We start from the raw sequence: 68,780 nt of genomic DNA, 5'->3' as shown, positions 1-68,780 counted from the left end.
AACAGGCAACAGGCATAAGGCAAATAACTGGTACTTGTCTTCTGTAAACTGTTCAACAATTGTAACGACAGGGTCAAAAGAGAGGCTGAGCCCTGCCTGGACAGAACAAAGAAGTCCCGTACTCCCTACCCTCAGGATCAGGGAGAAGCCAACGACGCATGTGCAGAGAGACCTGCGTCAGAAAAGGAGACGTGCCAGGCCATAATAAGTCTGGATAACCTCCTCGCTGTGCTATGCTTTCGATCCATCTTGGCCAAAAGATGTGCATGCAGATCAGGGGAGGGCCCTAGACCTGGTCAGGTGTGAAACATAAAACAAGGTAACTGGCCAAAGGAAGCCAAAGACCCAGAAGCACCGTCCTATATAAGTAAGTGAAATCACCTCCCTGTCACACTCCTCATTCAGGGAGACACCTGCACCCTCACTTCTCCTTGGGGTGTGTATTACGGCTTTATTTCTGCCTTAGGTAAATAGACTAAGACTGTATTTCTGTGCTCTCCCACACATTGGAACTGTTTCTAATAAATTTATACCTATTTTTACAGTCTTTGACGCCTTGAAATATTCTTGCTTTCAACAAGGCACAAGAATCAGGGCAATTCTGCTTCTAGCTTCTGGCACGTCTAGTGGATAGGATTCCTGGTTTTCACCCAGGCTGCCCAGGTTCAGTTCCTGAGCAGAGAATAAAGATCTTGCTTCAAGCCAGCACTCATTGCCGTCTCCCCCAAATCACGCTCATCGACTAGTTCCCACAGGGTGGTGGCAGCTCCATGTCACAGCCCCACCTCTCTTTACCCCAAGTGGCCCCAAATCCCCTCCGAAAAGGGTACAGTTCAGGTCTCCGCATGTTAACCTCTAAGACGTGAGGTGGGGAGGAGAGGGTATGGAAGGCTGGGACCACATGCCTGAGTGAGGCAGGACCGGGTGGTCCCCAAGACAAAACAGCTGGGAAGCAGCTGCCATAGGCTCCCATTTTTGGATTAGAACGGCCCCGGGCATGAAGGAAGATCATCCGAAGCTCTTGGCTGAGTCCCAGCATTGAAGAGGAGGAGAAGACAGAGCACCCGGGTTCTGGTTTCCAAATTCAGGGTGGCGTCAGCCAGGGGAGGGGCCTGGGTGTAGGGGAAGGGCGGGAAGCTGGGGCTGGGCCTTGATGGGTCAGCTACACAAGGCTGCACAAGAAGAGGCACCACAGAATAGAAACAGGATCCCAAGGGTTTCCTTGAAACTTGGGCAGGTGGATACTCCAGCTTTGACCCCCCACGATGCCACTCTTGCTCCAAAGATTGTCACTCCATGTGTTATTCTGAGGCCCCTACTTACCCTGTTCCCCAAGGATAGAGCCACTACTAAGAGTAAAAATTGGCTGCCTGTTTGCCCTGCTGGTTCTCAGTCTGGTCTGTGGTCTTATTCCCACCTGCTTCAGATGGTCCCAGGCTGAGACAGTCACAGGTACAGCCCTGCGACAGCTTTGTCTCCATAACCTAAGTCTGACTTCAGCCCTGTCACCCCCTCCTGATATCTTGCCCTGATTCTCACCATCCCCAGTCTTGTGACATTGGGTGCTGCCTGTGGCCGTGTAGTCACCTTTGTCTGTCTTCTCATTGCCAACTGGATTGTAATTCTTGCTTTTTATTAGGTCGTCACCGCCGGATCCTCAGTCTCCTGGGCTGCACTTCTGCAGGCGTCTTCCTGGGTGCAGGGTTCATGCATGTGATTGCAGAAGCCTTGGAGGGAAATGAGTCAGAGATCCAGAGGTTGGTGATACAGGTGAGCAGCAGACTTGCTGAGCTGCAGGCCTGTGAGGCCAGAATGATGAACAGAACTAGGGGAAGAAAGGGGAGAAGGTAATGACGCCAACGACATGGGTAGAAGGACAAGGAAGATGACGGCTCTTGGAATGATGGAAACAGATCAGATTGAGGAGAGCTCCCATTGCGGCTCATCGGGTTAAGAACCCAACTAGTATCTATGAAGATGCTGGTTTGATCCCTGGCCTCGATCAGTGGATTAAGGATCCGGTGTTGCTGTGAGCTGCAGCCTAGGTCTCAGACGCGGCTGGGATCCCGAGTTGCTGTGGCTGTGGTGTAAGCCAGGCAGCTGCAGCTCCGATTCGACCCCTAGCCTGGGAATTTCCATATGCTATGGGACAGCCCTAAAAAGACCAAAAAAACAAACAAACAAACAAAAAAAAACAAAAACCAAAACAAAAAACTGGTTATCTGGAAGTGAAGAGGAGCAGGAGGGCTGTCATGTAGCCCCTGACCCGTGAGATGGAGGAATATGCCAGACCTAGCGGAGCAATGGGAAAAGAGGAGATATAGCCCATAAGCTCAACCACTCACCAGTGTGCCTCTTCTCATATTTTCAGTGTGGAAGCCCGAGTGGCCTTGACATGGTCAAGGTCTCCTGAGAGTCATTCCCGTCTCAGCCTGTCCCCTGTCCGTCCCACTCCCCTCCCCATTAGCTGAGATACCCCTGCCTCCTCACAAACCCAGCTCATGGAGGGTTCAGTGAGAAGACAAGCCTGAGAAAAAAACAAATAAAAATATCTGACGCGGGAAATAAGTTCCCCGTAGCACCTCCCTGAGTTGTTTTCTCTGCAGCATTAAATGCACTCAGAGTGACAATTGAATTTCTGCACTGAGCACCTAGCACCGTGGTATTGCTTTCACATATATTCTTTTCCCAACCCTGCCAGGTAGATAGCATCCCCGTGGTTAAGTCTAGGAAAGCGAATTCAGAAAAGTTAAATCACTTTATCACCTAGCTAACCAGGTTGCAAACCCATGTGTCTGTGATTCTAAGAAACTCAAGGTGTAAATTATCTTCTTTTCCTTTCCTTTCCCTCCCTGTCTTATGTTAGCGTCTCGGAAGAAAGCAGAGGGCACACTGGATAAGTGAGGCAAGTTTAACAAAGGGGGTTTATCGAACAATGCGGGAGGGTTTATTTTATTTATTTACTGCTTTTTAGGGCCACACCCGTGGCATATGGAGGTTCCCAGGCTAGGGGTCCAATCAGAGCTGCAGCTGCCAGCCTACACCACAGCCACAGCAATGTGGGATCTGAGCCGTGTCTGCGACCTACACCACAGCTCAAGGCAATGCCGGATCCTTAACCCTCCGAGCAAGGCCAGGGATCGAACCCGCAACCTCATGGTTACTAGTCGATGCCCTTCCACTGTGCTACAATGGGAACTCCCATCCCCCGCCCCCCCCCATGACAGGAGTCTTTAGCTTCCCCTTTAACCGCCTCCGCTTTTAGCCTTCCTTCCAACAGACGTTTCTGTTTCCTTTCCCAAGATCCTTACCCACCAGGACAGGAAGCATCTTTAGTTTGAACCATATTGTATTTGGGAGCTGGAAGAAAGCTAGAGAATGCTGCATAGAGAGAACATTGGGATCAGGAATGAGAACAATCTTGGAGTTCCCGTCGTGGCGCAGTGGTTAACGAATCCGACTAGGAACCATGAGGTTGCGGGTTCCATCCCTGGCCTTGCTCAGTGGGTTAAGGATCCGGCATTGCCATGAGCTGTGGTGTAGGTCGCAGATGCGGCTCGGATCCAGCGTTGCTGTGGCTCTGGCGTAGGCTGGCAGCTGCAGCTCCAATTGGACCCCTAGCCTGGGAACCTCCATATGCCACGGGTGCGGCCCTGGAAAAGGCAAAAGGACAAAAAAAAAAAAAGGAATAAGAACAATCTTGATCATTTTCAAAAGCTATGAATCCCCAGCGAGAAACCAGAGGGCTCAAAGGCAGCAGCCAATGAAGGTGATTTCTGAATGAGTTTGTAAAGGGGAAGAATGAAATAAGCCAGGCATGAGAACCCAGAAGGGCAGGACAGGAGGGAGAGCTGAGTGAGCTGGGGCATGGTGACTAGAAGCCAGATTCAGGACTGAAGCTTGATTTGCCTGGAGAGATAGGTTGTAACTGAAGAAAATGCGAATCATGAGAATTGAAAGATAAAAATGGGAGTGAAGATTCGCAGGTTGGGAAAATGGGTAAAAGGAGGAAGCTAGTTGGAACAGAGCAAGAGAATTTTTTTTTTTTTTTGTCTTTTCTAGGGCCACTCCCGCAGCATATGGAGGTTCCCAGGCTAGGGGTCTAATCGGAGCTATAGCTCCCAAGCCTATGCCAGAGCCACAGCAACAAGGGATCCGAGCCGCATCTGCGACCTACACCACAGCTCACAGCAACACCGGATCCTTAACCCACTGAGTGAGGCCAGGGATTAAAGCCGAAATTTCACAGTTCCTAGTCGGATTCGTTAACCACTGAGCCACGACGGGAACTCCCTGTCCAAGAGAATTTATGTGGAACAGTTTTCAAGTCTTCTCAACTCCTGGGCCCTTTTCCCACCCCTCATTCTTCATCCCATTCATGTATTTTTTTATTTATTTAAACAAAGGGGGAAAAACCCCCGCACCAACAAAAACAATGAGCCCTCCGACAGCCCTCCCATTTTCCCAGCTTTCCGTTTTTGTAGAATAAGCAATGCCTTGGAGCGCACCACCTTCCTTTGCTTACAAGCTAAAGGTTGGGTTTGGCTGTTGCAGTTATAAGGTAATAGTTTGTGAAGAAAGGGACATGGGGGAACAGCATCAAAGAGAAACTGGGGGTGTTGCCGCTGTGGCTCAGTGGTTAATGAACCTGTCTAGCATCCCCGAAGGCATCTAGTATCCCATGTGGCTGTGGCTGTGGTGCAGGCCAGCGGCTGCAGCTCCGATTTGACCCCTAGCCTGGGAACCTCCATATGCTGCGGGTGCGCCCCCCCCCCCACAACACCACCAAAAAAAAAAACCCAGATGATTTTAAAAATTTATTCAGAATGCCATTTGCAGCAACACAGATGAATCTAGAGATTATCATACTAAATGAAGTAATTTAGAAACAGAAAGGCAAATACCTTCCTCTTTCTAAAGTATGATATCAGTTATATGTGGAATCTAAAATATGGCACAAATGAACATATCTATGATACAGACTCGCAGATACAGAGAACAGACTTGAGGTTGCCAAGGGGGAGAGGCAGTAAAGGACGGAAGGATTGGGAGTTTGGGATTAGCAGGTGCAAACTATGGTATAGAAGACGGATAAAGAGCAAGTCCTACTGTATAGCACAGGGAGCTATATTCAATACCCTGTGATTAAACTGTAATGGGAAAGAATATGAAAAAGCATCTATATATGTGAGTAACGGAATTACTTTGCTGTACAGCAGAAACTAACACATCATAAATCAACTACATGTCAGCAAAGTAAAAAATTTTTTTTAATTTATCTATTTAGAAGTTCCCGTGATGGCTCAGTGGAAATGAATCTGACTAGCACCCATGAGGACACAAGCTCGATCCCCGGCCTTGTTCAGTGGGTTAAGGATCCAGCGTTGCAGTGAGCTGTGGGGTAGTTCGCAGATGTGGCTCGGATGCCACATTGCTGTGGCTCTGGCATAGGCCAGCACCTACAGGTCTGATTTAACCCCTGGCCTGGGAACCTCCATATGCCAAAGGTGTGGCCCTAAAAGAGACAAAAGACAAATTTTTTTTTATTTATTTAAAATTCAAAGATGATAATAGACCCACGGAATGTCATTAAGTGAAGGACGCTTATCTTCGTCCTTCAGTTTTACGATGGGGAAACTGAGGTCCCAGAGAGACAACTGAGCCTACTGAACTGGGCAGAAGGAAATCTGCAGATCACGAGGTCTTGTCAAGACTCCCCCGCTGCTAGAGTTCCCGTCGTGGCGCAGTGGTTAACGGATCCTACTAGGAACCATGAGGTTGCGGGTTCGGTCCCTGCCCTTGCTCAGTGGGTTAAGGATCCGGCGTTGCCGTGAGCTGTGGTGTAGGTTGCAGACGCGGCTCGGATCCCCCGTTGCTGTGGCTCTGGCGTAGGCCGGTGGCTACAGCTCCGATTCGACCCCTGGCCTGGGAACCTCCATATGCCGCTGGAGCGGCCCAAGAAAAGGCAAAAAGACAAAAAAAAAAAAAAAAGACTCCGCCGCTGCTCCAGCAGTTCCTACGCTGCTGGAGGCAGTGAGTGGCCGAGTGACTCGCTCTAGGTCTTTTGCTAAGGTACCGGGTGAATGTCTGTCATTGCAGAGCTCATTTACTAACTGCCCTGCATGGTTGGCGCTGGAGTTATCTGCGCTGTTAAGAGCGCAGGAGGAAGGGAGGAGTCCGGGCAAAGCCCCGCGGGCGGTCCCCACCCGGGAGACCTTCTGGGCGTCAGCGCACGTGGCCAGGCTCCGCCCGTCCTGCTGAGCAATCTTTTCCAGAGCACGTCCTGCTGAGTCACGGTCCCTGGCAACTTTTCGCTTAATCATGGTCCCAAGGTCCATTTTCGCTGAGTCACGGTCTCCAGCTGCTCCAGGTCGAATCCCTTGGGGCAAAGTCCCGGCTGGCTGCCGGGAGGGCAAGGACAGCAACTCCCTGGAGTCCGCACGTCCCGGCTGACGCAGAGTCCAGCACAGCGAGCCCTGCTCCCCTCCTCCCTCCCGCGGCTTCTCAGCCTGTTGCCCTTCAGGCCACTCTGTTTTAGGGAACGAGTATGTCTCAGCGGCCAGGCGCTGGGCTGAGGGCTTCACCCTTTAGATCGCAGAGCCCAGCGGGGTGGGCCTGATGATCCCTTTAAAGAAATGCAGCTCTAGTCCAAGGCTGGGTCCTCTGCTAAGCAGCGGGCCGGAGCATCCCCAAACGACAAGGTCGTGAAACCCTGAGGCTGCAGAGGGCAAAGCAGCAGGACGACTAAATACGCAATTGCAGCGTCTGAGTTAGAACCTGGACTGAGGAAAAGGGCTCTAAAGGACCTTTGGAGGCAGTTGGTGAAATTTGAATATAGTGAATGTGTATGAAAGTCAAATTTCCTGATATTTATAACTGTATCACAGGTTACAAGAGACTGTCTTCCAAGTAGGATACATGCTAAAGAATCTGAAGGGAGTTCCTGTGGCGCCGCTGAAGCAAATCTGACTGGCACCCATGAGGATGTGGGTTCCATCCCTGGTCTCACTCAGTAGGTCTGCAATCCCTCCTGGCTGTGGCTGTGGTATAGGCTGGCAGCTGTAGCTCCGATTTGACCCCTGGCCCGGGGAACCTCCATTATGCTGCGGGTGCGACCCTAAAATGAAAAAAAAAAAAAAAAAGAATTTTGGGGTAAAGAGGCATGGTGTCTGTAACTTACTCTCAAATGAGAAGCCAGGGGAAAAATTAAATAAATATATTTGGGCGTTCCTGTCGTGAAGCAGTGGTTAGCAAATCCAACTAGGAACCACGAGGTTGCAAGTTCAATCCCTAGCCTCGCTCAGTGGGTTAAGGATCCAGCATTGCTGTGAGCTGTGGTGTATGTCGCAGACACAGTTCAGATCCTGCGTTGCTGTGGCTCTGGCATAGGCCAGTAGATATAGCTCTGGTTCAACCCCTAGCCTGGGAACCTCCATATGCCACAAGTGCGGCCCTAGAAAAGACCAAAAAAAAAAAAAAAGACAAAAAAATAAATAATATAAAAAATAAATAAAAATAGGGAGTTCCTGTGGTGGCGCAGTGGTTAACGAATCTAACTAGGAACCATGAGGTTGCGGGTTCGGCCCCTGCCCTTGCTCAGTGGGTTAACGATCCGGTGTTGCCGTGAGCTGTGGTGTAGGTTGCAGACGTGGCTCGGATCCCGCGTTGCTGTGGCTCTGGCCTAGGCCGGTGGCTACAGCTCCGATTCGACCCCTGGCCTGGGAACCTCCATATGCCATGGGAGCAGCCCAAGAAATAGCAAAAAGACCAAAAAATAAAAAATAAATAAATAAATAAAAATAAATATATTCGATGGAGAGAGAGAGAGGGAATGGATGACAAAACAAATATGACAAAATACCTAACAACTGGTGATTTTAGGTGAAGACATGCAGGAATTCTCTGTACTATTCCTGAAACTTGTACATATCTGGAATTATTTCAAAGATTACTTCTGAAAAAAAAAAAAGAAGAAGAAGAATGTGTCTCTTAAAACTCCTAATTGAGAGCAAGGTTTGTCAGTTGTTAGTGACCCCACCCTACTCAGAACCATGCAGAAGCTTCCAGATACGAAAAAGTCTTTGGGGGAATAGGGAAAGGGGAACTGGACGTTCCACTCAGACCAAACCATAGCTAACACTCACTTGCAGGCTTCCTCTGGGCCAGGGCTGTTCTGAGTGTCTTACTCATATAATAAACTGATTTAATCCGAGCCACATCCGCTTGAGCTGATGCTGCTATGACTCCTCATTTTGTCAGACAGGGAAATAAAAGCTTAGTGGGCTGGAAGTGTGCATAGGTGCTATGTCGAGAATCCCAGATTCGACTGCAGGCCTTCTGCTTAGAGTTCATTGCTTTGATCAGTCTACAGGACCTAGAAGTGCTGTGATCAGGTTGAACTAAGTCCAACCAAGTTTTGAAGCTGTAATCGGGCTCCATATTGGCCAAACTCTCCAGCAATCTGAGCTCCCAAATACTGGACTGCTGCCTGGTCCGGCTGTAGGTTGCTCTTTCTCCATCCTTCAGTGCTTCAGGCCCAGGGTCTCTAGACAGCTGATTGTTGGAGAACTTGAGCTTGCTTGAGGGCCAGACACACCTAGCCTCAAGTCCCCAGTGAGCTTCGTGACCATAGGCAGGAAATTTAACCCTGCTAAGCCTCATTCATTATCTATGGAGTCACTGCCTGCCTGGTGCCAGGCTCTGGGCATAGGAAGGTGAAACTGTCATGATCCATCAGGGTGGGGGCCATGGGGCACAGGGACCTCAGTGGGGGGACCCCATAAGGTATAGGGAAGAACTTCAAGGAATGTCTGCTGAGTCTGTTTCACAGCTTTATTTATTTATTTATTTATTTATTTATTTATTTATTTTACAGCTGCATGTGGGGTACATAGAAATTCCCAGGCTAGGGGTTGAATTGGAGCTGCAGCCACAGCAACGCCAGATCCTTAATACACAGAGAGAGGCCAGAGATTGCACCCGCATCCTCATGGATCCTAGTCAGGTTCTTAACCCTCTGAGCCACAACGGGAACTCCCTGTTTTGCAACTTTATTGAGATGTAACTGACAAACAATAACCTCTACGTATTTAAAGTATGCAAATTGATGAATTTTGGCATAAGGATACCATGAAACCATCTCCACCATCAAGATAATGAACGTATCATTATCTTCTTCGTGGTTCTTTGTAATCCCCCCTCCAATGAGACAACCACTGACCTGAATATATTAGTTTGCATTTCCTGGAATTTTATATTTTTCTCTATATATTTCATACTAAGTTACACATAATTTTATATAAATGGAATTATACAAGACGTATTCTTGGTGGTGGTGGGTGGGGAATCTGGTGGCTCTTTCTCAGCATAATCATTTTTTTTTTTTCTTTTCAGGGCTGCACCTGCAGCATTTGGACGTTCCCAGGCTAGGGGTCCAATCAGAGCTGCAGCTGCTGGCCTACACCACAGCCACAGCAATGCCAGATCTGAGCCATGGCAATGCTGGATCCTTAACCCACTGGGCAAGGCCAAGGATCAAATCTGCATCCTCATGGATACTAGTCAGGTTCTGAACCCGCTAAGCCACAACAGGAACTCCAGCATAGTCATGCTGAGATGGATTCACGTTGTGTGGATCTGTGGTTCATTCCATCCTGTTCTACTGCTGAGTCTCCAGTGTACGTATATAACCACGATTTGCCTATCACTTCACCTGTTGAGGGACATATGGGTTATTTCCAGTTTGGGACGATTGCAAATAAAGCCTCTGTGATCAGGCATGTACCAGGGTGGACATATGCTTCATTTCTCATAGGTAAATACCTAGGAGAGGAATGACTGGGTTGAGTGGTAGGTGTATGTTCAGCCTCTTAAGAAACTGCCAGGAGTTCCTGTTGTGGCTGCAGTGGAAACGAATCCAACTAGGAACCATGAGGTGGCGGGTTCGAGCCCTGGCCTCACTCAGTGGGTTCAGGATCCAGCATTGCTGTGAGCTGTGGTGTAGGTTGCAGATGCGGCTCAGATCCCATGTTGCAGTGGCTATGGCAGGCCAGCTGCAGCTCTGATTGGACCCCTAGCCTGGGAACTTTCACATGCTGCAGGTGCAGCCCTAAAAAAGAAAAAAACACAAAAAAATTTTTTTAATGAAAAATGTATGAAGTTCCCACTATGGCACAGTGTGGGTTAATGATCTGGGTTGTCTCTGTGGAGGTGTTGGTTCAATCCCAGGCACAGTGTTGTGGGCTACGGATCCAGCGTTGCTGCAGCTGTGGCATAGGACACAGCTCCAGCTTGGATTAGATCCCTGGCCTGGGAATTTCCATATGTGGGTGCTGCCATAAAAAAAAAGGGCTTGTTTTTCTTTCTTTTTATTGAATCGTATATGTCCTTTACATTTCTAGAGACAAGTCCTTTGTTGGATATATCTTTCGAATGTTTTCTTCTAGTCTCTGACTTGCTTTTTTTTCTTTGTCACAGTATCTTTTAAAGAGCAAAAGTTTTATCCTGCTGTGTAGCACAGGGAACTATTCTAGTCACTTATGATGGAGCATGATAATGTGAGAAAAAAATGTATACATGTATGTGTAACTGGGTCATCTTACTGTACAGTAGAAAATTGACAGAATGCTATAAACCAGCTATAATGGAAAAAAAATCATTACATTAAAACACAAAAAAAATTAGAGCAAAAGTTTTAAATTTTAATAAAGTTCCAGTGAGAGTTCCCTGGTAGCTCAGGGGTTTAAGGATCCATCATTGTCACTGCTGTGCCTTGGGGTGTGGGTTCAATCCCTGGCCTGGGGAACAGTCACATGCCATGGGTGAGGCCAAAAAAAAAAAAAAAGTCCCATTGGTTGTTTTTTGTTCTTTAATATTTTGTGCTTGGGGGGATCTGTATTTGAGAAGTCTTTGCCAAATCTGAGGTCAATAAAGCCTTTCTTTTGTGATTTATTCTGTATGTTTCATAGGTTTTGTTCTTTCATGTAGATCTATATTCGATTTCTGGGGTGAGTCTTTTTGGTTGCTGTTGTCTTTTTGGGCCACATTTGAGGCATGTGGAAATTCCTGGGCCAGGGATCAAACCCACGCCACAGCAGCAACACCACCAAGTCCTTAGCCACTAGGCAACCTGGGAACCCCTGGGCTGAGTCTTGAGAGGTGACTAGCCTGGCAAAGGGGCACAAGAGGACACCCTACGAAGGAGGGACCACCTGAGCAAAAGGCCCAGAGGGATGCCTCCCTCAGTAATTCAGAGGGAGGGATGTATTCCTGAGCCTGGAGAGCAGGGCATGAGGGAGCAAGAGAGGAGAGATCCCTGCCACCGGAGACGTGCCTGGGCCAAGGGACAGAGGGCCCGGGGTGCCAGGTTAAAGAGCTTGTACTTTATCCCAAGGGCCATGTGGAGCTAGCCATGTGTGCAGGTGTGCCAGAGATGCAGAAACCTCAAAACCTCAGTTGCCTTAGAAAAATCAGGGGCAAGGGCGGAGTAACGGAGGTGGAGATAAGGAATGAAAAGTGTTCCATCTGTTCTACTCTTTGGTGGCGGGAACACCCAGCCCTCCCAGGAGAGTCATGATAATTAACCGTATCAAATGCTAACATTTCCTGGTGACTGCTGTACTGCTATGGGAAGCTTCTTTTCTTTCCTTTCCTTTCCTTTCCTTTCCTTTCCTTTCCTTTCCTTTCCTTTCCTTCCTTTCCTTTCCTTTCCTTTCCTTTCCTTTCCTTTCTTTCCTTCCTTTTCTTTTCTTTTCTCTTCTCTTCCCTTCTCTTCTTCTCTTCTCTTCTCTTCTCTCCTCTCTTCTCCCCTCCCCTCCCCTCCCCTTTTTTCATTTATTTTCATTTCATTTTAGGGCCCCACCCACGGCATATGGATGTTCGAATGGGAGCTACAGCTACCAGCCGACACCATGGCCACAGAAATGGATCTGAGCCTCATCTGCAACCTACACCACAGCTCTCAGCAACGCCGGATCCTTAACCCACTGAGCAAAGCTGGGGATCGAACCTCCCTCCTGGGGAGCTCATCTTTCTCTCTCTCTTGCTTTCTTACTTTTTTAATTTTTAATTTTAATTTTAATTTTTTGTTTTGGCTGTTCCTGCAGCAAGCAAAAGTTCCTGAACCAGGGATTGAATCCATGCCACAACAGTGACAATGCCAGGAGTTCCCGCTGTGGCTCAGTGGGTTAAGAATTTAACTAATAACCATGAGGATGTGAGTTCAATCCCCGGCCTCGCTCAGTGGGTTAAGGATCTGGCATTGCTGTGCGCTTCGGTGTAGGTGGCAGATGCAGCTCAGATCTGGCGTTGCTGTAGCTGTGGCTTAGGCTGGCAGCTACAGCTCTGATTCAATCCCTAGCCTGGGAACTTCCATGTGCCACAGGTGTGGCCCTAAAAAGACATAAATAACATAAATAAATAAACAGTGCCAAATCTCCAACTGCTAGACCACCAGGGAACTCCAATTTTATTTTAACTTTTTATTGAGGTATAGTTACTATAAAATGTTGTGTTAGTTTCAAGTGTACAGCAAAGTGATTCAGTCATATGTATATACGAGGAGCTCTTTTATTAGCAGTGTTACATGTGCAGCAAACGTTTTTCTTTTTCTTTTTTACCTTTTATGAATTTTTCTATTCTTCTGTTTAACAGTTGCGTGAAAAAAAGGGTGACCTCTATATAGTACTCATACAATGAATACCCACCCACCCACTCACATACACTTAAAGTACAGTAGTGTTTTGTTTTGTTTTTGTTTTTTTTTTTGTCTTTTTGCCATTTCTAGGGCAGTTCCTACAGCATATGGAGGTTCCCAGGCTAGGGGTCTAATCAGAGCTGTAGCTGCCAGCCTACACCAGAGCCACAGCAATGCAGGATCCGAGCTGTAAACCTACACCACAGCTCACAGCAACGCCGGATCCTTAACCCACTGAGCAAGGCCAGGATCAAACCCTCAACCTCATGGTTCCTAGTCGGATTCGTTAACCACTGCGCCACAACAGGAACTCTAGTACAGTAGTCTTCTGTAAGAGCAATTGGGATTGGAAACAAATTCTTCTGAGCTATAAAATTAAGCTATAGAATTCTAGTGAGTTTGGAGGTCCCACTGTGGCTCAGCGGAAATGAATCTGACTAGTATTCCTGAGGATGCAGGTTCAATCCCTGGCCTCGCTCGGTGGGTTGGGGATGTGGCGTTGCGCTGAGCTGTGGTGTAGGTCGCAGACACAGCTGGGATCTGGTGTGGCTGTGGCTGTGGCGTAGGCCAGTGGCTACAGCTGTGATTGGACCCCTAGCCTGGGAACCTCCATATGCTGCCAGTGCGGCCCTAACACACACACACACAGAATTCTAGAGTTTTTTGGCACACATGCCTGAAATGCTACAATTCTTTCCTGTAAAATATAGATCCTCCTATCTTACATATAGGCAGATACGATTCTACCTTGCTGTTGTAAGATATCCGTATCTTACATGTAGATAATTTCCATTAAACACTGGTTTTTATGAATAGCTTCCATGAATGACAGTATATTCAATGGTTAAAATCATAATATTTGGAATTACACTGCTTGAGCCCAAATTCCAGCTCCAAGGTCTTTCTATGGTATGACCTCGAGAAAGTCACTTTATATGCTTACTTCAGTTTCCCTATTTGTAAAATAGTGATGAGAGTGTTATTTATATGATCGTTAAACTTAAATTTCTTAAAACCATGCATGAGAAACAAAACATTTAGCAACTGTTACATAAGTTTAGCAATTAAGATTTCCTTTCAATCCTGTTGGCTTTAGCCTATGGACTTTTTTTTTTTTTTTCTTTCTTGGTCTTTTTAGGGCTGCACCCATGGCATATGGAAGTTCCCAGGCTAGGGGTCGAGAATCAGAGCTGCAGCTAAAGGCGTACACCACAGTTCACAGCAAGGCTGGATCCTTAACCCACTGAGTGAGGCCAGGGTTTGAACCTGTGTCCTCATGGACACTAGTTGGGTTCTTTATTGCTGAGCCACAGTGGGAGCTCCCAGCCAACGGATTTTAAAAGCAAACGTTTTTTGGCCTCTGTCGGTGGGATCTCCAGCTCGTTTACGGGGTCTCTTGCAACCCAGAAAAGGTCGGTGTTTTGCAGACCAGATGGAGGACGGTTTTCAGGATTTGGGCTTGTCTTGTCTGCCCGGTGGAGAGGAAGGCTGTGCTCTGCTCTGCTGTACATCCCCGCTGCTCCCCCACGCCCTCCCCGCACTGGCCCTGCTGGGTCAAGGGCAAGTCTTCTTGCATCTGTGTGGGGCATGGGTATGCTCTGGACACACCGAGTGACTTTCTTTAACTGGGATGCCCCTTGCTTGGAGACACCCAAGTGGGACCCCCGGCTTCTCCTGGAATCCTGGTCCAGCTGATGCAAGAGACTCCCCTTGTTTCCCCAGCCTCAGCGGGGCAGGGTGGGGGGGAGGTTGGCTTCTTGCCTCCTTTTCTCCCTTTTTAGAGTCCTCGGAGCTGCAGTCCAGGCCCCTCCCTGCAGCCCAAACCACTTCTGTTTTCCAGGCGGGGCGGGTGGCGCCTTCGGAATGCTGAGTCTTGGTTTCCACATTCCCCAGGAGCCGCCGCATTTTTGCTGTGTCATGATTGGGAGGGGGGACTGGGCGAGACAGGAAAGGCAGATTTTGCTGAGTCACGAGCTGCTTCCTCAGCCTTCCGCTGGGTGCTTGGGGAAAGGGGGGGGCTTTCACCGCAGGCTGGAGGAAGTGAAACTTCTAGAAAACGGCAGAAGCTTCCCATTTAACGCTGAAATGTTTGCATCCTGTTTGCAAAGCCCTGTCCCGTACATGTCAAAATGGATTTGTCCAAAACCGAGCTGCCCAGCATCAGCGTCCCCCATCACAGTAAACTCTGCTTTGCAGTAAACTGGCAATTCCCTCTTCCCAGTGGGTTGAACCAAAGTCTTTGGCTGGTGTTCGCCTTCACTGCTTCTCTGTCTCACCTCTCATTTCCTATTCTTCTGAAATTTGGGTGGCGCTGCCTTTAAAATCTGAATGTCCTGGGCCGCTTCTCACCCAGCCTGTCCAAGCCACCATCCCTTCTCCCAGGACTTTTCTGAACACATTAGGGCCATGAGGATAATCCAGGATCATCTGCTCTTCCCAGGATCCTTAACCCAATCCCATCTGCAAAGTCCTTTTTGGCCTGTAAAGTACCATACTCAGAGGTTCTGGGGCTTAGGATGGGGGCGGGGGGGGGGGGGGCATTATTCAGCCTCTACCACAGGAGGAGAAAGAATGCCACTGGAATGCTTCCAGTTGCCTGAGGACAGGGAAGGGGAAGTCAGGAAGCTGAATCAGCAGGAGGAAGGGCCACAAGCTCAAGGCTGGGACAGAGTCACCAGCTCAACTCAGACCTGGGACTCCTATGCCCTCAGGGTCGGGGGAGAGGGGAAGGGTCTCTTTTCACCAGGTCAAGGGCTCCCAGGGAAGAACTGGAATGAGGAGAGAGCCTGGTTGGGGAGCCTGAAGCCTGGGTCACTGAAAGCTCTGTGTCCTGTGGGACAGAGCCTGGGGAAGTCACTCCCCTCTTGGGTACCTCTGTTCCCCCATGTTAAGCACGAAGGAGTCAGATCACATGAGTTTTACCTTCTGGATTTTTTTGTTTGTTTGTTTTGGGGGGGCCGCACTTTGTGGCATATAGAGGGGTCCCAGGCTAGTGGTTGAATCGGAGCTGTAGACCTGGAATTTCTGAAGGGACAGGCTCTTGATCAGCTCAGGAGAAGCATTCAGACCTTCATACTCTCATTCTCTAAACTCCTGGAGGACAAACTGGCCCCCCCCTTGTAAGAGAGTGGGTGGTATGGGGGTCAGGAGTATGGGCTCTGGCTTCAAAGTGCCATGGTTTGGATCTTGGCTCTGCTCTCACTAGCTGTGTGACTTGGGGAAAACTACTTAACCTCTCTGTGCCTTTGTGTGGACAAAATGGAGATGAGAAAAAGACGGGGCTGTAGTACGCAATTTTGCACATGAAGGCTGTGCACCCAGGAAATGTTCAATATGTTTGGTTTGGATCGAAATTTGTAACTGTAGCTTGATTTCGGCCCTTTCTGGCAGCGAAACAATATTATCATTATCGTGTTAATCAGAAAGAGATCTTGTGACGTCTACTCATTCATTCATTCCTTTATTCAGTATTGGTCCTTCTAGGCTCTGGATATCTACCAAACAGAGCCCCTGGCCTCCTGGGAACTTACATTCTAAGGGGCAGCTCTGTCTAGCCATCCTTTCTACAAAGTTCTGGGCAGCTCTTTTTAGAAACGCAGCAGCTCCAGTTCTACCTCTGACCTCTGGGACTCCTGTGAACAAGTAAATGCCACCTGCTGTAGAACAGGCCTTCCAGGTACAACCTTGGAGGTGACTTCTGGGCTGTAGTGGGGATAGCCATGTTCCTTTGGCTTGGCTTGCCCTCTGCATTCTTTCTCTCTCTCTCTCTTTTTTTTTTTTTGGCTTTTTAGGGCCGCACCTCCAGCACGCTGCTTCATTCTAAGAGATAACATCTCACCTTGAACTTTTGAAGTCTTTTGTGCCGGACTGCCTGGGTTCAAACCCTTATCTTCACCCCTGGCTCTGTTTCCTCACTTGTAACATGGGACCGATGACAGTACCACCCTTAAGGAGGTATTATGAGGACCACATGAGTTAACACATATAACATACCTGTAATACAGGATAGGGTCTGGCCCACAGCAAGTGCTCAGTGAATAGGAGCTATTAGAATTATCATTGTTCACGGAAGCAGAAGGGGGATATAAGTTTTACACCGAGAGCTAAACTCCTTGGCCTCGTCCTTCTAAAGTCCTTCTAAGGATGCTCAGCAACCCCCAAGTCTCTGGATGGATTTGGTGAGACTCGGGTAAGTGATCCTGGAAGAGGATGGATCACGGGCTCCGACCTTGGGCTGGATGGACATGCCGACGGCCTGGAGCTGCCTGGTGTTCCCAGACTGTCTCCAAGGATCAGAGACCCCTATATGTGTGCGGCTGGGAGGGGTTGTCTCAGCCATTGCGGTCCCCAGTGGGGACTCCATGCCTGACGGGCCGTCCTCAAGCCTGAGTGCACATTCCTTCAGAAGTGGGCACTCGATACCTTGGTTCCAAACAACAGCCTTATCGTGAGCCAAAGTCACCTTTTTTGATTAATCGAGAATCCAGAATTTCAGCATTGGAAAGGGGCTTTAAGAATCATCCAGTCTGGGAGTTCCCATCGCGGCTCAGTGGTTAACAAATCCGACTAGGAACCATGAAGTTGCAGGTTCAGTCCCTGCCCTTGCTCAGTGGGTTAAGGATCCGGCATTGCCGTGAGCTGTGGTGTAGGTCGCAGACATGGCTCGGATCCTGCGTTGCTGTGGCTCTGGCGTAGGCCGGTGGCTGCAGCTCCAATTCGACCCCTAGCCTGGGAACCTCCATGTGCCGCAGGTGTGGCCCAAGAAAATGGCAAAAAGATGAAAAAAAAAAAAGAATCATCCAGTCTGGGAGTTGCCATCATGGCTCGGCAGTTAACAAACCCGACTAGTATCCCTGAGGACACAGGTTCCATCCCTGGCCTCGCTCAGTGGATTAAGGATCCAGCATTGCCATGAACTGTGGTGTAGGTCAAAGATGTGGCTCAGACCCTGAGTTGCTGTGGCTGTGGTGTAGGCCAGCAGCGGCAGCTCCTATTCAGTCCCCAGCCTGGGACCTTCCATATGCCAGGGGTGCGGCTCTAAAAAGACAAAAAAAGACAAAAAAAAAAAAAATCCGGCCTGTTTGTTTTGTCATTTAGGCTCCCCTAGTAGTAACCTGCTTTCTCCTAGTCCTGAGTGATCAGTCTCATGCAGAATTAATTCGATAGTTGATCAGAGGGCCAGCTGTGCTCAGGCCCAGAGCAGGCACCAAGGATGAGCTGTATCAGATCTAATGAGCTCCGGAAGAACGTCCTATGCAGGTAAGCCAGGGAGTCATCTTGGATAACCAGCATCTCTGTCCAGCTGGGGACAAGAGGGCCTGGAGGAGGCAGGCAGGGACCTGGACTTCCCCTGGGTGTCAGGTCCCGATGTCCTGCTTTATGTGTGACCTTGGGCAAGCCCCTGCACTCTCCCCAGAACCTCAGTTTCCCTGCCTGTAAAGTGGTACTGCTCTACCCCACAGCATAGTTGTTGGGATGGACCTTGAACGCAGTACAGTCTCTAGCACATAGTAGGTGCTCAAGTAAAAAGAAAAAAAGAAACCCTAAAAGGACATTTAAAGATAGTGCGAGCGCAGGGGCTGCCAGCTGAGGGTCCAGGAAGGAGGATCCCAGAACGGGGGAGACGACTGCAGGCAGGGTTTGGGGTGCAGAAGTCCCTGAGGTCGCCCCAGCCTCCCGCTCAGAGAAGCGCTGCCTCCCAGATCTGTGGCACCATTCAGATCCGTGGGGGTGCTCAAGTCCCATCGCTGGGTGGGAGGCTCTGGGAGGGACAAAATCACACTACTGCTCAGATTCCTAAAGTATCTTTTGTTTTGTTTTTAATGTCCTGTTTTAAACAGCTCTGTTTTCCAAGGGTCATATGACCGCTCCTCCTCCACCCCCGCAGGCCAGGGGCGGGTGGGGCGCGGGCCGCCGTGGGTGTTGCAACGTCGGGCCACAAAGTGGGAGATCAGCTGTCGGGCGGCGGCCACGTGACCCGCCCCGGGGATAAATGGACCGCGCGGCCAGCGCTCGGCACCGTCGCCCTCCCGCCTCCTCGACCCCGTCGTGAGCTGTCGGAGCAGCCAGCCCCGGAGCCCTCCCCGAGCGCCGCGCCGCCGCAGCATGGAGCACTCACAGCCCAACAGGCAAGCGCGGGGCAGCCGCTGCCCTCCCGCCGCCGAGCTCCCGAGGCTGAGCCGGGAAGCAGGAAGCGACCTCGCTGAGCGGCCAGTCACTTGGGCTTTAGCGTGCGGAGGCGCTGGGTTCCGATCTTGCCCCGTGGGGTGGTTGGAGGGATGAAAGGCGACTTTACAGCCTGGCGCCCTGGCTCAGGATGGGCGACCCGGCGGGAATGTTACTATGCGATCCAGCTTAGTTTGGGGCTTTGGACGTGTGAGTGTGTTTGGAGGTGGCCGTGGGCGTAATCCGGGATCCTGGGGCTGCCTGAGCCTGGGTGAGAGAGCCTGGTCTTTCTACTATACTAGGGCCGCCTCCTGGCCACATCCACCTCTCTCGCTAGCTGCTGAATGCCTGAATGCCTATCGGAGTTCGGGTCCCCATTTGCTGATGAGGATGGCACACACAGTTGAGGGAGGCAGGAAGGCCACCGTTTTCTGGCTAACTGGGATTTGCACCCTGGTCTGTCTAATGCCAAGTCTGGCTCCTTCCCTTTTTCCAAGAATTTGATCACAGTAGAGCAGGGGATGGGGTTCCTGGAAGGGGTGCTGCTGGAGGGAAAGGAGAAATGACATTTCTGTGGGAGGTGGATAGGGACAAATGGCAGAAATACTCCCAGAAAGGGCTTTTTTTTTTTTTTTGAGTAAAGCTAGCTTTATTTAGGCTTTTAAACTCAAACACTTGTGATGAGCCTAACTTTAAAAAGGATCATGAGATTTATACCTGAAACTTCAACACAGGTAGAGAATTAAATCATGGGTCTAAGTGCCAATCAAAGCAATTACAGTGTTGAATATGAGTGTTCACCCTGCCCCCTGCTGCTGCTTCCTGGGCTGTGCTGCCTCCTTCTCTCCTCCACTGTGAATAACTGGTACCAGGATTTTCCTAGTTTTGTTGGGGTTTTTTTTGTTTTGTTTTGTTTTTCCTTGCCCCGCCTGTGGCATGTTAAAGTTCCAGGGCCAGGAATCTAACCCGCACAACAGCAGCAACCTGAGTCACAGCAGTGACAACCCTGGATCCTTAACCTGCTGAGCCACCAGGGAACTCCCCAGGATTTCTCTCTTGGTTTGGGGGAAATTACATAGTATTTTAATGACTGACAAGTGCGGATGGGCTTGCAACTTAAGGCAGTTGAAGGAAGCTGTGTATTAGGTGGGAGTCTGGATTTCAGCAGAGGAGCCTGATGCAAGCCGAAATCTCTTGAAGGGCTGTGGACAGTACCCTCAGAAGCACCAGCGTTGGGAAGAACCCTGCTCATAGCCACTCTCTTGCTCACTGCCCTCCTCCCCTCTACAGCATGCCCCAGGATTTGTCAGAGGCCCTGAAGGAGGCCACCAAGGAGGTGCACGTCCAGGCTGAGAATGCCGAGTTCATGAAGAACTTTCAGAAGGGCGAGGTCACCCGAGAAGGCTTTAAGGTATGTGTCGTGGTGGTTCCAGCCATGACGGAGGGTAGTATGATGGATGTGGGTGTGAGGCTAAGGCTAGTGGTTTAAGTGGGGAGGGGAACCAGGGATGCTGAGGGGCCAGATGAGCATATTTGAGGGCATCATTTTACAGATCATGCCATTGAGGCACAGAGAGGGAAGGTGACTTACCCAAGGTAACACAGCAAATTCACAGCCGTCTATGGGGTGTTCTGGAGGGCCTGGGGCAGTAGTGCCATTAACTGACCACCCAGTCCGTACGTGGCATTTTACACACTTGGTTTCTAATCTGTGCCTCAACCTTGGTAGGGAAGATGAGGAAGGAAAGGCTCAGAGAAGTTAAGTAACTAACAGAAGGTCACACAGCCAGTAAGTAAATGAGGAAGGCCAAACACAAACCAAGGCAGAGCTTGTGCTTCTGACCTAATTCTCTGCCTCTGAAGGCAAATGGCGCGTATGGGTTCATCCATTTCCTAAGAGTAAGACTGTGGGCACCTCGTGTGACCGCTTGAAGGTACCTTGTCCTGATTCGTGAAATGAGATTTGCCACCTGCAGGGTTTTCTTAAGTGTCCACTCTATGGGAGGCACTGATTTTGCAATTTCTCAGCACAGTTGTGAAATTCATGCAAATGGAAGAAACGCACATGACCAAGAACCAGGCAGGTGCAGGGCGTGAGAAAAGGCTTGTTCCGGTTGGACGGTGGGGGTGAGGAGTGGTAGTCCACCACGCCTGACACCCCCGCCTTTGGCTCAGTGGACCCTTCCCCACACTTCCAACATGAGAGGCCCCTCATGTTGAAGGGAGATCGAATGTGCCATTTTAGGGAGTTGGGGCCCCGGGCTATGTTCGGTGGGTGCTGGGTCTAGTCCTTGCTTCCCCATTCCCCTCCCCACCCTCACCTAAAGCTTCCCAGTTGCAGCGGTGTGGCTGAGGGCAGTGGGAGTGGGGCATTGGCTGCTGGAGTGCCCCATCTCCAGCCGCCATAGACTTTGACTCTCACTTCTCAGCCCCTGAGTTCAAAGTCAGCACAAAGATCCATGAGAGGACACAGGGCTTGCTCAGACTCTGCTGATGGAGGCAGCACGCATGACATCTCAGCCTCTGATATGAGTGCTCTGTGCCTGGCTGCACCCAGCGCTTTGCCTGTGGCCCTGCTCGACGCGCACACCAGCCCCATTGAAGCATGTGGTCAGCTGACCCGTCTTTGCAGGGCGGGGACGCGAGGTTTGAGACCTCACATGGCCCACTCAGACCGCACGTGGCCCAGAGAGGGCCCGTGGCTTGCCTACGGTCACAGAGCTGAGGCCTGGCTGAGCCGAGTCAGAACCAGGTCGGTCACGGTCGAAAGCCCAGGCTGCCTGGCGGTCCACCCCGGTGATAAATGGGGCTGCGATGACGGTTTATGGCCCAGAAATCACCTGGAAACCTCAGCCAGAACATCTAAACTTTGTTCTCCTTCGAACTGCAGAATTAATGTGTAACGGGAGTTCCCTAAGCCAAAGGGCCCTGGGCCTGCCCCCCTGCCCACCTTCCGAGGTGGTGGGGTTCAGTGGGGGCCTCTGGGAAGGAGGATCGCCCCCTGCAGACGGCCACCCAGAGGTCAGAGGCTGGGGATGCCTGGCATCTCCTTTCATTGGGTTTCTGCCTTGCTCCTGGGCTCGGCTCCCCTTTCATTTCTTACCAGCTGTGTGACCTCCATGGCTCGTACCCTCTCTGAGCCTCACTTTCATTTTCTGTACAAGGGGGATAGTGATTCCTTTGTGGGCCTTTCCCAGGGATTAAGTGAGGCTGCATGGCCTTGTGTCCAGGGTGATAACGACAGTTTCAGGCTCAGAAAGTACATCATGGGATTTTTCTCCTGTGACCCTCCCTCTGGCTGCCATGGGGGGAGGTTTGGAGGGGCAAGTAGGAGGTGGGAGCCCAGCCTGGGGAGGTGAGGAGGGTCTCTCTAAAGGCAGTAGTGCAGAGGGGGCTGAATGAGGGTTTTTTTTTTTTTTTTTTTTTTTAAATAATGGCTGCACCTGCAGCCTATGGAACCTTCCGGGCCAGAGACTGAATCCAAGCCGCAGTTGCAGCAACGCTGGATCCTTTAAGGAACTTTGCCAGGCCAGGGATTGAACCCGTACCTCTGCAGCGACCTGAGCCACTGCAATCAGATTGTTAACCCACTGAGGCCCAGCGAGAGCTCCCTGGATGTTGGGGGTGGGGGGGGTGCATTCTCTTTAAAAAAATTTTTTATTATAGTTGACTTACAATGTTCTGTCAATTTCTGCTGTACAGCAAAGTGACCCAGTTAAACATACATATATGTGGGTATATATATGTATGTGTATGTATATATACGCATACATTCTTTTCTTCTTATCTTTAATCATGTTCTGTCACAGTGAGCAGATATAGTTCCCTGTGCCGCACAGTAGGACCTCATTGCTTATCCCTTCTAAATGTGATCGTTTGCATCCACTAACCCCAAACTCCCTGTCCATCCCACTCCAGCCCTACCTCCCCCTTGGCCACCCCAAGTCTGTTCTCTCTGTCTGTGAGTCTGTTTCTGTTCTGAAGATAGGTTCATTGGTGCCAGATTTTAGAGTGCAGATAGAAGTGGTATCGTATGGTACTTGTCTTTTTTTTTCTGACTTAACCTCACTTAGGATGGGAATCTCCAGTTCCGTCCATCATGCTGCAAATGGCATTATTTTGTTCTTTTTCTTTTTTTATTTGTGTGTGTGTGTGTGTGTGTGTCTTTCGAGGGCCGTACCCACAGCATATGGAGGTTCCCAGGCTAGGGGGGTGAATCAGAACTGCAGCCCTTGGCCTACGCCACAGCCATGCCAAATCCAAGTTGCCTCTGTGACCTACCCCACAGCTCACGGCAATGCTGGATCCTTAACCCACTGAGAGAGGCCAGGGATTGAACCTGCATCTTCATGGATATCAGTCAGATTCATTTCCACTGAGCCACGACAGGAACGCCTTTTTTGTTCTTTTTTTAAGGCTGCGTAGTATTCCACTGTGTCTCTGTCCCACATCTTCTCATACCGACCTGCTCACTCTGGTTGCAGCTGGTGATGGCGTCCTTGTACCACATCTACGATGCCCTGGAGGAGGAGATTGAGCACAACAAGGAGAACCCGGTCTACACGCCCCTCTACTTCCCGGAAGAGCTGCACCGCCGGGCCGCCCTGGAGCAGGACATGGCCTTCTGGTATGGGCCCCGCTGGCAGGAGGCCATCCCCTACACGCAGGCCACCAAGCGCTACGTGCGGCGACTGCAGCAGGTGGGGCGCTTCGAGCCCGAGCTGCTGGTGGCCCATGCCTACACCCGCTACATGGGTGACCTGTCTGGGGGCCAGGTCCTCAAGAAGATCGCTCAGAAGGCCCTGGACCTGCCCAGCTCCGGGGAGGGCCTGGCCTTCTTCACTTTCCCCAATGTCGCCAACGCCACCAAGTTCAAGCAGCTGTACCGCTCCCGAATGAACACTCTGGAGATGACCCCCGAGGTCAAGCAGAGGGTCCTCGAGGAAGCCAAGACCGCCTTCCTGCTCAACATTCAGGTGAGGGTCTGGACGCCCAGCCGCTGCTCCAGGAATATTCCTCGTAGAGCAGGGGAGGGGACCGAGGGTCACGGGTAAGGGCTTAGGGGTCTGTGCTGTGGTTCTGCCACTTACCGGCTGGGTGATCGTGGGCAGATCCCCTAATCGCCCTTTGCTTCAGTTTCCCCATGTGCAAAATGGGGATGGAATGCTTCCTACCTCGGGGTTGTCATGAGGGTTAAGAGAGTTTGAAATAACAGAGTCCCCATGGCAGGGCCTGGCCCAGGGTCAGCCCCTCTAACATGAGCTACTGTTCCTACGGGGCGTGCGTGTCACCGTTGCAGAACTCTGTGACAGCATACAAGTTGTCTGAGCGCTTGTGCGCAGCCAGGTTGGCACAGCCGAGGTCACAGGTGCCGCAGAGGTGGCCTCTGGGCCTCTCAGCCCAGCCAGCGGCAGGAGGCATCTTTCTACGAGCACCCCAGATCCCGGGGGCTGTGGGCTTCGAGCAAGGCCCTGCCTTGAAGGATGACTTCCTGGACAGGGTCAGGGGCGGGAGGGTTCCCAGTGGCGGTGAGGTTCCTTCTAACCCAAAAGTTGTAGAACCCCATCTCCCCCCTCCTCTACCTGGAGGCCCTGTGAGGACAGCCTCCTTATGCCCAGCCTGGGGCCTCAGAAGAGACTGGTCAGGACTCTTTTTTTTTTTTTAATTTTAGTTTTTTTTTAAATTATAGTTGATTTACAGTGTTCTGTCAATTTCTGCTGTACAGTAAAGTGGCCCAGTTACACATACATATATACATTTTTTTTTCTCATGTTATCTTTCATCATGTTCCAGCACGAGTGATTAGACACAGTTGCCTGTGCTATAAGGCAGAATCTCATGGTTTATCCACTCCAAATGCTACAGTTTGCATCTACTAACCCCAAACTCCCAGTCCATCCCAGTCCCTCCCCCTCCCTCTTGGCAGCCACAGTTCTGTTCTCCATGTCCATGAATCTGTTTCTTTTCTATAGATAGGTGCATTTATGCCATATTTTAGATTCCAGGTATAAGTGATATCATATGGTATTTATGCCATATTTTAGATTCCAGATATAAGTGATATCATATGGGTATTTATGCCATATTTTAGATTCCAGGTATAAGTGATATCATACGGTATTTATCTTTCTCTTTCTGCCTTACTTAGTATGATAATCTCTAGTTCCTTCCATGCTGCTGGAAATGGCATTATTTTGTTCTTTTTTATGGCTGAGTAGTATTCCACTGTATCTCTGTTCCGCATCTTCTTCATCCATTCATCTGTCAATGGACATGTAGGTTGTTTCCATGTCTTGGCTATTGGGAAGAGTGCTGCAGTGAACATAGGGGTGCCTGTATCTTCTTCTTTTTTCTTTTTTTTAAATTATTTAAAACATTTTAAAAACCATAGTTGGTTTACAATAGTCAGTCCATTTCGGCTATGCAAGCAAAGTGACCCAGCTGTATATGTATCTATACATTCTTTTTTTTTTTTTTTTCCCCACGTTATCCTCCACTATACCCACAAGTGTCTGGGTATAGTTCCCTGTGCCCTATCTTTTTCAATGAACGTTTTGTCTGGTTACATGCCCAGGAGTGGGATTGCTGGATCATATGGTAGTTCTATATTCAGTTCTCTCAGGTACCTCCATACGGTTCCCGCAGTGGTTGTAGCCCGTTTATACTCCCACCAACCGTGTAGGAGGTCGGAGCACTTGTTAATGGAGCAGTGCCCTTCCCTTGCATTCCCCTAAAAAAAAAAAAAAATCACCCACGAAATCTGGTCCTCCAGAAAAATCTGTGACTGTCAGAGAGGTGTTGGAGGAAGAGTGGGAGGCTCGGAGCCTGTGCCCCTTTGGAGGCTGGCTCTCGCCCCCCGACCTCTGGGTTAGCCTGGGCCCTGGGGCTTCATCTCTGGGAGCTGCAGCTTCCTCATCTGTAAAGGCTGGCTAACGAACATACCATCACACACTCACCAAGGGCAAATCTCACCAAGAGAGGTGAGTGAGGACGGGGGGCTGCAGAGTGTATACACTAGGGGACCACTCGTGAAACAGCACTTGCCAGGGGGACCCAGGACGGCTCTTATTGGGGAGCATCTGGGGAGGAGCAGGCAGGCGAGTCAGATGGACTTGTGCCATCTGGTGACAGGCACACGGATGTCAGTAGTTCCTCTACGATTTTTTTTGTTCTAATGTTTTATCACCCAGCCTTAAGCCTACCTTCAGCCAGCCTGGCACCGCCTCTCACGGGGACATACCGCTTTTGTCTTGCAGCTGTTTGAGGAGGTGCAGGAGCTGCTGACCCAGGACACTAAGGACCAGAGACCCCCGCAGGCATCCGACGTCCGCAAGAGGGCCGGCAGCCGGGTGCAAGGTGAGGGCCTCCAGGGGGTGCTGTTTCCCCCGGGCTCTGTGGGAGGGCACATGGCCCAGTTGGCTGGCTCTAGCATCTCTGGACTCTTCTGTTCCCGTGTGTTAAATGAGCAGTTGTTTGGGGGTAGGCAGAGGGCCTGGGGCCAGCCTTCAGGGGATGACTTTGGGCAAGCCTCCATCTCCCCGACTCTAGAATCAGGGAAGTGGAGGAGTGAAGCTCAGACACCTGCTTAGCAGCCACCCTAGGCCTTTGTTCCTGGTCCCACCCTTGCACACCCACCCTGCGGCTTTCTCAGGTGTGCCAACACCACGTGGACCCCTCTGCTGGCAAGACTGAGCCCAGGAGTGTTGAAATGTGGCCGGTCCTGATGGGATTGGCTCCTGGTGGGGGTGAGGGGACTGGCTGTACACACCAGTTTTCAAAGCGTGGCTCCCCTGGGCACCCCTGGAGGGTACTTCCTCACAGTGTGTCTGAAAATGGAAGAATGGACAGCTTGGAGCAGTAGTAAGCTCGCTGTCTTTGGAGGTATCCAAGCATTGGCTAGAGGGCTGCTCATCGGCATGGAGCTGGGACTGTCGCAGACACTGCTGCGGCCCCTCTGCTTTATTTTTCTGTGACCTCTGGCCTCCCAGTGTTGACAGTGTCCCCTTTTCTCTTTCAGACTCCACTCCCGTGACAACCCCCAGGGGGAAGCCGCAGCTCAGCGTCCTCTCCCAGGTGCCGCTCATCCGATGGGTCCTGACACTCAGCTTTCTGGTGGCAACGGTCGCCATGGGGCTTTATGCCATGTGAATGCAACCCTGTGAATGCAACCGTGCTGGCTCCTGGGGGCCGTGAACTCTGCCTGGAGAGGGACGGTCTCTTGACTGGCTTCCTTGTTGGGCATGTGGGGGTCGGGGGAGGCTCTGAGGGCCCCCGCCCTCTCCCTGCGTCCCTCCCTCTCGCTGGAAAAAAGGAGTCTGTGGCATCTTTCCCAACCAAGAGCACATGCAGCCAGTGCCCTGAACTTCAGAGAGGGACAAGGGGTCCAGCATGGCCCCCTCGCACCCTCCCCGTCCCGTTCCTGCAGCAGAGCCCAGAGGATGGAGCCAGCCAGAAGCCGCAGCTGTTTCTGAGCCTCCAAACACCGCGGGTCCGCGGTCTCCCTTTTGACGTGCCTTGACTGCCTTCCTGTGGGCCGTGGCAATTTTTATAGAACTGTGCAAAGATGTTGTGTCTCGTGTTTCTGTCTTGTTTTTGTTGGAGCCACTCTTCGTTCCCGGCTCAGCCTGAACTGTGGTATTTTGTTGTGTTCTGTTTTTATAGCAAGGTGGGGTGAGGGGTGGGGAGGGAGCTGTTTTAACAGCACTGTGGCCTTGGTCACTAACTTTTATGTGAAGTAATAAAGTACACGGCCTGATAGTACCTCGAAGTGTTTTTTCTTGGGTTCTGTTTCCCTTGGGGAGCTGACCTTGTCCTTACTCATTTTTTGAAAGCCCAGTGGGGAGGAGGGGTGAAGGGGGTGACAGGAGCTGGTTTGGGGTGTCTTGCTCTATTCCGAGGATGTGGAGGGCAGGTCTTTGTGATGAGACTCGGCTTTACTGAGGATGGGATTCCCTGTTAGGCTGAGATGAGCAGATTTCGGAATAAAATTTGTGTCCTGTCCAAGTGACTCTTAGAGACTGAGCTAAGATCCCTGGTTCAGATGCCTGCTTCTTCACTTTGTAGCCCTGCCTTTGAGGTTAGTAAGTAGCCTTTCTGGAGCTCAGTTCTGTCACCTTGGTGAGACTCAGCTCACCTGCCTGTCTAAGAAGCAAAGGAGATGCGTGTAACAGGCACACCACTAACTCCTATCATGAAACCGGGGAGATCCGTGTTCTGTGATTCTTGCTAAGTGCTGTGCTAGTCACCCCACCGTTGTCATCTCATTTGATCCTTGGGAGAAGAGCTGTGAAGAATGTTACAGCTCTCTGAGGCTCAGGAAGGATTTAAACCAGGTCTGGCCAGCTCCAAACCCAGAGCTTTCCCACTGCAATCTCCTGAAAGCCACTGAAATGGGAAAAAATGCAGCCTCCCGATTTGGGGGCGTGAAAGGCCCTTGGTGAAGGTGTGTTTGGGAGAGCAGAGAGGGGACTAGGCGTTTCCTTCCAGGACTAGTTCATGAGGACTGGGAGCCAGGAGACCACTGTCACTAGTCCTGGCCTTGTCACTTAAGTCTGGAACCTTGGTCAAGTCCCTTCAAGTGTCCTTTAGTTCACTGGCAAAATAACAATACACCTGCCTCCCACAGCTGAGAGGTCGGTGGCATGGGAACACCCATCTGGATGGTGGCATCCGGATAGCCGGGTACCCTGGGCCCCACCCTGAGAAGTTCTAATTCTGGAAACTTGGGTGGGACTCTGGAATCGCTGTTTATGCAAAGCTTCCTGGGAGATCCCAGAGGAACCACTGTTTGTGAGATTATAGAGGCATTATACAAGCATAGGCATTCACCCTGGGCCCCATTTCCAGTGTTCTGTGACAAGGGGACCGATCTCATTGTTTGTAGTGACAAAGAAAGGAAGGAAGGGAGGGAGGGGAGAGAGAGAAACCATCTTGAATTCTACTAACAGGAAAATGGCTAATTTGTATTCTGTTCACACTGGAAAATTCAGGAGCTGCTATGTAGAATGCGTTAAAGCCATGTCTCCATGCAGAGGGAACTCCGTGAAGTTTCAAATGCATTTGATATAACTTTGAGCCCCTCTAGTCAGGATTTTATTTTACTTTATTTTATTCTAATCTATTCTATTCGATTTTTTGCCACCCTGTGTAAATTCCCAGGCCAGGGACTGAACCTAAGCCACAGGCAGTGATCTGAACTGCTGCAGTGACAATGCTGGACCCTTAACCCCATGTACCGCAAAGGAAGCCCAACAGATTCATATTTTATTTATTTATTTATTTTCTGGGTTTTTTTTGTCTTTTTTTTTTTTTTGCTATTTCTTGGGCAGCTCCCGCAGCATATGCAGGTTCCCAGGCTAGGGGTGGAATCGGAGCTGTAGCCACTGGCCTACGCCAGAGCCACAGCAACGCGGGATCCGAGCCGCGTCTGCAACCTACACCACAGCTCACGGCAACGCCGGATCGTTAACCCACTGAGCAAGGGCCGGGACCGAACCCGCAACCTCACGGTTCCTAGTCGGATTCGTTAACCACTGCGCCACGACGGGAACTCCCAGACTCATGTTTTAAACACGCCTCTTAAATATGAGCAAATGTAGCCAATGTAATGAACCGTCCTTTCCAACAGTTCACCACGGTGCCAGTGCGAATGGAAAAGAAGGGAGGACTGGTTACCAAATTCTTGTTGCCGCTTGAGAATCCATGGAGTTTTGCCAGATCTCCCCATTTTTCAAGTTAGTCTGGGAATCTGGTCATGAATGTTTGCAAATTTTAAGCAATGCCAAATAATGAAAACTCTTCCGCAATTAAAAAAACATCACCACTTGGGAGTTCCCCTTGTGGCTCTGCAGTAATGACCTGAATAGTATCCATGAGGATGCGGGTTCCATCCACGGCCTCCCTCAGTGGGTTAAGCAACCAGCGTTGCCCTAAGCTCTGGGCAGACGTAGCTGGGATACGTTGCTGTAGCTGTGGCTAGGCCCGCAGCTCCCAATGCACCCCTAGCCTAGGAACTTCCATATGCCCCACGTGCGGCCCTAAAAAAAAAAAAAAAACCAAAAACCAAAAAATTACCACTTGGGTCTAAGATAACATCCCTAGAGTCCCAAGCTTGAATTTTGGTTAAAGGAGACCAGAGGTGACTTAACTTCTGATTAATCTCCAACTTGTGGAAACGTGTGGACGGGGAGAGCAGGTGGGCCTTGCTGCCTCCAGCTGCTAGGGGGCAGCAGGCGCACATTGGCAAGCTTACTTCTCAGGGACCCACGGCTTCCTCCGCCCCTTAGCTCAGAAAAGGGTCATTTCCTCCCCAGACTTTTAAGAAGAGTACACAAAAGAGCCTAGCATCCCTTGTCCGGCCCCCTCGCCCGCCCCCGCCCCGGCCCGCCCCGGCCATCCGCCATCACTGCGCCGCTCTCAGCGGCATCCTCCGGATCAGTTTCGCGCCAAATTGTTTGGCAAGCAAAATGGAGCCCGGAAGGAGGCCAGGAGGCCTCCGCAGCCAATCCTCTTCGGCGGCCGGCCCTGGGGGGCGGGACCCGCGGGCGCAGAGCGGTCCAATCGCTGGTCGCGCAGCCCCGGCGAACCAATGAGGGCACAGCAGCCGCGGCGTCCAAACCGCAGCGTCTATTTTTTCCCGCGAAACTCAGCGGAGGACCGTGGGGGCTTGTGAATCTCTGGTTCCGGGAAGCGCGGGAAGGGAGAGGTGAGGCCCGCGGGGCTGGGGAGTGGGTAGTGGGGAGCTGGGCCTACGGGGGCGCAGTAGGGCCGGGCAGGGGTTTTTCCTGGGAGTACTGGGTCAGGGTCCGGGAGAGGAGCCGGCCTCGCTCGGCCCCGCGTTCGGACCTCGCCCGGCCCCGCGTTCGGACCTCGCCCGGCCCCGCGTTCCGAGCCGAGGACCCTGGTGTCGGAGGGCACACCCCTCCTTCCCCACAGCCTCCTCCAGCTTCTTGTGCCTGTTCCAGGTGCAGTCATGTCAGGCTTCGACGACCCCGGCATTTTCTACAGCGACAGCTTCGGCGGGGACAACGCGGCCGATGAGGGGCAGGCCCGCAAGTCGCAGCTGCAGAGGCGCTTCAAGGAGTTCCTGCGGCAGTACCGCGTGGGCACCGACCGCACCGGCTTCACCTTCAAGTACAGGTGCGAGCTGGGGCCGGGCGGGAGGGGGAGATGCGGTCCAGCCGTGCTTTGTCCGCTCCCTGGAACCCGCACCCCGGCGGATGTGGTTTTATGCTTTTCACATCTGACGTTAGCTTTGGAGTGAGTTACCTGGGTCCTTTGGTTCATTTTCCAGGGCTTGTTCTCTTTTATTTCTTACTGTCCTTCCACGGGATGTCCGTCATACCTCGTAAACCAAGTTGTTTGTGGGCGCAAAAGGTGAAGATGGCGGTTGTGATTCACTTCATTCATAGATTCATTCATTCCACTCAATCATCCAAACCCTCATAGGCCCATAAAATGCAGAGGACGTGAGTTTGCAGGTCCTGGCTTGGGTCTGATCCATCATTAGCTGAGTGCCTTCCCAGTGATGGTTTTTCCGGGCCTCAGTTTCTTCATCAGTGAGACGGGCATAGCCACTCCCGCCTCCCCTTATTCACCCACCAGTTGACATTGACCATCTAGACCCTGAGATGTAAAGATCAAACGATTCATACTGCTTACCTTCAAGAAGCTTCTAGGTCATGGGGTGAGGCATAGGGGCCCCAAAATAAATTGCAGGTGGTAATTGCCTCAAAGAAGAAGCCTGCAAGTGGTGTTAGGGGAGGTTGCCAGGGGAGCTGAAGTTTGAGGTGACCTTGCGCTGAGAGAAGGGTGTCAGGTGTGGAAGGCAGTTCAGCTAGGACAGCTGCAGGCAGGGCCTGAGAGCCGTGTGGCCTGTTACAGCCAGGGGCTCTGGGGCCAGGCTGGTGTTGTCCACGGCTCCTCACATAAGGCAGAAGGGATGCTGCCAGAAAGCAGGCTCTCTGTAGGTCATTGGTCCCCAAATGTGACACTGGTCCCATAGGATGCTCTGTAGAGTCTAGTGGTTGCTAAGACATAGTGTCTGTTGCCTTCAAGCTCCAAGTTTGAGCCGTTTGCCTCGTTTGTCTCCAAGAGAAGGTTCAAGGCTCTAAAGAGTCCAGTGAAAGGGCTGGTTTGCAGGGAGGGTCTTTTAGATACCTGTACGCAGAATTCTTTCTGTGAGCATTGAATCCTTCCTCTTGGGCCACGTCCACTGAGCTTTCTTTGGAGGATGCCTCTGTAGGCAGCGGAGGGTTAAGTAGCAGAGCCACCTGGAGCTAGCTGGGTGTTTGGGAAGCGGAGTGGCAGGGCAGTGGTGCGGGCAGACTCAGGGTGTGGGTGCATCCCAGCCAGCGTGGTCTCCTCTGTGCCCTTCCCTGCCCTCCGCCCCAGGGATGAACTCAAGCGGCATTATAACCTGGGGGAGTATTGGATCGAGGTGGAGATGGAGGACCTGGCCAGCTTCGACGAGGACCTGGCCGACTACCTGTACAAGCAGCCAGCTGAGCATTTGCAGCTGGTGAGTGAGGCCCCATCCCTGAAACCCAGGGCTGGCCCCTCTCTCGTCACTCACAGCCTGTCCCCTTCCTCCGCTCTAGCTGGAGGAAGCTGCCAAGGAGGTGGCTGATGAGGTGACCCGGCCCCGGCCCACTGGCGATGAGGTGCTCCAGGACATCCAGGTCATGCTCAAGTCGGATGCCAGCCCGTCCAGCATCCGGAGCCTGAAGGTGGGTCCACTCAGGCCAGTTGCAGGGGGACAGTGGCTGCTGCGTGTCCAGAGGGGCTGCAGAGACAGGCCCAGGTGCCAGCTGTGTGATGCTGAGCAACTCACTTAACTGTGCTGAGCCTGTTTCCGCCTCTGAAAAATTAGCTCACTGGACAAATGTTTGTTGAGGTCCTCCTGTGAGCAGGGCATGAGTTGCGTCCTGGAGAGAAAATGGTGAACTCCACGACTGGCTGTCTCCTGTCCTCACAGTTTCCGTCCACCCAGAGGAGACCGAGTAAACCCAGAAACATTATCCATTTATTTATTTACTTTTTTGTCTTTTCTAAAGCCGTACCCGCGGCATATGGAGGTTCTCAGGCTAGGGGTCTAATTGGAGCTGTAGCCGCAGGCCTACGCCACAGCTCATGGCAACGCTAGATCCTTAACCTTCTGAGTGAGGCCAGGGATCAAACCTACAACCTCATGGATTCTTTAACCACTGAGCCACAACAGGAACTCCAACAGTTACTTTAGATGATCTAAGAGCAATGAGAGCAATCAAGAGCATGCTCAGAAAATGTGGGGGCCCCTCTGGAAAAGACAGAGGAGGCTGCTTTGGGGAGTGGGCGGCTGAGTGGAGACCTGAGGGTGAGAACATTCCTGGGGGGAGAGGGGAGGGGCACAGCTAGTGCAGAGCCTGCGAGACGAGGGGCAGGCTGTGCTCCAGGCCGAGGGAAGGACGGCCCCTGTGGCGAGAGAGTGATGAGGCGGCAGGAGAGCTGGGTGCAGCCAGTCCGCCAGCCAGCCCTGTATCTGTTTTGTTCAACAAGTACTGAAAAGCAAGCAAACAAAGAAACAGAACAGGCAGGAGTCGAAGGCAGGAGAGCTTCCTGAGGAGGGAGTGAGGGCCTGATGGTGGTTCTTTCGTAAGCTTGTCATGAGAAGCCAGTGAAGGAATGTGTGTGGCTGAGCCTGGTGATCTCTGCACTGGGGCCCAGAGAGCGTGCCCTGCTCCGTGTCACTCACCAGAAGGCCATGCCCCGGTCTTCGCTGGAATCCCTGTGGCCTGCAGCTGGGCTGGGGTCCCTGTCAAGCCTTCCTTGGTTAGGACCTCGGCAGGCCTGTGCCAGAAGCAGGGCTGGGCTGTGAGCTCTCGAGGCCTCCGAGCCTGTCGGCTCCACCTCTGTTCCCAGCGCCAGGGGAACCCCCATGAGCTAGTGTGGAGCTAAACGGAGCATCCCACGTTTGCCTGTGTGCAGGTGCATTGGACTTGTTTTGTGGGGCAGCCGTTTGCTCAGAGAAGCAAACCTCAGCCTCACACGGGACAAGCTTCCAATCCTCAGACTCTTTGGAAAACCTGGGGAACGGCCTGCCTCGGTGCCAGGAGTTCTGTAATAGAGGAGGAGTCTTCTAGAAGGATTGCTGGTCAGGGGTAGCAGCCCCTGTCCTTTTCAACCCTGGGGTCTTGGGGGGCTGGGACTCCTGCAGCCTACCGATTGTTTTCCAGAAAACAAGACCTTTGGGGGTGTCAGCAGTTCTGATGTCCCCTGGGCCATGGCAGCCACACGTGTTGCTGGCCTCACCTATGGGGGGCCAGCCTCCTTCCTCCTTTTTCCCCTCCTGCTCCCCTCCCTCTCCCTCACTCCAGAGGGCTCTTCGGCTTGACTCTGTAGCCTACCTGTCTGTCCCAGGAAACTTCCTAGAAAGGGAAAGAAAAGGTGATGAAAGGAAGTTTTCTTGTTTTCTGCTTTTTTGGTATAAAGAAGTTGCACATATAAAAGCAGTGAGAATAGTGCAGTGAATCCTACCTACATCTGCCGAGATTTAGTGGGTGTTCCTATTTTGCCGGTGTTTGCTTTCTTCTTTTTTCTGCTAAAGCATTTTAAGTTAAGTTCCAGGCTTGGCACTTTATCCCTAAATACTTCAGGATACTCTAGAAAAGATGAGATTTGCATGCACGATCTCAGCTGCGCCGGCTCCCCGGAGCCCACCACCCTCCCTGTGGCTCTGTTACAGTCGGACACGATGTCGCACCTGGTGAAGATCCCGGGCATCGTCATCGCCGCCTCCGGGGTCCGCGCCAAGGCCACCCGCATCTCCATCCAGTGCCGCAGCTGCCGAAACACCCTCACCAACATCGCCATGCGCCCCGGCCTGGAGGGCTACGCCCTGCCCAGGAAGTGCAACACGTGAGTGGGCTTTGCGTGGCTCTGGGGGGGGGGGGCGTGGGGGTGACGGGGTGACCGCCGAGTGGAGATGTGAAGTGGGGGACTCGGCCTGCACCACCTGCAGCGGGAGAGCTGGGATGGGGACAGCGGTCCCCTCCAGGGAGCCCACACCACCTGTGCAGGGAGCCGGGTCGGGAGTCCATCTGGAGCCTTCGAAGGCACCCTGGCTTGCAGGGCCGGTCCAGCGCGTGCCCGGCCCCTTCGCCTACCCATGCCTGTGACTGCAGCTGGACTCCCTCCAGAGGCACAGCCTGAAGCCTCTTGGCTCAGAAAACCGAAAATGTTTCTCTCCAGCTCCTTACAGAAAACGATGGCTGACGCCTGATCTTAAGGACCCCACCCTTTCTGGCTGCTAGTCCTCCTCAGCTTCCTGACCTCAGGCCTCAGCCCCACCTTTTTTTTTTTTTGCTTTTTTGGGGGCCACATCCATGGCATACGGAAGTTCCCAGGCTAGGGGTCAAATCGGAGCTGCAGCTGGGGGCCTACACCACAGCCACAGCAACGTGGGACCCGATCCTTAACCGGCAACGCCGGATCCTTAACCCACTGAGTGAGGATGGATACTAGTCGGGTTCAGAACCCTCTGAGCCACAATGGGAACTCCTCAACCCCGATTTTTTCTACAGTCACTCCTTGGGGACCTCGGGCTTTGGATATCGTCCAGGGGCAGAGGACACTGGAACGTGTGTTTCCACTGACCTCCAGACCCAAACCTGGCTGCCTGCCAGACCTCCCTGCGTGGGTGTCTTGACGGGCATCACGGATTCACACATGCCCCGTGTCCCACCCTGCGGGATCCTGTCCCATCTCAGAAGCCCCCCTCCCGCAGTCCCCTACCTGTCCTCACACAGGAAGGCCATCTTCTCAGGTGTTCAGGCCCAGATCCTTGGTCTCATGATGTTTCTTTCCTTTTTGCCTCCAAACAGTCAGCAGGTGCTTCTGGCTCTGCTCTTAAGTTTGTACGTGGAGAATCAGAGGGTTTCTCACCACCTCCTATGCATCTGCTTGCTCCACATGGCTGTCATCCCTCACCTGGCGGTGCAGGAACCTCCTCAACCTCATCCGCCGTGTCTGCCCGCCCTCGTCCCCCAGTCCCTTCTCCCCCCACCCCCACAGCCAGGCGACCCTTCACACTGCCCGGGATTCAGCCATTTCCATCTCGCCCAAAGTCAAGTTCCATCTAGGCCAGCACAGCCCTCCACTGCGTGCTCCCGGCTCCCTGCCGCCTCCTGTCCTCTGCTGCCTCCACCCAGCCTTGCTGTCACCTGCCCATTTTTGGAACACACTCGGCATGCTCCTGTCCCCTGGCCTTTGAACTTGACCTCCCTTCCCTCGAGCTCCACAGTCCGTGCCCTCATTTCTTCCTTCAGCTCTTCTCCTCCAGTGTCGCCTCACAGGGCTGCCTCCCTGCCCCCGACTCAGGCTTGGGGTGCACATCCCCGCACTTGGGCACACTCATCTCCCTGATGGCACCTCTGTCTTTTTCCTGTCTTTTTAGGGCCGTACCCACAACATACGGAATTTCTTAGGTTAGGGGATCAGATCGGAACTACAGCTGCAGGCCACAGCCACGCAGGGTCCAAGCCTCGGCTGTGACCTACACCACAGCTCATGGCAAAGCTGGATCCTTAACCCACTGAGTGAGGCCAGGGATTGAACCTGCGTCCTTATGGATACTAGTCAGATTCATTTTTGCTGTTCCATGGTGGGAACCCCCACCTCTGTCTTATGTTACGTGGTTCTGTGCTGGAGCTCTGCAGCCTCCCCTGCGCCGAACTCGAGCTCTAAAACAGTGGGGACTTTTTGTTCTTGGCTGGGTCCCTGGCACCTCGAACAGCGCCCGGTGCATGGTTGGTGCTTGGCTGGAACGTTGGGAGAATGACTTGGTTATGCAGAGGAGCAGAGACACCTGGAGGCCCAAGCAGGGTCTCCAGGGGCCCAGACCCTCCCTGGGAGGTCCTGGGATTTGAGGGGGGTTTGGAAGGGTCGCTGGCTATCTGGCCCCTCTTCACCTGTGGGGACACCTGAGACTGCTGGGGGTCACTGGGGGTGCGACTTGTCTGTCTCCCAGCAAGTCACTGGACATGCTCGGTTGGGGCGGGAGCAGGTTTCCTCATGCCCGACGTGGGGCATGTCCCGCCTGGCCGCCCGCCTTAGGGCCTTTCTCAGCTTGTCCCAGAGATTCCTAGCTTGCTGCGGGCCAGTCCGGCCACCGACTCCTGCAGTGGACTCCCTGGGCGCGGGGCTCGCGGGCAGCTCTGGTGACCTGTCCTCCCCTCCCTGTCCAGGGATCAGGCCGGGCGCCCCAAGTGCCCGCTGGACCCGTACTTCATCATGCCCGACAAGTGCAAGTGTGTGGACTTCCAGACCCTGAAGTTGCAGGAGCTGCCGGACGCGGTGCCTCACGGCGAGATGCCCAGACACATGCAGCTCTACTGCGACAGGTGAGGTGGCAGCTGCAGGGGCGGGCTGAGTCGGGTGCTGCCTGCGGCCTGCCAAGTGCAGCGGGTAGCAGGGGCAGGGTGGCTGCTCATGGAACACTAGCCCTGTGCCTGCCACTTCCCGAAGTTTCCTCTCGCCTCGTCGCCCCATAATCTGAGGGGCCAGTCAGCCCCTATTTGCAGACGAGGACCTGTAACTGGCTCTGTGGGGGAGGAGCCGGGCTGGGGGCCTGTGTTCTGCCTGGGGAGTCTCTGCAGCCTCCTGAGAGCTGGGGGGCCTGAGGCGGCCCAGCTGGACACCCCGCTGCTGTGGAGCCCTTCCTAGCCTGACACCCGCCCAGACTTCCCGTTAAGATTCTTCCTTGGATTTTGTGGGAGATTGGAAAGGGGGAGAGGGTGCTGGGTGGGCCTGGTCCCCTCGTGGTGACCTGGGAGGAAGGCGTGGGGGTGTTGGCTGGGGCTCTTCACCTGGGCTCGCATACCGCAACGTCGCGTGCAGGTGGCCTGTGCTGCCCGTTTTCTGGAGGAGGGGATCCCTAGGGCTTCCTCAGCCACAGTGGAAGGGGTAGGAGGCCGACTCCTGAGCAAGTTAGAGGAGCTCACGGAGCCTCAGTCTCCTTACCAGGCAACTGGGGACAGTGATAGGCCTTTAACCTCTTGTCAGGCAGCTGATAGATTTAAGTTGGAAAATGTGTCAAGTGTTGAGCGTGATTCATTGGCACAGTTAAGTGTCGGTGTTTATTGGGTTACTTAAGTGGTCGGTGACCAGGTTATTCAAAGATGAAGAAGCGAGGTCAGGAGGAGAGGAGTCGTAGTACGTTGACAACAGCCATGACCACGGGTCCTTCAGGAGATGTGACTCTGGTGTTGAAGCACTTTTGGTCCTGTCACTTCACTTGATCCCACAAGAGCCTAGCAGGTCCGGGTACACCCCCCCACCCCAAGCTCAGACAGGGGCCATGACTTCTTTGAGGTCACACGGCTTCTATGTGGCAGAGGACAGATAAACGCCCCAGTGTCCTCTCCACGCTGCACTGACTGAGGGGCTCAGAGGCTTCTTTGCTTCAATATCTTGTTTTTAAAAGAAGAGGTAAAAGTCCAGAGGCAAAATGGCTGAGCCCATGGAGCCACGTAGAGGCAGAGGTGGGGAGCGGCACTTGCAGGGGGGCTGGGAGGGCGGGAGGAGGAAGGCTGCCTCCAGGGGGCCGGGCAGACCAGATGGAGATGCGGCGCCCGGGGGACAGGGGTGGACCCTCCAACTCCATCCAGCGCAACAAAGGAGCTCCTGAAGGCCGCCAAATGGTCAGGCTGCCACCATGACCAGAGATTGTCCCCTTCCTGGAAGCTGGGCTGTCCGGGCGAGGGGGCTGGGTTGGGGTGAGAGGGGTAGGGTCCTGGAGGCTCAGGGCCAGGAGCCAGCTCAGGTCGTGAGGCTTCTGGTCGAGATGCTAAGGTGGACAGCAGGTGCAACGGGGCAGGTGGAGCTGGGACTCCCTGTCCCCACCTGGCTCTCACCTCCTCCCTCCTCCCTCCCCATCCTCCTCAGGTACCTGTGTGACAAGGTCGTCCCTGGAAACAGGGTCACCATCATGGGCATCTACTCCATCAAGAAGTTTGGCCTGACCTCCAACAGGGGCCGCGACAGGGTGGGCGTGGGCATCCGGAGCGCCTACATCCGGGTCCTGGGCATCCAGGTGGACACGGATGGCTCTGGTGAGTGGGCTTCACCCTGGGCCGAGCCCCTGTCTTCCCTCCCCTGGGTTATTGGTGGGCTTCCTCCTGGTCCCCTGTCTCGACCCTTAGCCCCACACTCTCCCCCCCTGCGGCAGCCGGGGTGAGCCATGCTGTCATAACCAGACACCACATCAGCCCCCCAGCACCCCCAAGATGGAAGGTGTCTCTGTGGTCCCTCTAACTCCTCAGACGCCCCCCGCCCCCGGCCCCCACACTCCTCTTCCTCTCTCTCCCTAGACCCTGGACACAGGCCCAGCCTTGAGGGGGAGAACGGGGGTCACTGTCTCAGGCTGACACTTGTTGTCTGGCCCCGCCCTCCGGGAGGCCCTGCCCTCCGGGAGGCCCTGGCCAGGGTGGTGGCAAGTTCTCCTCCCGGCGCTCACCATCCTCCGTCTGCCCGCCAGGCCGCAGCTTTGCCGGGGCCGTGACCCCGCAGGAGGAGGAGGAGTTCCGGCGCCTGGCCGCCCTCCCCAACGTCTACGAGGTCGTCTCCAAGAGCATCGCCCCCTCCATCTTCGGGGGCACGGACATGAAGAAGGCCATCGCCTGCCTGCTCTTCGGGGGTTCCCGAAAGAGGTGGGGGTCCAGGCGCCCCCAGGTCTGGTGGAGGGGCGGGTGACGTGCCCCCTGGAGGACAGCTGCCAGGTGGTCAGGACTCGAATCTGCTTTCTGGTTGCCCACGGCCCTCAGCCCCAGGCCCTGCAGGAATGAGATGGGTGAAAACTAGCCCTCAGAGGACACCGTGTGTCCTTTGGAAACTCTGGAGGAGGCAGAGAGAGTAGTACTGTCGCCAGCAGCTGCCGGCTGCTGAGTGATTTGCGCATACCGGGCGTTCTGCGTTTGCAGCCGGGTCTGTCCCCAGGTTAGCCCTGTGAGGAAGCCGTGATCCAGCCTGTTTCATAAACAAGGAAATCGAGGCACCGAGGGCTAAAGGGCCATGAGCCTGCCCTTGTGTCCACACCACTGTATCAGGCACGACCCCCAGGCTCCCTCTCTCTCCTCCTTTCCCGCCGAGAGGGGTGGCTGTCAGGTGTCGAATGTGCCCCAGTCCAGCTCTAAGTGCCGTTTCCTTGGACCCCCGCCCAGGGAGGCAGGTCACCACAGGCAAGTGTGGGGGACACGGCTGGCTGTGAACTGGCCTTGAATGTGGCTCTCAGGCCAAAACCCTGCCTCCCTGACAGGTCTGGGTGGAGGGGTGGGGGATGAGGGTGGGTACTGACTGCCAGCTGCCGCTGTGACCAGCCTGGATCCCAGCCCTTGGATTCCCACCTTGCTTACACGGCCCCGCCCCCCACCGGCCTGTCCTCCCCCAGGCTCCCCGACGGCCTCACTCGCCGAGGAGACATCAACCTGCTGATGCTGGGGGACCCGGGGACGGCCAAGTCCCAGTTGCTGAAGTTTGTGGAGAAGTGCTCTCCCATCGGGGTGAGTGTCCAGGACCACCTGTGTCCGCCTCGGCTGCCCTGCAGGGAGGAAGGCTGTGGGCAGGGCCGCAGGGGACGGAGGAGGAAGGGGACCGGCCGAGTGCCGAGGTGTGGCTGGAGCTCTGGCCTGGAAGGGGTTTGCGTCACAGCCTGGCCGGTGGTGGGCTGTGGGCCTGGAGCAAGTCGCCTAATCTCTCTGAGCCTCGGTTTGTCTGTCCGTGAAGTCTTTCTTATTTTTTTTTAATTAAAAAAATTTTATTATTTTTTTTTTTTTTGCTTTTTAGGGCTGCACTTGCAGCATGTGGAAGTTCTCAGGCTAGGGGGAAAATCAGAGCTGCAGCTGCCAGCCTACGCCACAGCCAGAGCAACATGGGATCCAAATGAGCGAGGTCAGGAATTGAGTCCGCGTCCTCATGGATACTAGTCAGGCTCATTACCGCTGAGCCACAACGGGAACTCCCATCCGCTAAATCTTATCGTCGGTAGCAGTCGTGGGCGAGATCAAGGTGTAGGTGCTGCTCACAGTGCTTTTGTGTGCTTACTCGCTGCCTGCTCGTCTCAGCTCGGTGGTGGGTCCTGTTAGGCTGTTTTATGGATGAGGAACAGGTACAGAAGGCGCAGTATCTTGCCCAGGGTCCCACCGCTTGTAGGTGCCAGTGAGGGGCTTTGAACCCATGTCCAGCAAGCCAGGTGCCCTGTGTGGTGGCGAGCGGGTCTGGGGGGTCAGAGCAGGGCGCAGGCAACCCCGTGGTCCGCAGGGTAAGGCTGTGTGGGGGAGGCGTGGTCTCTGGTCAGACGCGAGGGGGGCCGAGCCGGGGCCCCTGCTGCCCGGGGGAGACACGTGGACCATGGGTGTGAACAGAAGTCGCGGCTGTGCATTTCCTCCTAAAAGGAGCTGGTGAGATCTTAGTAACCCGTCTAACCCGCTGTGGGAGGAATGTCCTTTCCACCTGTGGCTTCATATGAGAGAGCACGAAGGAGGTGCTTTGCACTCTGGCACAAGGCTGGAGACCCTGTGGGTTTTATACACCTCAGCACCTCTCGCGTTGGCTCTGCCACAGTTCAAGGGCTCCGTGGCAGCAGGTGGCTTACAGGTCCATACACAGGTGGCAAGGGACCTGGGCTGAGGGAAGCCTTTCCTGGGGGTCAGGAGTCCACACCAGCCCTGAGGCCCCCTGGAAGCGTGTCCCCTCTGGGCCCCCGTTTGCTCCTGTGAGTCCTGCCCTGGGGCTCAGGTGAGGGGTGGCTGTGAACACCCCTCAAGGGAGACCCTCCAGGCCAGGCTGGGGCTGGGGCGGCTTCCCCAGCAGCGGAGGCACTCGGAGATCTGTTTGCTCTGCAGCCAGCCGTGGTCTGTGACCTTGGGTGAGCCCCAGCTCCCGGGGCCCCTGGACTTAGTGATGCAGCGGAGGCTGGAGCTGGGTGGGGCCCTGACCCTCCTGTCCCCCTCCCCAGGTGTACACGTCTGGGAAGGGCAGCAGCGCGGCTGGCCTGACTGCCTCGGTGATGAGGGACCCCTCGTCCCGGAACTTCATCATGGAGGGCGGGGCCATGGTCCTGGCCGATGGCGGTGTCGTCTGTATCGATGAGTTTGACAAGGTGAGCCCGGCACGGTGAGGCGGTGGCACCTTTGTGGGCTAGGCATGCGGCCTTCTGGGCTTGGACAGCGGGAGCCACCTTTGACTTGCAGACTTGTATTCCGGCCTCAGCCCCGTCACGACAGGGAAGTAGCTGAACCTTTCTGAGCCCCAGTTTCTGCACCTGGAGAACAGGGGGCGGAGAGCCGAGCCCACACAGCTGTCCCGGGTCTCGAGGCGCCCCAGATCATGCCAGTGGCCTGGCACAAGGCTCAGGCTTCGGGAGGGGTGGCTGCTGTATGTTTCCCTGCAGCCACTGCTCTCCGACCCCTCGCCTGAGCCTGGTGGGCGCTTCTCTCCCCTCGTAGATGCGTGAAGACGACCGTGTGGCGATCCACGAGGCCATGGAGCAGCAGACCATCTCCATTGCCAAGGTGAGCGCCCTCCCTGGGAGCCCAGCCCCGCCGGGGGTGCCGGGGGCGCTGGGCTCCGGCTCTGTCCTCGGGCTGCCCTGTACCTGGCCCAGCCTGGTGGCCCTGGAATCGTGGGGTGGGGCGGGGTGGGGCGCACACCCGAGCCGGCCGCGACCCTGCGTTCTCAGCCCTCTGTCCCCTGCCGCCCCCGCTCTTCCCGCCCAGGCCGGCATCACCACCACCCTCAACTCGCGCTGCTCCGTCCTGGCCGCCGCCAACTCGGTGTTCGGCCGCTGGGATGAGACGAAGGGGGAGGACAACATCGACTTCATGCCCACCATCCTGTCGCGCTTCGACATGATCTTCATCGTCAAGGACGAGCACAACGCGGAGAGGGACGTGGTGCGTTGGGGCCCCGGCCCCTGCCAGGCCCACGGTGCCGGGCGGGGCGGCAGGCAGACAACAGCCCGGCCCGACGTCCTGGCTACCGAGGAGGCAGGATCGGGGGTCTGGGAGCACCGAACTAGGGGGCCCGAGTCCTGCTCTCCAGTGCACGATGTGCTGTGTGATTTGGGCTCAGTCATTCTCTGGGCGTCGGTCCCTTATGTGTGAAATGGTTGCAGGTGCTAGAAGCCCAGTTCTGGTTGGTCAGTTCCTGAGAGGAACTCAAGGGCTTATATGTTGTGGACAAGCCTGCAGGTGCGAGGCCCAGTGCGGTCCTGGCTCGGGGTTGTCAGGGAGCCTCTGCCTCTGCCACTCGGCTTGGACTTCCTGGTAGAGCCTTGTTTGCAGGCAGCCTTGCCCCTTGTGGGGACAGAGAGGGCCTGGTGTCTCCGGGATGTTGTCTTAGCAGCTGACAGCCCCCAAGGAAGGAGGGGCCTCCCCCTTTCCTCCCCTGTTCTGGCCCCAGCAGCGCTTCCCTCCCTGCCCGCTCCGCCTCTGGGTCGGGACCTGGCGCAGGAAGGCCCACGGGCTGATCAGGGTCCCTTCCCCCTCCCAGATGCTGGCCAAGCACGTCATCACTCTGCACGTGAGTGCGCTGACGCAGGCCCAGGCCGTGGAGGGCGAGATCGACCTGGCCAAGCTGAAGAAGTTCATCGCCTACTGCCGCGCGTGAGTCCGGGCCCCAGGCCCCGGGGGCGGGCTGGCCGGGCTCCCCTGGGGTGGGAGAGAGCTCCCCTCAGGAGGCCTGAGACGAAGCCCTCAGGGGTTTAGCTCTGCGCCTTCCCGACCCGGCACAGTCACTCTTTGGCTCGGCCTCAGGTTCCCCGTCTCCGTAACGAGGGTGGAGGATTTAGACGGTCTTGACTCTGACGTCCAGGGAGGCGTTGTGGACTCTGGGTCACGCCTGCTCCCACTGTGACCTTGAGCAAGTCGGTTGACCTCTGAGCTTTCCCAGGTTGTTGTGTCTGGGGTTTTGTAAAGATTGCACAAGACGATGAGTAAGTGCTTGGCACCGCCCGGCACCATGTAAACACTCAGTAAGTGGCAGCTGCAATCTTAATTACTGTTATTCTCACAGATTGCCCATTATCATGTCATACATGGAGTACTCTGTGCCAGATGTTAGTCTGAGTATTTTACATGTAAGTGAGTTTTACCCCTCCCCCAGAACCTAGGTTGTGTATTATTCCGTTTTACAGATGGGGAAGCTCAGGCAAAGCGAGTTTAAATAACTTGTCTAAGGTCACAGGCAGGAGGTGGAGCCGGGACTTGAAACCAGGTACCTGGCCGCAGAGGGCCGCACCCGTGGCATATGAAAGTTCCCAGGTTAAAGGTCAAATCAGAGCTGCCCACGCCACAGCTGCAGCAGCGCCAGATCCAAGCAGTGCCTATGACCTACACTGTAGCTCATGGCAACGCTGGATTCTTAACCCAATGAGTGAGGCCAAGGATAGATCCCTGATCCTCATGGATACTAGTCGGGTTCATGACCGTTGAGCCACAGTGGGAACTCCCAGAGGCTGCGCTTTTAGCTGCTGTATCAAGATTCTGGACACACACCGCCACTGCTCTTACTGGAGCTAAGACCCAAGTGTAGAGGGATTTGAGTGCCTTTCTGATGGGAGGTGAAGCACTGCGTTCGGGTGGGTCCCTACATCACCCGGGTGATGGGTGGTCGGGTGCCCAGCGGTCCCTGGGTCTGCGTCGTCACGGTTCTGAGCTCTCCGTGGCCCCATCTTGCAGGAAGTGTGGCCCCCGGCTGTCGGCCGAGGCCGCAGAGAAGCTCAAGAACCGGTACATCATCATGCGGAGCGGGGCCCGTCAACACGAGAGGGACAGCGACCGCCGCTCCAGCATCCCCATCACCGTGCGGTGAGCGGTGGCTGGGCCAGGGCTGGGCTGGGCGGATGGCCTCAATGTACAAGGCACGGTGTACCCAGCAAGTCTGGGTTAGGGTTAGGGTTAAGAGGCAGTGGTCAGGGCTGCCGGGCAGGGAGCGCTCCTTTGGGGGTGAAAACAGTGGCCTCCCTGATTTGTTTAAAGTAAGGGGAGTCTGGAGCCCTCTCTTCTGAATTCCATCTAGCACTCCCCATTGCAGGGGAGCCTGGGGGTGATGGAGGGTCCAGGCCTGGGGTCAGGAGACCTGTGCCTAGCCTCCAGCCCACCCACTGTGTGCCTGCAGGGAAATTGCTTTCCTTGTTTGGAGCTCAGCTTTCTTAGCTCTTAACCCTCCTCACTCACACAGAGTATAGCGATTAAGAGCTTGGACCTACCTGGTTTGAATCCTGCCTCCGGCACTGATTAGTTAGAAGTGGATGGGGCTGTATGTAAGGGAAAATCTAAAGTAGCTTGAGTTGGAAGTTTATTTCCCTCTCCTATAAAGACGTTTGAGGGCATGTAAGCCAGCACTGTATAATGACTCCTTAGTCCTCAGCAACTTGGGCACCTTCAGGTTCCCTTTATCCTCACTGTCCAAGATGCAACTCCAGCCATCACCTCCAAATTCCAGGTGGCAGGAGAGGAAGGAAAAGAAGGGCCCATCTTTTAAGGCCACTTCCTAAAGTTCCTATAAAGTGTTTGGACTTACAACTCGCTGGCCACATCTTAGTCACCCAGAGCACCTAGGTGCAAGAGAGGCTGGGGAATGTCTTTTGGCCGGGTGCCATGTACTGGAATAGAAATGAGTTTCCTCACTAAGGAAGATGGATCGCAGGGACAGCCAGCACTCTCCCCTGTAGCCTTACTACCCTGGGCAGGTACCTCCCTGAGGTTGGGGTGGGACGGGGGAGGGAGGATGGGCTGAGCTCACCCCGGCGGCCCGTTGCTCCCACACAGGCAGCTGGAGGCCATCGTGCGCATCGCCGAGGCCCTCAGCAAGATGAAGCTGCAGCCCTTCGCCACGGAGGCGGACGTGGAGGAGGCCCTGAGGCTCTTCCAAGTGTCCACGCTGGACGCCGCCTTGTCGGGCACCCTGTCAGGTGAGCAGGAGGCACCGGCTTGAAGTGGTCTCTGGGCTCCGTGGGCGGGACACATGCCGGAGGCCCGCAGTGCTTGGGCTGTTTCTCTGCATTTGCTGCCGTGTCTGCTTCCTCTGTGCGGAGGGAAGAGCTCCAGCAGGAGGTGCATTGGCGAGGAGGGATGGGGGTGCCCTCAGGTGGTCGGGGGTGGCCTCCCTGAGGAGGTGACAGGGAGCAGGGACTGGCGTGAGTGAGGACATGAGGCTCCCTGGAGGGTGGGTGTGGCCACTCCAGCCAGAGGAAAGGCCGAGTGGCCCAAGAACAGCAGGCTTGGCATGTTCAAGGGCCCGTATGGCTGGAGCCGGGGGGGTAGGTGGGGTCTGATCACCTTGCTCTCCCCTTGGTGAAGATGACTCAGTCTCTGCCCAGGCGAGGCTTCCTGTGTGAGGCATTTGCTGATGTGATGCTGTGATGCTCTCTGGGATGCTGAGGGCACAGAGGGCAGGTGTGTTTTGGGGCAGTGAAATTGGAGTTGGGCTTTGCAGGCTGTGTAGGAGTTTGCCATATGGACTTATTTCAACTCGGAGTGGCAAAGTCCCTCTCAATGGCTTCCCTCCCATGGCGCTACCCACTCCATAGCTGGGAGCTGAAACACCATGGTCTCTGCAGGCGTCGGGCAGCAGGGGTGACCACCTGGCAGCAGTAGATGGAAATCACGAGCCTCCTGCTCGCCGCCGCTGCTCCAGGCGCCTCACAGATGGGGTCTCGGGGGCAGCCTGCTCACTCCTGGGTTACTGCTGGGTCCCCTCCAGACTCCAGGAATCTTGCGGCTGCCCAGCCCTCCTCAGAGCCCTCTAGTGGCTGCTCCGCTCACCACAGTCAAGGGAGCACCTGTACCCCGGAGGGAGGGAGGTGGGCATATTTCCTTGGCACCTGCCGCTCCCTCTGCCTGCGGTGTCCTTCCGCCCTTGCTGCCTCACCCCTGACTCCAGGTCCCTGTCATCCTCTCCTCTGTGGGGCCCTGATCGTCCCCCAACACGCTCTTCCTCTTCCTCTCATTTTCTCTTCGGGGCCTGGCTTACTCTTCTTGGGTTCGAGGCCTCCGTCTCTCCAAGCCTCCTGCCACACCGCTGAGGCAAACTGAGGTCCCCGTCCCCCTCCTCCTGCCCATAGGGGTGGAGGGCTTCACCAGCCAGGAGGACCAGGAGTTGCTGAGCCGCATTGAGAAGCAGCTCAAGCGCCGCTTTGCCATCGGCTCCCAGGTGTCGGAGCACAGCATCATCCAGGACTTCACCAAGCAGGTGGGCCTGCCCTAGGGCCTGGTGGGGGGTGGGCGTGGGGCCCTGTGGGCTCCCCGGGGCCTGGTTCCCACCTACCCAGCCCCAGATCCTGTTGCTCAGCAGCTGGGATGGGGAAGGGGCAGCTCTTCCTCCCCTCTTGACCCTATGGCATTAGGGGGAGGGGGCAGGCCTTTGTGGGGTGCGGAGAGGCGCAGAGCCAAAGGGTGAGCCATCCAGCTCCCTGGGGACGTGCTCTTGACCCGATTGAGAGGGGCCGGGCCTTCCAGAAGCTAAGGGGAAGTTGTCTTTGAAATCAGGAGCTACCCCAGTTTCTGGCCTTTAGCTCTCTCTCCTGTACATTATCTCCTGATCCTTAGAGCGGTTTTCTGCAATAGGGGGTATCACATCCACTCTCGAGGTGAGCAGACCGAGACTTTGAGAAGTTTAGGGATGTCAGGAGCTTGGACAGATGGCCTGGAGTCAGATGGGCTCAACTGAATCTCAGCTCTACTGCGTAGTTGCTGTGCGGCTTGGAGCGAGTGACTTTAGCCTCTCCCCGCCTGTGACGTGGGGATGATCACAGCATCAGCTGCACTGGGCTGTTGGGGGGATGGGATGGGTTAAAGTGTGCGAAGACTTAGAACGGGGCCTGGCACGTAGGGGGCGCTCAGGACGAGTGAGCCCTTCTTAGGATCCAGGGGTGGGCTGTGAAGGCTGGAGGGTTCCCTGTGAGCAGGGGTGTTTGGGACCCCCTCGGAGACACACCCCTGCATCCCACCCTGTGTCCTGCAGAAGTACCCGGAGCACGCCATCCACAGGGTTCTGCAGCTCATGCTGCGGCGGGGCGAGCTCCAGCATCGCATGCAGCGCAAGGTCCTCTACCGCCTCAAGTGAGCTGCACCACCCGCCGCAGGAAGCCACCACTACCACCTCGAACCCTGTCCTGCACACTCTCGCTGCTAGGTACCTCCCTCGGCTGCTGGTCCAAGAAACGTGCTTTTGAAGTCACTGAAGTAATAAAGCCATGATGTGTTTGGATGTCCGTGGGCTTTGGCACAGGGTGGCCTGTCACCCCTATCTGACCCTCACGGCTGGGCGGGTCTTGGCAAAGACAGGCTTTGTAGCCTGCAGGCCTGGGTTTGTGACCCGCCTCTGCTGCTTGGGCTGCTGGGCGAGGCGCTCACCTTTGTGCTCAGGTTCTGCAGCGGCGGTGGGGTCCAGCCTGCTTCTCGCTGACGCTGGGGAGAATTTGAGTTCCCCAAGGTCTGGCGTGCACAGAGTGTCAGTTCTCACCTCTGCTCTTCTCCGGCCACTTCGTGTGCTGGCAAGAATCATGGTTTGCATCAGACTGGCTGGGTCCCCTGAACCTTTCTGTGCCTCAATCTGTAAATGGGGGAGACTTCATGCCTCCTTCGCGGGGTTGCATTTAACGGGAGTGAGCTGCTGGTAGTGGGTGTCCAGGAAGAGGCAGGCAGCATGGCGACACTGATGGCCTTTGGATCTGGGGCCACGGACTCCCACCGGGCCTTGAGCAAGAGAGGGGTGCTCTCTTGCTCACATTCGGTAGGCCCGGCCTCCCCTGCAGGCCACCCATAAGCTATGTGGCCTTGGGCGAGGCGCCTGACCCTTCTGGGCCTGAGGTTGTATTTTTTTTGTCTTTTTAGGGCCGCAACCATGGAGTATAGAGGTTCCCAGGCTAGGGGTAGAATCAGAGCTACAGCTGTCAGCCTACAGCACAGCCACAGCAACGCAGGATCCGAGCTGCATCTGTGACCTATACCACAGCTCACGGCAATGCCAGATCCTTAACCCACTGAAATGAGGCCAGGGATCAAACCCGCATCCTCATGGATACTAGTCGGGTTCATTACTACAGAGCCGTGATGGGAACTCCCTATACAGAAATTTTCTAGTGCTGCAGTCCCACTTGTTCGTTTTTTTGCTTTGGTATCAAAATCCAAAAAATTATCACCAAGACTGATGTCAGCGAGCTTACTGCCTGTTTTCTTCAAGGAATGTTATGATTTCAGGCCTCATGTGTAAACTCCTGAGTTAATGTTTTGTGTGTGGTCTGAGATGGTGGTTCTCCTTCATTCTTTTGCGTGAGGGCTACTCAGCTTTCCCAGCACCGTTTGTTGAAAGAGACTGTCCTTTCTCCATGGTAAATTCTTGGCTCCTTTGTTGTTTCTTTCTTTCTTTCTTTCTTTTTTTTTTTTTTTTAAGTTTATTGAAGTCTAGTTGTTTTACAAGGTTGTGATAACTTCTGCTGCACAACAAAGTGATTCAGTCGCACATCACACGTATTCACTCTCTTGCCACGTAGATGGTCACAGAGTACCGGGTGGACTTCCCTGTGCTGCACAGCAGGTGCCCCTTGGCCAGTACACCTCAGTGTGCATATGCCAATCCCAGACCGCCAGCCCCTTCCTCGCCCACCCCTTTGTTGTGAATTAATTGACCGTATCTAAGTATTTCTGGGCTCTATGCTGTTCCCATTGATCTGTATGCCCTGAGTCATAACCTTGGCATTTGAAAGTGCTAGTGACAGCAATATTGGAGAAAAGCAATATTGCCTGTTTTTTGGTCATTGTTTGGCCTAATACTGACGAGCCAGTAAGAGTTTTTTGTGGAGTTCCCATTGTGGCTCAGTGGTTAACGAATCCGACTAGGAACCATGAGGTTGTAGGTTCGATCCCTGGCCACACTCAATGGGTTAAGGATCCAGCATTGCCGTGAGCTGTGGTGTAGTTCGCAGGCGTGGCTCAGATCTCTCATTGCTGTGGCTGTGGTGTAGGCCAGCGGCTAGAGCTCCCATTAGTCCCCTAGCCTGGGAACCTCCATATGCTGAGAGTGCGGCCCTAGGGGCAAAAAAAAAAAAAGTTTTTTTGTTTGTTTTCTTGGCTGTGTCTGTGGCATATGGAAGTTCCTGGGGCCAGGGATCAAACCCATGCCAGAGCAGTGACCCCAGCCAGAGCAGTGACAACACCGGATCCTTAACCTTCTATGCCACAAGGGAACTCCTATAGTCTTTAAAAAGGTAGAATTCACAAAAATAAAAACATCATTGAAACAAAATATTTGACATTTCAAAATATATAAATGTAGGGAGTTCCTGTCATGATGCAGTGGTTAACAAGTCCAACTAGGAACCATGAGGTTTCAGGTTCGATCCCTGGCTTTGCTCAGTGGGTTAAGGATCCGGCGTTGCTATGAGCTGTGGTGTAGGTCGCAGACGCGGCTCGGATCCCGTGTTGCTGTGGCTCTGGCGTAGGCTGGCAGCAACAGCTCCGATTCAACCCCTAGCCTGGGAACCTCCATATGCCGCAGGAGTGGCCCTAGGAAAGGCAAAAAGACAAAAAGACAAAAAAAAAATATATATGTATATATATATATGTGTGTGTGTGTGTAAAACCTTACACAAAGCACAAAGGCACCAATATACATTAAACATTTTATTCTAATGAATTACTAAAGTGTTAAAAAAAATAACCACCATGCAAAAATGAGGACAAACATGAAAAACCCCAAATAAGGTGATTTGATCTTTCTGAGAACAGCAACAGGAAAACTTGGTGCCTTGGTATGGCCACTGCTGAGTCACAAGTGTATTTTTGTGCACCAGTTTCCAGCTGCTTAAATCTCTCTCTGCAGACACCGTTCCGGGAAATGGAGAGATGAGAGGCTAAATCTGCTTTTCTCTGACTCATTCCTGTTCAAAGCCCATTTCTGCTTTGATAAGTGGAGAACCTTTCACCCCGTCTTTGTTGTCTTGCTTGGATGCTGACCTTCCCGGGAGCCTCTGAGCATTTCCGGTCCCGCTTCACCTTTTCATCTTCTTCAGACAGAGACTCATCACTGGCTGTGACCATGTTCGTCACAGGACTGAGCCTCCTGTGCTTTTGTTTGGGGCGTGTTGGAGCCAGAGCGAGTGTTAACCTTGCACCCGAGAGCTGGGTTTGCATTTCTTGGAAGTGGAGAGGCGCTTCCTCCCAGGAGCGTGCTCCCTCATCTCACCCTCATCCAGTGAGGGTTGGTGCCCCAAGCCATGGAGACTGCAGACTGGTGATTTTCCAGCTCCCTCACCCCACATTTGAAGCTGGGATGCACTGGCTCTCTGAGCAGCCATGCCTGCTGTTACCTTACAGATGCAGAAACTGGGGCTCAGAGAGGCACGAGTCATAGTGGGGACGGGGTCAGGGTTCAGACCCATCCCGCCTCCCGCCGTGCTCTGAACCTGCCCACCACGCAGCCTCCTCTGCTCCATCCTCACTGGGCAGGTCCTGTGGTCACAGCCTGGTGGGGGTGCTGGTCTACAGGGCAGAACTGCTGGGCATAGTCTCTGTCCACTGGGGCAGATGGCACCCCTGTGACAGGCTGGGTGCTGAGAGGCCAAGTGGGGGAGAGGCTAGCTTGGCTGTGGCTGGTGGAGGTGGGTGTAGGGCTCTTGCTTAGAACTTGTAGGGCTGTGTTCCAGGTTGGGGAGCCCCAGGATTGTGGGGAGGAGCATCAGGCGGGGCAGAGCCTGGGGTCTTCATGAAATCTGAGGACAAGGACCCTACTCTGGGCTGGGTTTGAGTCCCACGCTCTTCCACAGATGTCTTCCTCCACTGGGCAGGTCCCTCAGTCTCCCCTCCCTTTTTCCATCTATAAAGAGGAGGTAGGTGACAATAGTCTGCTCTTGGGGTGGCTGAGGGCTCCCTGAGCTGACAGATGTCCCGTCAGGCCTGTGCCAGGCTCAGAGGAGATGATCAATTCCAGGAAGGGCTGGGCGTCTGTGGTTTTCTCTGCCTTCTGGCTTCTGCTTCTCTGTTTCCTCCTTTTTCTACCCAGATGACCCAGCGCCTCTCCTGGCGCCCCTGCTCCCCACCCATCCCTCGCTTCTCTGCATCTTTGAACTTTTGCTCCTGCTGAGAGAGCCACCCTGTACCCCACCTCAGTCCAAACTCTGGGAGAAAGTGCGCGAGGAGAGGGCAGATGAGCTGCTGTGAGGCAGTGCCTCTGCCCAGAGGTTTGGACACTGAGAGCGTTGCCAAAACAGTCTATCAGTCTGGCCTTTAATTCAATGGACATAAACTCGGTGTACATTCAAAATGTGTTATTTTAAGAATTGTTTGCCAAGTAGCAGCCTAAAACCCATTCTCTGTCTTTTAAGAAACAAAACCACAAACAATTGGATTTTAAAAAATTCAAGAGACAACCATTCTACCTATCAGCTCGTACCTTTGTCACTTTTCTCTTCCTAGGCTGCACCTTTGGCGTATAGAGGTTCCCAGGCTAAGGGTCAAATCGGGCTGTAGGTGCCGGCCTTCTCCACAGCCACAGCAACACGAGATCTGAGCCACATCTGTGACCTCCACTGCAGCTCACAGCAATGCCGGATCCTTAACCCACTGAGCGAAGCCAGGGATTGAACCCACTTCCTCACACACACTGTTTTAACCCACTGAGCTACAATGGCAATTTCCACCTATCAGATCCCAGCTCTGCCACTTTCTAGCTCGTGACCTTAGATCACTTACTGCACCTCTCTGAGCCTTGATTTCCCCACCTGTCAAATGGGGATAATAGTAGTGCCCATCTCAATGGGAAGGATGTGAAGGTCACGTGGGTTAATGTTTATGAAGTCTGGTACACAGGAGGTGTTCTGGATGTGGGCTAATATTCAGTTTGCAAAAAGCATAAACATTTCAAAGTGGGATCCAAGTTCATGGCACGTCCTATTTATAAGTCAAAAAGCAGGGCTAGGAGTTCCCATTGTGGCTCAGTGGGTTAACATGGTGGAGTTCCCGTCGTGGCTCAGTGGGTAATGAATCCAACTAAGAACCATGAGGTTGCAGGTTCAATCCCTGGCCTTGCTCAGTGGGTTAAGGATCCAGTGTTGCTGTGAGCTGTGGTGTAGGTTGCAGACGGCTCGGATCCCACGTTGCTGTGGCTCTGGCTTAGGCCAGTGGCAATAGCTCTGATTAGACCCCTAGTCTGGGAACCTCCATATGCCATGGGAGTGGCCCAAGAAAAGGCAAAAAGACAAAAAAACAAACAAACAAAAAGAAACACAACATAGCGTCCCTGAGGGTGCAGGTTCAATCCCTGGCCTTGCTCAGTGGATTAAGTATCCAGCACTGCCATAGCTGCAGGGTAGGTGGCAGATGCAGCCTGGATCTGGCATGGCTGTGGCTGTGGCATAGGCCAGCAGCTGCAGCTCTGATTCAGCCCCTAGCCTGGGAACTTCCATATGGTGCAGGTGTGGCCCTAAAAACAAAACAAAGCCAAACAAAAAAGATAGGCCTGAGGGTGTGGCAGCCTCTGGGGATGGTTGATGGGCCACCTCAACTGAGCACTTGGGACATCCTAGCCTGGTGCTGGGGGAGCTGTTACCACGGTGGAACTTGGCAAGGGCAGTGCATGATCTCCCACCCCCGCCGCCCACTTTCTGAGTCTTGAGCTGTTTTAGTGGGAGGTGGCTCAGCTCCCATTGGGAGTAGTAGACTGAGAATGAGAACCTTCCACCCAAACTCAGCACAAGGCTAGAAACATGGTCCTTTGGATTTAGGGCTGGTGTGTGTGTGAGTGTGTGTGTGTGTGTTGTGGTTTGCTGGGGCTGCCATAACAAAATCCACAAACTGGGCAGCTTAAACAGCAGACACTGATTTTCTCACAGTTCTGGAGGCCAGAAGTCCCAAGATCCAGGGCTTGGCAGGTTTGGTTTCTTCCGCATGTGGCTGCCTTCTAGCCGTTGCCTCCCACGGTCATCCTGCTGGCTGTGTGTCTGTGTCCTCTCGTTGCCGGGGTCTCATCTCAAACAGGCCCCTGAGGCTCTGGAGAGGATTTTGTCCTTGCTTCCAGCCTTGTCCTGGGGTCCAGAGGGGCTGTGAGGCCTGGGCCCAGGTCAGGCTTCCGAAGCTAGAGAGGCCTGGAAAAGCCAGAAGGCGCATGTGCCCCACTTACTCTCTGGGAAGCTGCCTCCCCGGTCAGTGCAAGGAGCAGGGTGGGTGGGCTGGGGGTGGCGGTACCGGCTTCTTAGCTGCAGTTGGGAGGGTGCTCTCAGCCAGATCCATCCCCCTAGAGAGCCCTGCAGGGTCTGGGCCAGGTGGCCAATGAAATCTTTGCCCGAGGAAGCAGAGAGGGAATCAGGAGGCGAGATGCACTCAGGCAGGTGAACCCCAACTCAGGCAGAAGCCGGGCAGAGAGGGAGGAAGAGCCCACTTCCTATATTGCTTGGAAAGCTTTCTCCTGTGCTGGACGGACTGCCCCAGCCCAACCCCTGCCCTGGGACTGAGGGCTGCTGGGAGGATTCAATGGGTTCATATATGCAAAACACTTAGAACAGCTCCTGGCACAGCGTCAGAGCTGATTAAACATTCATAGTAATACAGGAACCTGCATGCATTGGCTCCTGCTAACAGGTGGACTGCATTGTGTGGTAGTAAGCTCCCTGTCTCTGTAGGCAATCAAGCACCCATTGGAGGGTTTAGTCTTTCAGGTCTAGGGGTCTAGGAGACTCACTGGCTGCTAATCAGGGCTTACCATGTGTCAGGGACTCACACCCACGAATAACCCACGTTAACTATGTTTACTTTCGCTCTCCTGCCAGGTCCAAGGTAGGAACTCAGTAAATGCTGCTTGAACGAATGAGCAGCACTGCAAGGTTATTCTCCTCAACTCACAGATGAGAAATCGAGGCTCAGATTTTCAGGAAAAGACTGTCCAGGTGACAACCCTGGGTGGTTTTATTAGGAGACATTATGAGTGCCTTCTGGGAATTCTCACTCCTCTCCCGCCTTTTCTTTCTCACCCTCTCTCACCCTCTCATTCTCTTTTTTCTCATGGAACCAGCCCAGCCAGGTCTCTGAGCCACTTGACCCGCCTCACTCCACAGCCAGACTTCAGGATCCACGCCTGTCAGCAGCTCTGTCACCTCTGCCCCCTCTCTGGATCTCAGATTCCTTGTCTGTAACATGGGTAGGGCTTTTCTTGCATCCCAGATCGCCCTCTGTCCTGGCCAAACCAGAGCCGCCAGTCACCCTACAAATGGGGGAAATAACCCATCTCAAAGAGTTAGGATCCGAGTCTAATGGCACGTGTGAAGACCCTTGGTTCGGTACCCATCCGAGGCCCAACACTCCATCCATGGGAGATGCAAGTAGGGATCCTTCCTGGGTGCGAGAGGCGGGGGCAGACCACCTGAGCCAGGGCCCCAACACTGCCACATCCAGGTTGTGTGCCCCGAGTTCAGCTTATTTCCCTGGGCCCCCGTTTCCCACAGGTCAAGTCTTGCAGACTGAGCCGTGTGGGGAGGACGAAGTGAAACAGTGCGGGTAGAGCGCGGCATTTCGAGTGCAGGCACCCGCTTAGCAGGTGGTGTCTGTGGTTAATAGCGTGGTTACTAAGTTATTGTCAAGAGCTGCAGAATTTCGTTTTTGTTTTTGGCCACCCCATGGCATATGGAGATCCTGGGTCATGGGTCAGATCCAAGCTGCAGTCGTGACCTAAGCTGCAGCTGTGGCAATGTGGGACCCTTAACCCACTGTGCTGGGCTGGGGATCAAACCGGCTTTAATGCTTCCAAGACAACACCAATCCCGCTGTGCCCCAGGGGGAGCTCCAAGAGCTGCAGAATTTTGCCAAGTGCCGTGTGTTGGGTTGGGGGACCCAAAGCAGCCAATGTACTTCCCACCCTGTCCCCAGCCTTGGTCTTTTTTTTTTTTTTTTTTTTTTACGGTCACACCTGCAGCATATGGAGGTTCCCTGGCTAGGGATCAAATTGAAGCTGTAACCGCCACCCTATGCCACATCGGAGCCGCGTCTGCGACCTACACCACACAGCTCATGGCAATGCCTGATCCTTAACCCACTGAGCGAGGCCAGGGATTGAACCCACATCCTGATGGATACTAGTTGGGTTCATTACCGTTGAGTCACAATGGGAACTCCTGGTCCCTTTTTTTTTAAACCCCAAGTAATGGGAGATTTTTGACCAAAGTGAAGCCTCTGGTTCTCCCAGGGGTGTGGGGAGGACAGTGTCCAGGAGGGGGCGCCAGAGCACCAGCCACAGCAGCAGTATCCCTCTCCCTCCCTCTCTCCCCACTGGCCTTCTGTCCACAGCGGCTTCCCAGGGCCCTCCAGCCCCCTCTCTGGAAATCTGGAAACTCCCTGGCTTGGACTCAGCCTGGAGAATCCTCTAGGCTCTGGCGTATTCATCAGTCGCTTTGTTTAGACAAAGATGTCCCAGACCCTGGGGGGACACTTGATGTACTTTATCTCATTCAATCTTAAAATGTTCCAAGGGAAGAAGGTATCCTTGTCTCTGATTCCAGATGAGGAAACTGAGGCTCCAAGAGGTTAAGTCACAGCAATGGGTGCAGCCAGGGTTCAAACCCGGCGGCAAATCGCCCCTCATCTTTGCTAACTACCTCTGAGAATCCTAGTCTTAGAAGGACCTCACAATCTTAGAGGCTCAAAAGGCCTAGACACAGAGATTTTTGTTCAGCTCACATATATATTTGTTTAATTTTTCTCCCATTTAGCTAATATCTGGTTGAAAAAAAAAAAAAACAACCCTCCCCCTTCTCTGCAGGCTGTCCCCAGCCGTGCACTTCTCCTCCCTGGAGGGCACCACAGTTACCCTTTCTTGGGTCTCCTCCCAGATGTTAGATGTGTTTCTGGGTGACCTGGTCTCTGGGGCCCCAGCTGCTTTTAGCCCCCAGCTCTCAGGGTTCTGCTGGTTGTGGTCACAGCCCAGGTGAGTCAGAGGGTCTATCTTGGCTTCTGGACACCCCCAGTTTCAACCCCACTCATCCCTTTAGGAGGCGCTCTTGGCACTTAGAAGGGGGGTCCCCTCCAGTACAAAGGACGTGGATCCTGTGTTTTCTCTGCCTTCCCCCTGCAGGCGTCCACATCCCAGAAAGGCCCATCTGCTCCTGGTGGGGACCCACTTTCCGTTTGCTCCCATGGAGGGAAGAGGGACGTGCTCAGAGCCATGTGATGGGTGTTGGGGGCTGAGGCTAGACCTCCATCTCCATGAGGTTCCCTGCAAGATGGGGGCTTGGGCTGGTGGGTCTACTCTGGGAAGTTCTCTCAATGTCCACCTGGGATCTGGGCTGGAAGGCCAGCCTTACTGAGCCCTGTTATCTCCTCTTTCAGAAGCCCTTTTAAAAAGAGAGAGAGAGGAAAAGAAAGAAAGAAAAAGGGAGAAAGAAAGAGGGAGGGAGGAAGGAAAGAAAGATAAAAAGGATGGAAGGAAGGAAAGAAAGAAAAAGAAAGGAAGAAAGAAAGACAAGAAAAGGAGTTCCTGCTGTGGTGCAACAGGATAGGTGGCATTTTGAGAGCTCTGGGATGCAGGTTCGATCCCCAGCCCTGCACAGTGGGTTAAGGATCCAGCATTGCCGCAGCTGTGGCTTGGATCTGATTCCTTGTCTGGGAACTCCATATGCCATGTGGTGGCAAAAGAACAACAACAACAAAAAGCCCTCCTGCTCCCCAGGGCCAGGTCAGGAACCCCTCCAAGTGTTCCTCTCCTCTGTCACAGCTCCTCTGTCTCCTCTGTCTTGCTGGTTTGTAATTTTCTTCTGTTTATATGTTTCCCCATCAGAAGGTGTGTGTTCTAGGAGGACAGGGACCGTTTGAATTTCATGCTTCTTCCCATTGCTTAGCATAGAGTGGACTCTCCGTAAATGAGTCTGTTAACCCAATACTTTTCACCCACATCTAATGTTCCCCCCTTTTGTGGGCCCACTGAAAATTACACATCCTTGCCCCTTGAGTTAGTTATGTGGCATGTTCTGGCCAGTGAAATAGGAGTGGAAGTAACATGTCACTTCTGGGTGGAGACCTTCAAGAACTAGTGCATGGTTCTGTTTTCCTCCCCCTGAGCAGTGATGGGAAATTCCGGGTGGGTTCTTCAGCGAGGACAGCAGCGAGCATGGCCCTGCCCCCACCCTTCTCTGGACATGCTGCATGAGTGAGAAATAAACCTTAGTTGTTTTAAACCGAGATTTGGGGGCTATTTGTTATGCAGTTTAATCTTACCTAGGCTGACTGATACAGATCAGGAAAACAGGGATCATGATGGTATTTTTGTTCTTTATACCTTCCTGGGGAATTGTGATAATCAAAAGAGATGTATGTAGGAGTTCCCATTGTGGCTCAGCAGGTTAAGAACCTGACTAGTATCCATGGGGTTGTGGGTTCGATCCCTGGCCCCGCTTAGTGGGTTAAGGATCTGGCATTGCCGTGAGCTGTGGTGTAGGCTGGCAGCTGAAGCTCTGATTTGATCCTAGCCTGGGAACTTCCGAATGTGGCAGGTGCACTGCCCCACCCCCTGAAAAAAATGTATGTACAGGAAGTAGATTATGACTTTATCACTCACCCTCATGCCTGCTCCTACTTTATGCCTGGTAATGGGTCCGATCCCACTGAAAGAATATGTTCCTCCCCGCTGAATTCATTCATTCATGCATTCACATTGTGGAGATATTAATAGTGCCTCCAGTACAGGATTGTGATGAGGATTAAATGCATTGATGTGTGTAAGGTTCTTAGGAGAGCACGTGGCACATGGAAAAATACTATATAAGTGTTTCTATCATTAAGAATTTTTTTTAGTTCAAGAAAATTTACTCAGCATCCACTGTGATTCCTGGGACTAGAGTGAACAAAGCTTGTTTATTCCTGCCTTGGGGGGAGAAAGACCCAGAGTGGAATGTTGGGGTCAGAGCAAAGGTGCCCGGCCCGTGAGTGAGCACAGAGCTCTATGGGTTGATCCAAGAGGAAGGGGCCCTGCGTAGGCCTGGTGTGTGTGGATCAGGCTGGCCTTGTGCTTTGCGATGGAGCCAAGCGGGCTGGCTGGGGCTGGGGATGGCTGGCAGCAGTTCCACAAGCCCCCCCAGCCTGGGAGCCAGAGCACTGCTTTGCTTGTCCTGGTCACAGTCCCCACGTGCACCTTGCTCCTTGGCGGCAGCAGAACTGGGGGTTGGGAGAGGAAAGGAGGGACACCATCGAGCAGCTGCTTTAAATCTGCGGGCACCTTCCCCTCACCTTCCTGGGGGAGGAAGACAAGAGGCCAGCCTCCAGCACCAACCCCTAGCATCAGCAGAACAGCCCCCAGCCACCGTCTAGTCCCTGGCCCAAGCCACCTGCTCAGCCCTTAAGCCCTGTCCAACCTCGCCCGGGTCTGTGTGGGGGGGGGCCAGGGGCTGGAGGAGAGGGGAGGGAGTTTGGGGGTGGGAACAGGCTGGGCTGAGTGAACATGATGATGGCAGTCAGGAAACAAGGCCAGGGAATCAGGCACCAAAGAGAGAGGCAGAGGATAGAGGATGGAGGGGAGGGTAAGGGCTGCTGGGGCAGGTGCCTTGGGGGCAGGTGGTAGAGCCCAGGCCAAGCCTCTCTTTTGCTTCTATGCAATCAGATCCCGTTGGCAGGGAGAACTCTGACCATGGGGACCCAAGAGGACCTGGGCAATATCAGATCATTACCCCTGTGTTAAGTGGGGGAGACTGAGGCTCAGAGAGTGTGTGTAACTTTCTCATAGACACACAGCCAGTTAGGCGCTCACCCAGAGTCAGAACCCAGACCTCTAGGCTCTTAGTCCAGTGCCCCTGACATGATACCACACTCCTTTTGGGGCCTTGAGGCCTCTTGTTTTATTGAAAAAGCCTCATCTAAGGGAGGGGCCATGTTCCTGCCATCGCTGATGTGTGTGACCCTGCATCTGTTCTGTTCTCCCACCTCTGCCCCGCTCCCGCGGGGGAAAGGGCCCAGCTAAGTGCAGACTTAGCTCAGCTTTTGCTCCCACAGGGCCCAGGACTGGGCACGTTTGGGAGCTGGAAGCAGCCTCCCTTCCCCCACTTACCCACCTTCTTCTCAGAGGCAGAGTGGGTAGGGAGGGGGCTGTGGCAGGGCTCCCAGATGGCCTAGGTGACACTACCTCCAGGTGCGCGCCCTCTTGTGTCATCCCCCACTCTTATCATTTAGTGACTTGAGTGTAAAGAATATGGCATAAGTGATGGGATGTCACTTGTGAGATCTGGTTGTGAACGACGGCGGTGTGTGTCTGGGGTGCCCCCACCCTCTCTTTTCTCTCGTGCTTTCTGGGGGCCACTGCCATGTTGGGAGTGGCCAGCACCTGGGGCTGACCAACAGCCATGAGAGTGAGCGTGGCAGTGACCACCGCCCCAGATGACCCTTCAGATGAGACCGCAACCCTGGCTGGCACCCTGACCGCAACCTCATGAGAGACTGAGCCAGAGAACCCACTAAGCTGTGCCCAGATTCCTGATTCTAGAAACAACAATAAGTGTTGTTTTACTACTAAATTTTGGAAAAATTTGCTACACAGCCATGGACAACTTAATACAACCCACCACCACCTCCTGGAGCCATCCCACCTGTCCCCCCTTGTCACTCCCCTGAGACCTAAGGGAGCGTTCACAGTATCAAGTTCTAGTCCTCCACGTTTTATTGTCTGACCTTGACCTGACCTTGGGGAAGTCATTTCACCCTCTCTGGGTTCATTTTCCTCTTACTTAAATCCATTTGCCGACCAGTAATAACTTCCACAGGTGCACAGGTCTGTACAGTGGACAAGACCTTTCCCACCTACTCTCTCACCTTGACCTTCACAACACCCTGAAGATGTATTTGGGGCAGGTCATCCCATCCCCAAATGACAGAAGAGCACACTGACCCCCAAGGCAAGCGATGGAGGACACAGTGAGGAAACAGCGGAGCCCAGGGGAGCTCCCTGATCCCAGCTCCGGGCAGTGTGGGAAGTGGGGACAGCAATGATGATGAGGGTCAGCCTTTGTCTGGAACATGAGCCACACTGGCCACACTCTCCATGTGGCCTGCCTTCTGCGCTGCCGAAGCTGGAAAACTCCATAACCACGTGTCCTAGGTGCTCCTGCAGGTAGCGAGCTAACTGTAACATAAATCCAGCTGTAAGAGCTCTTGCACAGACTAGAATTTGGAACTGAGTTTTGTTGGGTGGGTGGGCGGGAGACTGAGCACAGAGCACTGGTTTCGCCATGTGGATCATGGTAGAGCGGGCCTGGTTCTGGAGCTGGTTCTGGAGCTGGTTCTGGAGTTGTGTGGGGGATTTCCCTCTTCAACAGCTTCCTGATGGAGACAGGAGCTGCAGCCCCTTTGGTGGCCCAGTTCTGTGGTGTGTTTTGGCCAGTTGTTCCTGGATGCTCGATCACTTAAGAAGCTTTAAAAAAACAAAACAAGGAGTTCCCGTCGTGGCGCGGTGGTTAACGAATCCGACTAGGAACCATGAGGTTGCGGGTTCCATCCCTGCCCTTGCTCAGTGGGTTAACGATCCGGTGTTGCCATGAGCTGTGGTGTAGGTTGCAGACGTGGCTTGGATCCCACGTTGCTGTGGCTCTGGCGTAGGCCGGTGGCTACAGCTCCGATTTGACCCCTAGCCTGGGAACTTCCATATGCCGCGGGTGCGGCCCAAAGAAATAGCAAAAAAAAAAAAAAAAAAAGAAAAGAAACAAAACAAAACTCCTTTTGATCAGACTAGCTAGACCAGAATCTGTTGTCTGTCACTGAAGCCTGGGAGAATATTTACATCTTCACCAGAGCATGCCGGTCAAGGTCACTGGACTTGGCCACCTCCTGCACCTTCCAGGAAAGCAAGAGCTTTTTTCTCTGGGTATCCATATATCAGCCCCAGGGGAACTCTCTGATTGGCTCTGCTGGGCCAGACCTTCTCTCTTGGACCAATCACAGTTGCCAGAGAGATGGGGTCAATGATTGGTGAGACCTGGCTCATTTCCTGCCCAGTGGACTGTGGGCAGGGCTGGTCCCCAGAAGAGTGGGATGAGAAAATTTGGGCATGCAAAAAGCATTAACTACCAAGTCTCTTTGAACTACCTCCCAGTGGGAGGCACTATTAACAAGTCCCATGGGAGCCATCTGTAATTAAGCCCAGAGGGCAGGAGATTATTACAGGAGTCCCAGAGTCCCTGCTGATGGGTGATCACGACGGTTTGCCACCCCATGCCACCCTGTGGGGACGCAGAACTACCACCATCTCTACCCCTGACAATGCTTTGGGTAGGGAGGGGGAAACAGGCTCAGAAGAAATGAGAAGCCCGGGAGGCCAGGAGGCAGGGAAGGGGATGGAGTTTGGATCCAAACCTCCCAATGCCTGCCCATTGCTGGACCTGGAGCCAGTGACTCGCTGGAGCCTCTGTCTCAGCCCCATTGCTCTCATCTGCACAGTGACAATGACGATGGCTTCAGTGAGACAGTGTGTGTGTGTGTGTGTGTAAGTGCCTACCCCAGGGCCTGGCCCGACTAGGCCCCCCCCCCACCCCATGCTGACAGTGACGGTGGTACTTGGTTTCTTCTGCCGAACAACTTTCCCGTTGCCATGGTGATTATACTCACGGGGAGTCGGGCTTATTTTAGAACTTGGTCCACACAGCCGTGGCTTTGTCCCCCAGCCCTCCTGCTGCAGCTTTCGTTTTGTGGGCCTGTCCCTGATGCCTGGGCCGGGAGGGGCAGGTGGAGGGAGAGGGGAGCTCCTCCGGGCCTCGACCTCTCTGCCTCTTCCTGCTGGCCTCCCCACTTGGCCTCTACTGGAGGGCCTGGGTTCGAGTCCATCTTCTGCCATGGGCCTGATGGGCGACCTCTGGGTGCTCTGTCTCCTTGAGAGCGAAAAGGGGATGATGTTTTTGCTGGGCTTCCCCACCCGGAAGGAAAATGTCTAGTGCTATGTGATCCAGAGGTCCACCGGGCCCCTGCGCTGGCAAATCCTTAGGGCAGCTCCTCCGACCTCCCCCGCCCCACCGGGACCCCAGGCTTTGCTTCCTGTGATGGGATCCAGCATCTGAAGCTCCCACGGTGTCACTTGGCTCCCTCTGTTATGTGTGACATCATAACAGATGAGATGTCACACACAAACCCCTCTCTCGTGTGTGACACAGCAGACTTTATGGAAGGTGGCGGGGAAGGCAGTGATGGTGGCTTGGCACTGAACCCAAACCCCCAGCTTCATGTTTTTCCTGAGAAGCCCCGTGTTCTTTTGGCAGTGCCCGCAGCATGTAAAAGCTCCCAGGCCAAGGACTGAACCTGTGCCATAGCAGTGAACCAGGCTGCTGCAGTGACAACGCCAGATCCCCAACTCCCTGTGCCACAAGGAAACTCCTGAAGCCCCAGGTTCTTATGGTCCCGTTGTCACTGCCCATCCAACCAGGCCCACCCACACGAGGTCCTGGCCTCATACCATCTCCCAGGTGTGGTCCAGAGAGGGAGCACCTTGCCCAAGGACACACAGCAAGTTAGTGGCAATTCCCCAGCTGTCCTTTCCCACTCTCCTCTCTTCCTATTCACCGCCTCAGGAGCAAGGGCCAGGGAGGGGAAGATATAAGACCCCTCAGGCAGAGGGGCCCAGACACAGACCATCGTCTCCTAGGCAACCCAACCCCATCACTGTCAGATGGAAGGGGTAGCAAACCTGACTAGTAACCATGAGGACGTGGGTTAGATTCCTGGCCTCGCTCAGTGGGTTAAGGATCCGGTGTTGCTGAGGGCTGTAGTGCAGGTCACAGATGCGGCTCAGATCCCACGTTGCTATGGCTGTGGTGTAGGCTGGCAGCTGCAGCTCTGATTCGACCCCTAGCCTGGGAACTTCCATATGCTGTAGGTGCGGCCCCAAAAAAGAAAAAAAAATAAAAAAAACCATAAAAGCCCCACAAATTTATTCTCTTACAGTTCTGGAGATGAGAAGTACTAAATCAGTCCCACACAGCTACAGTCAAGGTGTCAGCAGGGCTGATTTAGTATGTGTCTAGGAGAGCCTCTCTCCTCGTCTTTTCTGGCTCTGGAGGCCACTGGCACTCCTGGGCTCAGGTCCTTCTTCCATCTGCAAAGCCGGCAGTGGTGCCTCTTCCAGCATCTCTGTGTCTCTCTGACCCTCAGGCTCTATCATCATGTCTCCCTTCTCTGATTCTCACCCTCCTGCCTCACTCTGTATTTAGCATCTTTGTGATTACACTGGATAAGCCAGGATATACTCCCCATCTCGAAGCCCTTAATTTAGTCACATTTCCCAAGTCCCTCCTGTAGCCAGAGGAGCGTCCTTCCACCCACCGCAGACAGAGGCACCAGCAGGCTCCTGCCCTTTGTTGTTGGTGTTGTTGGTCTTTTAGGGCCACACTCACAGCATATAGAAGTTCCCAGGCTTGGGGTCCAATTGGAGCTGCAGCTGCCGTCTATGCCACAGCCACAGCAACACAGGATCCGAGGCGCATCTGTGACTTACATCAGAGCTCACGGCAATGCCAGATCCTCAACCCACTGAATGGGGCCAGGGATCGAACCCGCATCCTCATGGATCCTAGACAGGTTCATTACCTCTGAGCCACATTGGGAACTCCCACTTTGATGATTAAGTGAGATGTTGCTGTGAAAGAATAGCCCCGTGCCTGGCAGACAATGGAGGCTCAATCAGTGCTCTGGTCATTGTTAGGGACTCAGGGGTTGCTGGCTGGACTTAATAGAACTGGGAGGCAGGAGAGAGAGAGAGAGGAGGAGGAGGAGGCTGCGAGGGGCCTCAGGGGTAGGAGAGGAGGCAGAGAGGCCACAAGGCTGGGGAGGGAAGGCTGCCAGGCGGTGCAAGGGGGGAGGCAGAGAGAGCAGAGGGCATCAGCCAGGGTCCGCCTGGCTCAAGTGAGAACTGCTCTGTCACAAGGTGCCACCTGCCAGCCAGCTGCTCTCAAAATAGCTGCTCCTGCTGGGGCTGGGGCCGGGGGGGGGGGGGGGGGGGGCAGGGCTGGGAACCCTGAATGGATACATTCTGGGGCCTTGGGCTCTTGTGGTCCTGAGCCTGGCAAGAAACCCCTGTGACTTGTGCCTTGAGTGTCTGGGAAGGGGGTTTGGCGAGCCTCTCTTATAGGGTCTGTGGCGGGGAGGGGTGGGCTGGGGTGGGAGGAAATGCCTTCCGGGCTTGGCCCTGGGAGGTGTGCTGGGGACAAGCAGGGAATGGCCATAATAATAATGGTAATCACGGAGTTCTCATTGTGGCTAAACAGGTTAAGAATCTGACTAGTCATGAGGATGAGGGTTTGATCCCTGGCCTTGCTCAGTGGGTGAAGGATCCAGCATTGCCACAAGCTGGAGCATAGACTGCAGATATGGCTTGGATCTAGCATGGCTCTGACTGTGGCATAGGCTGGCAACTGCAGCTCTGATTTGACCCCTAGCCTGAGAACTTCCTTGTGCTGCAGAAGTGGCCCTAAAACAAAACAAACAAAAAAATGATAATCACCAAAGTGATCCTTATCTTCATCACGACATCTGAAATGAGGCAGGCACAGCAACGCTGCCCAGCCACATTCATCCTCCTTCTTCCTTTCAAAAGATTAGGTGTGTTTGGGGCTGCCCAGTGGACACGCCCCCCTCCCAGACTCCTTTGCAGCGAGGTTGACCATGTGACCCACTTCTAGCCAATGAGATGTCAGCCAAGAGGGCCCTGGGAAAGCTATTGTTTTCTTCTTTGGTCTCCACCTCTTGGCTCTGCCTATCTCTGTGCCTGGCCTCCATCCATCCTGCTGCCGATGGGCCTTCTCCAGCTGAGGAAGACAAGGCAGGAGAGAGCCCAGCCTGTTTGGAAAACAGGAACTGGGCTGTCACAGAAGGACTAGGGACGCTGGATCGCACTGCTCTGCGTTTGCCCCCAGCTTTGCCATTTCCTAGCCTGAGGCTGGTCACCTCCTGAGGCTCGGTTGTCTCACCTGGGGAGTGGGATTCAGGTGTTGGATGCATTTGACTATGTTTTGGAAATGTTTTTGGCATTTAGCCCCAACTCAGTTTCGCAGACATTCTGAATGATACCTGATGCTTAGAAAATTGGAGCCACTACACAGCTGTGGTTCCTCATTACGCTGTATGGCAACATTTTGATCTGTGCCTGTCACCAGCCCCAGCCCCTGTGTTCTCTGAGGCCAGCAGCGGTGTGTCTGGTTCACGTTTGTGTGTCTGTTGCCTGGCCCCGAGCCTTGCTCGTAGCAGACATCACCTGGATATTTACAGAACAGAGGAATTCATCTGCATCCAGTCAGCAAACACCCTGCAGTGTTTTTTGTGACTGGCTCTGGACTAGGCACTGGAACAAATAAAACCAACACCATACCAGGATCACCAGCAGCCAAGGGCTGCTGTGTTCTCCCTTCGTGGGTAGATCTGATTTAACAGGGGCCTATGTCTGGAGCAAGAGGAACAAAGCCTTCGCCGGGGAATGCCAGGCTGTTGCGGGGAGGAAATGGGCCATGGTGGCCAGTTCTTGGCTGGAACATTCTGGGGCCTGGATTCCCCACTGAGCAAGTCAGAGGTCCAGGTGTGTGACCAAAACAAAGGCCTCTCTCCTGGGCTCATGCTAGCTCCCACAGCCCCAGTGTCCCATCCCTGCATCTCTGTCTCCCAGAACTGCCAGGCTCCTTGGGAGTCCCTGAACGAGTGAATGAAGGGTCGAAGGGCAGCTCAAAGTCTGCAGGTAAGGCTGACACAGAAGCCACCAAGTGGAATGTCATGGGGGGAGTATTGACACGTGAAGAGTGACCTGGGAGCCTCAGGACGGAGTGGCTGACAGTCTGATGGAGGAGGATTTGAGGACCTAGAAGCTTCCCTGGATTCCGCCCATAGAAGCTTCAGGACTGTCTTCTGGGGTCCCAGCCTGAACAGCCCCTCACCCTCTCACCCTCTCGCCTCCTTCATCCTTCTCTTGCCCTGGTTCTCTGAGCATCTCATCACCCAGAGTCTTTTTGAAAGTATTTCCTAAAAGTGAGGTTTGTCCTAAAAATTTCAGTCCCCTCCATCGACCTGGTACCCAGAGGGCCCCAGGGGGGGACCAGAGCCCTGTGTGGGCTGAGCTCCCCTTATGCCATCAGTCTGCCCCTGTCCCTCAAGGCCTGGATGCCTGGAAGAGGCAGTGAGCCACGGCTCCTCTTTCGTGGGGAGAGCCGCAGCCTCTTGCAAGGTTTGAATGTGCAGAGGTGACGCGCTTTGTAAACTGTGAAGAAGAGAACAAAAGGAGTGTTATTCCTCCCCATGGGTTTGGGGGTTCCCAGCCTAGCTGTGGTTTTCGGGGCCTGCCCAGAGCCCCGCCTCCTTTCCTCCTGGCTTGGCTTCCCTCATCTCCTGCTGGTGCCTGAGATTCCGCCTCTGCGGAGTTGTCTCTGCTTTGTCTCTAATCCAGGGAGAAAGGGCTGGGTTGTCTACACGAGGATCAGGAGCGCTTCCTTCCAGCTCGGGCAGCAGCGAAGAGGCAGAAACGGAGGGAAAGGCAGCAGGGAGGCTGTGTGGAGCCCCAGCCTCTCCGCCTCCTCCCAGGCCACTCGGGGCCAGGGGGGCCTCTGGAGCCTGGCATTTGTGCCCAGTAAGCGATCCAGAGCCATGACCCAGCAGGTTGAGTCAAACCACAAGAAGCAGCCACACTCTCCTTGGCTTCCATCTGGTGGTGAACCCTCCCCTCCTACCCCTGTGCCGGGGGCGAATTTCTCAGCCCTCATCAAAGCGTCAGGATTTTGGAAGGCAGCTGTGCTCACCCCTGTACCACCAGCGCTGCACAGCGTCAGGATCCTTTGGCCACGACTGTTTGCTATGAACCTGGAGGCTGGGGCACAGGGTGTGTGGGGGGAGATTGGCAAGAGGACGCCAGGGCTGGATGACTGCTCACTTGCTGCCTGGCCTGGGAAGGTTTCTGACTCTCTCTCTCTCTGTGCCTCAGTTTCTTCTCAAAAATGGGATCATCTAAATGCTGGAGAGGGTGTGAAGCAACCCTCTTACTCTAGGCAATGCTATTACACTACTGGTGGGAATATCAGTTGGTGCAGCCACTATGAAGAACAGTATGGAAGTTCCTTAGAAAACCAAAAAGTATAGTTGCTGCATGATCCCGCAATCCCACTCCTGGGCATCTATCTGGACAAAACCTTCATTCAAAAAGATACATGCACCCCTATGTTCACAGCAGTGCTCTTCCCAATAGCCAAGACATGGAAACAACCTAAATGTCTATCGACAGATGAAAAGGTTAAGAAGATATGGTATATATACACAATGGAATACTACTCAGCCATAAAAAAGAACGACATAATGCCATTTGCAGCAACATGGATGGAATTAGATACTCTCATACGAAATGAAGTAAGTCAGAAAGAGAAAGACAAGTACCATATGATATCACTTACATGTGGAATCTAAAATATGGCATACAGAAAGACAAAGACAAATACCATATGATATCACTTATAACTGGAATCTAATATCCAGCACAAATGAACATCTCCTCAGAAAAGAAAATCATGGACTTGGAGAAGAGACTTGTGGCTGCCTGATGGGAGGGGGAGGGAGTGGGAGGGATCGGGAGCTTGGGCTTATCAGACACAATTTAGAATAGATTTACAAGGAGATCCTGCTGAATAGCATTGAGAATTTTGTCTAGATACTCATGTTGCAACAGAAGAAAGGGTGGGGGAAAAATGTAATTGTAATGTATACATGTAAGGATAACCTGACCGCCTTGCTGTACAGTGGGAAAATAAAAAAAATTATAAAAAAAAATAAAATATGGCATAAACAAACCTATCTACAGAAAAGAAAAAGACTCCCGGACATGGAGAACAGACTTGTGGTTGTCAAGGGGGAGGGAAAGATTGGGAGCTTGGGATTCGCAGATGCAAAATGGTACGTATAGAATGGATATATATCAAGGT

At 53.7% G+C, this 68,780-nt stretch overlaps 3 protein-coding genes across 3 annotated transcripts in view; all 3 read left to right on the top strand.

Annotated features, from left to right (window-relative positions):
- LOC125131631 (zinc transporter ZIP2-like) overlaps nt 1-2,413 on the top strand; it is a 4,161-nt gene extending 1,748 nt beyond the window's left edge. Inside the window, exons 2-4 of the mRNA XM_047788414.1 lie at nt 1,337-1,452; nt 1,640-1,770; nt 2,372-2,413. Of these exons, the coding sequence (XP_047644370.1) occupies nt 1,337-1,452; nt 1,640-1,770; nt 2,372-2,413 (289 nt within the window). The remainder of the gene's footprint in view (nt 1-1,336; nt 1,453-1,639; nt 1,771-2,371) is intronic.
- Nucleotides 2,414-18,669: 16,256 nt separating this feature from the next.
- Nucleotides 18,670-27,619, top strand: HMOX1 (heme oxygenase 1). The gene is made up of 5 exons (XM_047786430.1): nt 18,670-18,822; nt 20,150-20,270; nt 23,344-23,835; nt 26,116-26,215; nt 26,877-27,619. The coding sequence occupies exons 1-5, from the start codon at nt 18,800-18,802 to the stop codon at nt 27,005-27,007; spliced, it is 867 nt and encodes a 288-aa protein (XP_047642386.1). The 5' UTR covers nt 18,670-18,799; the 3' UTR covers nt 27,008-27,619.
- Nucleotides 27,620-30,212: 2,593 nt separating this feature from the next.
- Nucleotides 30,213-48,100, top strand: MCM5 (minichromosome maintenance complex component 5). Its single transcript, XM_047786428.1, has 17 exons — nt 30,213-30,563; nt 30,823-30,997; nt 32,252-32,378; nt 32,458-32,586; nt 34,581-34,753; nt 37,081-37,236; nt 38,780-38,946; nt 39,372-39,543; nt 40,281-40,392; nt 41,847-41,990; nt 42,337-42,402; nt 42,607-42,783; nt 43,382-43,494; nt 44,569-44,697; nt 45,661-45,803; nt 46,956-47,083; nt 47,855-48,100. The coding sequence occupies exons 2-17, from the start codon at nt 30,831-30,833 to the stop codon at nt 47,954-47,956; spliced, it is 2,205 nt and encodes a 734-aa protein (XP_047642384.1). The 5' UTR covers nt 30,213-30,563; nt 30,823-30,830; the 3' UTR covers nt 47,957-48,100.
- The last annotated feature ends 20,680 nt before the right edge of the window (nt 48,101-68,780 follow it).

The sequence above is a fragment of the Phacochoerus africanus genome, chromosome 7 (genome assembly GCF_016906955.1).
Source record: "Phacochoerus africanus isolate WHEZ1 chromosome 7, ROS_Pafr_v1, whole genome shotgun sequence".
Taxonomy (NCBI): domain Eukaryota; kingdom Metazoa; phylum Chordata; class Mammalia; order Artiodactyla; family Suidae; genus Phacochoerus; species Phacochoerus africanus.
The sequence above is the reverse complement of the archived record's forward strand: the minus strand, read 5'-3'. Positions and strand labels throughout refer to the sequence as shown.

Coding starts and splice junctions, on each gene's coding strand:
- HMOX1 (XM_047786430.1), top strand. CDS start 18,800: ATGGAGCACTCACAGCCCAACAG. Junction 20,271..23,343: donor TCACCCGAGAAGGCTTTAAG/GTATGTGTCGTG, acceptor CTCTGGTTGCAG/CTGGTGATGGCGTCCTTGTA. Junction 26,216..26,876: donor GGCCGGCAGCCGGGTGCAAG/GTGAGGGCCTCC, acceptor TTTCTCTTTCAG/ACTCCACTCCCGTGACAACC.
- MCM5 (XM_047786428.1), top strand. CDS start 30,831: ATGTCAGGCTTCGACGACCCCGGCATTTTCTACAGCGACAGCTTCGGC. Junction 40,393..41,846: donor AGAAGTGCTCTCCCATCGGG/GTGAGTGTCCAG, acceptor CCCCCTCCCCAG/GTGTACACGTCTGGGAAGGG. Junction 47,084..47,854: donor TCCAGGACTTCACCAAGCAG/GTGGGCCTGCCC, acceptor TGTGTCCTGCAG/AAGTACCCGGAGCACGCCAT.